The 72,089-nt window shown below is 27.4% G+C and overlaps 2 protein-coding genes across 2 annotated transcripts; both read left to right on the top strand.

Annotated features, from left to right (window-relative positions):
• Positions 1–1,548: 1,548 nt before the first annotated feature.
• On the top strand, positions 1,549–26,958 carry LOC136078322 (pyridoxal kinase-like). The gene is made up of 11 exons (XM_065793916.1): positions 1,549–1,672; positions 6,236–6,290; positions 7,972–8,076; positions 10,852–10,935; positions 11,057–11,091; positions 12,844–12,929; positions 17,268–17,313; positions 17,441–17,540; positions 24,546–24,667; positions 24,927–24,999; positions 26,374–26,958. Exons 1-11 carry the CDS (start codon positions 1,589–1,591, stop codon positions 26,493–26,495), a joined length of 912 nt encoding a protein of 303 aa, XP_065649988.1. The 5' UTR covers positions 1,549–1,588; the 3' UTR covers positions 26,496–26,958.
• A 5,081-nt stretch (positions 26,959–32,039) lies between these two features.
• Positions 32,040–60,268, top strand: LOC100212261 (tRNA (cytosine(72)-C(5))-methyltransferase NSUN6). The gene is made up of 10 exons (XM_065793917.1): positions 32,040–32,333; positions 33,259–33,369; positions 33,446–33,638; positions 33,748–33,904; positions 40,581–40,741; positions 47,267–47,307; positions 50,206–50,371; positions 50,461–50,618; positions 51,785–51,910; positions 59,576–60,268. The coding sequence occupies exons 1-10, from the start codon at positions 32,265–32,267 to the stop codon at positions 59,750–59,752; spliced, it is 1,359 nt and encodes a 452-aa protein (XP_065649989.1). The 5' UTR covers positions 32,040–32,264; the 3' UTR covers positions 59,753–60,268.
• The last annotated feature ends 11,821 nt before the right edge of the window (positions 60,269–72,089 follow it).

Raw genomic sequence — 72,089 nt, 5'->3', positions numbered from 1 at the left:
AGTTTATTGTCAATCTTTAGTAGGAAAAACAAGTAAATTGTTGTATACTTTTTTTTTTCATAATAAAAATGATATTGTATGGTCTGTGTCATTAGTTATGCGTAATAATGATAGATAAACATTTGGTGCCGATTCAGGTTACTAATTAATGTAGACCTTGATACTACTCTTTAGTAGTTGGGTTGAATCTAATACAAGATTGTATGTTTATTATTTAGATAAATTATTTTAGTTATAACAAAGGAGTTAATGAAAAATCAGAATTTGTTATTTCAGGTTAAGATTATGGAAAGGCATTTTATAAAAAGGAAAAAGAAAGAGGAGGTCCGAATAATAGAAATAGAAATAATAAAAGTTATAAATATCATTTTTTCCATTCACATTTTTTTTTTGTTGATGCGTGTTTGTAATTTAATGTACTGTGGTAAAACAAAATTTAGAAGTTTGTAATAATAATTAAACATATAATATAATAGAATAATCATTATAGTTATAAATACAAATGAAAATTTAGTTTGAAACATTTTAGATACTGCTGCATCCTAAGAATTTTTTACCTCTATGTTTAAAGTGCAGGAGATGCTTTATAGCTGTAATAACTTATCAAGGAGAAAAACACTAAAAAAATGTAAAAATGGGTAAATGTAGAAGGAGCTTATAAATTGTGAATAGTTTGGAAAGAAAGAAACATTCTAGCAGTGGTATTATAATAAAAATATTCAGTGCTGATCTACAAAACAGGTTAGCTCCATTATGAGCATTTATTGTAAAATATTGCTCTTTTCATAACATCACACTCTTTTTTGTAACATAGTGTTACAAAAAAGAGTGTGATGTTATGAAAAGAGCAATATTTTACAATAAATTAATAAAAGAGCTTATAAATTGTGAATAGTTTGGAAAGAAAGAAACATTCTAGCAGTGGTATTATAATAAAAATATTCAGTGCTGATCTACAAAACAGGTTAGCTCCATTATGAGCATTTATTGTAAAATATTGCTCTTTTCATAACATCACACTCTTTTTTGTAACATAGTGTTACAAAAAAGAGTGTGATGTTATGAAAAGAGCAATATTTTACAATAAATTAATAAAAGAGCTTATAAATTGTGAATAGTTTGGAAAGAAAGAAACATTCTAGCAGTGGTATTATAATAAAAATATTCAGTGCTGATCTACAAAACAGGTTAGCTCCATTATGAGCATTTATTGTAAAATATTGCTCTTTTCATAACATCACACTCTTTTTTGTAACATTGTGTATAAAATAAAATATTGCATTATGGAAACTTGTCCTAACCACGCAAGTATAGAACCATAGATGTTAAACTTGATTTTAAAAGTTTTCATACTTTTGCATCTATTAATAGCATCACTTTCTCATGGAATGAAAAACACCTTTAATTGAAAACTTTACTATTTTTATTAAAAAAAAGACAATAGTAAGAGATAAAAACATTTATTGTAATATGGTGTTTTGATAAAGATAAAAAATTTATTGACAAAAAATTTAATAAAAGGCATGTGATACTTAATGCCTTAAATTTTAAGGTTATATTTCATAACATTTTTTAGTCTATATATAAAATGGATTTAAAACGTGTTTTATCTATACAAAGTCATGTTGTGTCTGGATATGTTGGAAATAAAGCTGCCACATTTCCTTTACAGGTATTCAAAGCCAAATTTATTTATTTTACTCGTTGCATAAAATATCTACGCAATACAAGCTAAAATTATAGTGTTTCTAAAGTATTTGTATAAATGTATACATAAGTTTTTATATATATATATATATATATATATATATATATATATATATAAATTCAAGTATATATGTAAATTTATGTATATATATAAATTTATGTATATATATAAAATTATGTATATATAAATTTATGTATATATTTTTAAAATTTCTTTTTTGCACAATACAAGTAAAACAATTGAGAAACAAGACTAATTTTTTCCGCTTATTAATAAAAACCTTTTTTTTAACAAATAAAATTACAATACATGTTTTAACTATTTTATAGTCATCTTCAGTTGGGTTAAAAAAAAAAATTATTTAATTATATATACAAATAATATACAGTAATGAAATACAAATTACATCCTTAATTTGTATGCGCTAGATGTGATTCCTGTTATATAGGCGAAACTTCTCTCCACCTTAAAACAAAAATGATTGAACACTACTGGAGAAACAAAAAATAGCACAACACAAATATCTCCGTGCTAATAATAATTGTTTTAATAATTATAATAATAACTGTTTTTCAATATTGGATTCTGCCTCCAATATATTTGAGCTTAAGATTAAGAAAAGTTTGTTCATTGAATAAAAAAATCGAGACTCAATCCAGAAAACTCCAAACCGTTAAACCATTATAAAAATTATCTTTTTACATAATAGTTACCATTTTATTAGTCATTAACCTTTTGTTAAATAATTTAATAACTTTTTATTGTAATTTTTCTTTTGCTGTGCATGGGAGACACCATTACTAGCGAATATTATATAAAAAAATTTTTTGAAACCTCTTATATGTGAAATAAGCAAAGACCTAAAACAGGCACTCAAAATTTCAAATTTCTCCATGATAACACTTGACCCCATGTGACACAAACCGTCACAAATTGTCTAAACCAAGCTGGAATTACAATAATTCGCCACCCACCATACTCACTAGACTTAGCTCCATCCAATTATTGGCTATTCGACTTGATAAAAAAAATCTAGATGATGATACTGGCGTCGAAAGTCAAAAAACTTGCATAACGAAGCTACTTCAAAGTATACCCAAAGAAGAGTATAAAAAAACTTTTGACAAATGTCTTGAAAGGATGCAACTTTGTATAGATAATTATGGGCATTATTTTGAACATTTAATGAAATAAAATTTAAAAAAAATCTTTTTTTTTTATAGGGGAGTTCTACGAACTTTCCTAACGACCTAAGTAATATTGTTACTTGCACGCAAACCACATTGCTGCTAGTGCATGCAACTAACTGATTTTTTAAAATACCTAAAGTAGGCTAGCTAACATTCAAAAACAAATTTGTGAAGCTTAAATACTTGTCATAGTCGAAAAACATTTTCTTACATTTCTAGTTCATACATTTGTTGTTGCAAGATTGTAAATTTGAATTTTAAGCTAAAATTAAGTCATAGACTAACATACAAACAAAAATAGTAAGTCTTCATTAATTGTGTTTACCCTAATTGAGCATCTCTTAATTATCCCATGAGAGTATTTGTACAAGTATATAAAAATTAAGCTTCTCTAGACCTGCTAAACTCAATAAATAAAAGCTTTCTGACACAATTTAACATTAATGTTTTGAATCAAATGCCATGCACACTGTTTTCTTTGCTTACATGTTAAATGTAAATTAGCTTTAACATTTATTGAAATTAATAGTCTTTTTTCTGAAAACCAAGACATTGCAATTGGAACCATATTGTTGACATAAGATTCGAGATTCAAAAAACTTATATATTTAAAACAAATTAGAGCAAAATAGTATCAATATTACTAACATTGGTTGTTTTGAATTGTTGTTCTGTTGTTCTGAATAAGCAAAAAATCAAAATATCTCAAGTAGGTTGAGGACCCCCAGCATTTGCTTAACACAAAATCCTGTTTAAAGCAAATCAAGAATTTAATTATATTATTTTATTTCACACATTGCTGTTGCCTATCATGCATTGCTTTTGCTTTCTCATATGCTTTCTTGTATGCAAAAAGAGTTACTAACTCGAATTGCTTGCTGCTTTCTTGATCTAAAACATGTTTTTTAAATATGAATCCAATTCAAATCATAAAAATAGTCAACATTCAGAAAGCTTCACAACCTAAACAAACTTGGAAAGCCTCTTTGATTTTGCTTTAGTTGATGTATTTAATGCTAAAACTAACTAAAACAAAATCAAAGAGATTTTAAAAACATAAAAATAATTGACTATTTTTATGTTTTGAATTTTTAATAACAAAAAAAATTTATATGACCTTAAAATCAAGTAAATGTGCCCAAAATTTAAAAATGTGCTAAAACATGTTGAAAAATTTTAATAAACTAAAAGACAAAATATTTGATTTAAGCAATATAGAAAATACAAATTGTTTTGCATAAACACAGTATTATAAAATAGGTTATAACCTTAACTTTCTGACCCAGGAAAACCCTTTGGTGGAATGATAGCCCTTACAATCGGGATCATTTAGATTTAAGTATCAAAATCCGATTGCAACATTATGGCAAGTTATTTACATTTGAATTTTTATCTCAGTTAACACAAAACATGTTTTAAACGTTTAATATACATATTAATATGTATTATAGGCGTATTAAATATGTCTTGTATTTAATTAAATATTTTATTGATTGCACAAACATGCAAAATGACAGCTTATTCTGCATTTTTACAGCCCAAAATTATGATTAGTTTGTAAAAACTGCTTAAATTGATATGAAACGTATTTAACTATGACATAAATAATTTTTGGAATAATTTTCTACTATTGAATTCTGGGAAAAAGCATGTTGTTTTACTTTACTAATGAGAGCTAAACTGAGCACATTTAATTTTACCAAAAATGCCAAATAATGCTAAAAACCACCAAGAATGCAGGAAAACTGTTTTCTTTGTTTTAGTAAATGTCAATGACAGCTAACATCAAATCTAAAAGAAAGATGTCAGGTCATACTGAAAGAGAAAATTAGCGTTAATGATGACAAAGTTCTACTTGGAATTTTAAAAAAATGTCACTCTTGTTTAAGAATGAAGAAAAGTGCAGAGGACATCACACTCCCATCATTGTATAACTTTGAGACTATAAAACTCACTGTGACTGCTTGATCTGTTCATTTGGAAAACTGAGACAATGGTTAAATGAAAATTGAATTTGCACAAAGTTCAATTAAATTATTGAACTTTGAGCGAATTCAATTTTTGGCAGAGGATTGCCTCTTTGTGAAAATTCAATTATTGGCAGAGGATTGCCTCACAACAAAAGATCTTATAATGTCAGAAAGAATTGCAGCAATTGTTGTTTCAAATAAACCTTCTTCTCCACATGGAACTGTTTGATTAAGTCAACCTTATGAGGAAAGAATGCTTCCAGTCACAATAAGTATGAAATTAGTCTTTTATAGTTCAAATTAATGACAGGTTAAATTTTTAACTTTTTGCATTCACTATAGGTTTGTCATCAACTAGACAACTTTTCTCTCCAAATTCATCAATAAGTGTAAAAGACATTGCTCAAGTTCAAGCAAACACAAGGCTTTTATTCAATGGCATCAAGAGATTAGCAGCTACTATTAATCAATCAACTTAACAACAGATTGTTGAGAAAAATTACACCATAAAATTTGACAAATTCAGCAAGCAACTTGTGCATCATTTCATGAGTTCATCAATTCAAGATCACTCTGGATGTGTGAGGACTGTCGTACATTGCAAGGACTTTCATGAGCTTAAAAATGAAATTGTAGCCATGAGAAGTACATCAAAAAATCACATTGTAAAGGTTGGAATCGACGGAGGAGATGGGTTTCTGAAAGTTAGCCTAGAAATTATTAAATTAAATCATCAACCTAGCATTACCCCAAAACTCAACTGCGCAAGAAAAGGTTTTTAAGGACACTGGTGTAAAACAACAATTTATCATTGTTGTCTCATTATCATTGCTGTCTCTGAGGAGCTTCAAGAAAATTATACTAACTTTTTGCAAGTATTTGAGTTGATTAAATTGAAAGATCAGGAGTTTGTCATGTCCTGTGATCGAAAACTTACAAATATTATTTGTGGGCTTCAAGCACACTCAAGTGCACATCCCTGCACCTGGTGTGAATCTGGTTCAAAAGAACTTGTAATTGAGGACTTTTGAATTCATGAAAAAATGTCTCACTCTTCAAATCAAGCTGGTTCCAATATCAGAAAAGCTTGTGACTACAAAAATGTTGTTCATTCTCTAATATTTAAACTAACTGGAGACACTTTGGCTTCCATTCCATGGGAGAAAGTTTCTTCCTCCCATGGAATGGAAGCCAAAGTGTCTCCATCTCTCATTTTGCATGCTTGTGCAATCAATATAATATTTAATTAAACTTAAGACTTGTTTAATACGTCTATAATACGTTTTAATATGTATTAATACATATATTAAACGTTTAAAAGATGTTATATTTATCAGGTTTTATATATAGATATAAATATTTATCAGGTTTTAGGATTTGATGTTGACGCAATAAATTCTGTTCAACTATCTAATCACACAGGTGAGAAAATAAATATATTATCATGTGACCAATATTATGCATGTTATATTATATATATATATATATATATATATATATATATATATATATATATATATATATATATATATATATATACATATATATATATATATATATATATATATGTATATATATATATGTATATATATATATATATATATATATATATATATATATATATATATATATATATATATATATAGCATATATTATGCATTTTATGTTATATTATATTTATATATTTTGTATATACTTTGTAATGTATATGTAAAATTTACATTACCCAGTAAGCACACTTTTTAGGGTAAGGCTGACCCAATCTAACCGACATTATTTGAACATTAGCCCAACTCAGTGTGCTAGCTAGGTATAGTATGAATGTAATATACATTACAGTAATATGCATTATAGTATAAATGTAATATGCATTATAGTATAAATGTAATATACAGAATACAATATATATATAAATATATAAATATATATATATATATATATATATATATATATATATATATATATATATATATATATATATATATATATATATATATATATATCATATATATATATATATATATATATATATATATATATATATATATATATATATATATATATATATATATATATATATATATATATATATATATACATTATAATATACATTATGAATATAAATACAACATATACATTATAATATTAGTTTTAAATTTACATTATAAAAGTAATGTTAAAAAAAAATCCACAGTAAAATTTACTTATGCATCAAAAAAAATTTCACAAAAATAATATGATATTAAATGTATATCCATCTTTGAGTTATTTTACTTTTAAAAGCAAATGGTTATTAAAAGTATGTTATTTGAATTTATATTTTAAGTAGTTTGTAGTTTATAGTTTGTATTTCAAGTAGATTTTTTATTCATTAAGTTTATTTTTTATGTAATCTTTATTTTTGATTTAAAGTGAAAGTTTAGAGTGTAAGTAAATTATTTATTTTATGTAAGTTTAAAAAAGTTTTTACTCTTTGTCTGAAAAGAGTACTCCATCATTATTGTTAAACTCAGGTGTTGAAGCAGCTTGTGAATAAAAAATTATATTAATTGATTTTTTATCCATCTTTAGTAAAATATACGATCAAAATTACAAATGAATGCATAATTCTTATTAGTATAACCTAGATGTACTCTGAAGCATTTTTTGTAAATTCACTCATTTTTTAAGTCTTTGTACTAAAAAAGTTACTTAATAAAAAAACCACAGTTTTACTTGTTAATAGTTTTGAAGAATAAATTATCATTAATATGTCAATTTAATATATCAAAAATATGACTGAATTTTAAGAATGAATTTTTTGTTTAATAAAAAAGTCTAAAAATCTAGAAAATATATAATTTTTCTATATCTAAAAATTAATAATTTTTTTTTATATCTAAAAAGCTTTTTCTGCTTAAGAAAGTAAATTAAATTTTAAGTGATTTTTGTGTGAAGTTTTGCTAACAAAATTGTGTGTTTTGTAAATTTTTGTAAACTTTGTCATGATAGCAGTAATGGTAATCTAGTAAAAACTTTTTACTTGTTTTAAACTTGTTTATATCTATTTTTTTATTCAAATTGCTTTAACACTTGCAATAAACTTTTTTCTTTTTTTTTTCAGGATATAAATCACACAAAGGGCAAATTTTAAATGACTCTGAGCTGAAAAATATATTTGATGGTTTGAAATTAAACAATTTAGATCGTTATTCTCACTTACTAACAGGTTTTATTTACAAGTTTTTTTCCAAGTTTTTTTTTTTTTTTTGTAATTGTATGTATACTTTTATAATATTATCTTATACTTATTGTATTATATTTGTTAATAACACCAAACAACAAATTCTTGTTCTTGTTAATGTTAAAAAGAATTACCAAAGTTTTTTCTTTTTCTTTTTATAATAGATGCTATGAAAAATACAAAATATTTTTTTATTTGGTAAATTAAATATTGAATTTTTTTCAATTTAGTTCTACTTTAAAAAGGATAAAAGTTGTACTACAAAAAACACAAAAGCCATAATTTAAAAAACATTAAAATTATACTAAAAAAAAATTAAATAACTGAAATAGTTTGTTTAAATTTTGGTTTTGTTTTGATTTTTTAAGTACCAAAATGGTTTAACAACAAATTTAAAACAAAGTATTATGTATTTAAAAATAATACAAATTAAAAAAATGTTTTTTGTAACTTTGTCATCAATTAATTAAAGCAGTAAAGGGATCAATTATAAATTGCATAATGCTATATTTATTTGCGTAGGCAATTTTGTATGTTTGTTTAGTTAAATAAGCGTTATTTGTACAACTATTTTGTACAATTATATTATACCATTGTTTGTATGCGCTTATTTAAACATAAGTTATTATTAATTATTTTGACCATTTTCACTTAAAAATGTAATTTAATTTAATATAGTAATTCCCAATTTAATAGTGGTTGTTTGCAGCCTTGTTGAGAGTAAATTTGATTTTAAAAACAATTAATTTTTTAGTTAAGAAACAGTTTTACGTATACAAACTGTTATACATTAATTTTTCATTGGGTATCTTTTTACAAAATAGTTAAGCATTTTCATTCTTCTCTGGTTGAAATTTAATGCCAGCGCACAAAAAAGAACTGGCAGGATGGTCATTTTTAAGTTAGCCTGGCAATATTAAAAATTCTTTTTTTCTTCTGCTATTCAAATTAAAATAAAAATAGCGAAAATAATGCTTTGAAAATATATAAGATAAAATAATTTTAAAAAAACTGGTAAAAAAAGCCTTTTTTCATAAAAGTTGAATAAATGAACAAGAAAGTTTCGTTGCAATTTAAAAAAAAATGCTTTTATTTTTTTTGGCAAGCGCTTTTTTATGCATTCGCTAAAGTTTTTGCAAGCGTGTGGGCGAGCGCGAAAAGACTTCAGTGCGAAAGCACCAGCTAACAAGGAAGACTGCATTTTGTTAGCAGAGTAGACCATAAACCAATGACATAAGATATAATTTGCCATAACTAGGGTTAGGACTATTGTAATTGTAATTGTAAAAATTAAATACAATTACACAATACAATAATATTGTATTGTAATATTACAGAAACAAAAAAAAAAAATTTATTTTGGTTTTGTATTGCTGTGATGAAAAACAATTACAATAAGTATTGTATTGTTTTTTTTTCTAACAATACAATAAAATTCGAGAACTATTGTATTATATTGTTTTAATGAAATAAAATTACAATAACTATTGTATTGTTTTGATGAAAACAATTACAATAACTATTGTAGTGCATTACTTTACATTAAAGTAGAAAAGCTTACGTATTTTAACGTATTTATATTCATCTCTGACGAACTTACTATTATTTTTGCTATTTTTTATTTACGGATTTGCAATATATTGCAAAATTTATTTTTTACATATTTAGATTTGGCATCACCTATCTTGTTATGTATTTCTAAGCTCTAAATGGCCGCAAAATATAGCCTGTCTGATGATAGCCTTACTGTTATGAAAAATAACATTCATAAATTATTTTATTCAGCCCTTTTATTTTTTCCTCTTGATTTTAATATAGGAAAATTAACTTTAGTATTGTTAAAAATTTACTTTAATATTGTTATTGTATTACAAAGACAAATTACAATACAATATTTATTGTTATTGTAGTGGGTCATTACAATACATTTTTTTTTCAGATATTGTTATTGTTTTATAAAGATGAATTGCAATACAATATTTATTGTTATTGTATTACAGAATTACAATAGTTGTAAATCACAAGCATTGTTATTGTTTCTAAATTAAGTTAATACAATAACTAATTATTGTTACTGTTATTGTTTTCATTACAATTACAATAGTCCTAACCGTAGCCATAACAGTATATTTCTGGTTCGGAAATGTTAAACAGTTTGTTTTATCACAGATTAAAAAAATAATGTAGAACTTAATTCAAAAACAAACTGTGACATGCAAAAACCTGGTCAATGTTTGCTACAAATATAAAGAAAAATGTTAAAATTTGAAAGGTGAAAAAATGCAAGGACTAGCACCCACTTATATAAAAAGAAAAAGCTAATTTTCTTTCAAAAAATATTTTGCTGCTATCTTATCAAGGTTGAACATGATGATCATAATTGGCAATTTTTATAAAAGGAAATTTAATTTTAAATTGCACTAGCAAAATTTGTGGATTAAAATTGGCAACCATGTTATTACATAAAAGGTATTGTTGCTACTTTTAAAATAATTTCAAAAGTATCTGTTTAGGAAGCTAATTTCAAATTAGTTCCAAACCTGGCCAAACAGGCATGATGAAAAACAAGTTGACAAGAAAATGTAAACATTCTGGTGAAATACTCTTCCGTGGTGCTCTGTTTGTTTTTCTTACTTAGAGCACCTTAATAACTTCAAAAAAATACCAGAGTCCCCAAGTCCTTATTTCCTCATGGGCTCTTAAGACTCCCTAATCTGACTCTACATTTCTGGTTTATATATGTATGTATATTATTGCTAGGATACTGTCGTTCGGAGTCATTTTTACTTGAAATTGCATCTGTGTTAAAGCACCTAAAAAGTATTAATCAACAGTTGATATATGGTATTTTTTTTTATGATTTATTTTTGCTGTTTTGGTTTTTAGGGTGTTTTTTTTATTTTGGCACAAACTAATTCGTTGTCTAATTAAGATTTTTAAATATTTTTATTACATACTTTTTTAGTTTGTGATCCTGTAATGGGCGATCAAGGAACCTTTGTGAGATATTGTTCTTTTATTTGAAACATTTAAGTTATCAAACATTGGTATTGTAAACATTCTACTAGAAATTAAAAATTTTTTCTTTTTTTCAAAGATATTGGAAAATTATTAGATATTGTAAATCTTTTGAATACCTAGATGCTTAATATTTAAAGTTTGAAAGGGTGTTTATTTAATTTTTCTAAATGTTCAACTTGAACAAAAAAGCAATGCAAAAAGCAAAAAATGTATTTCATCATGCTTTTTATTATTTTTTTTTTAAATTAAAAAAGTTATTTTGCAATCACATTGTATCTTTGCCTGCATTCTCATTTTTCATCCTTGTCAAGCAGTGATATCACTCTCATCCTCTTTGAAGGAATTATTCTCTTTTGAATTTGTGTGTTCAAACTGATCTTTGTGTATTCTAGGATCTTCATTGCGAGGTTAACCATCTTCAAAGCACTTGGTTCCCTTATTTTAACTTCCATTTAAAGCACAACTCACTGCACAAGTGACTTATGCAATCTTTTTTGTTAACAATAGAAGTAGAAAACATTTCATATCAAACAGAAGTCTTGGCATAGCACAAATATTCTGCATTGTTCTGTAAGTTTAATCTTCAAATTCTAACTGATTTTAAAATCACCATGCTAGGATATTTCTGGTTAACAGATGTTTTACTGTACCAAGGCACAGTGTGCCATTATTTCTCATAAATTTATTGTATCAATATGTGCTTGCAAAAAATTCTGAATCTGTTGTGTTTACTATCTCTTTAAACAAATCAAAAAGCTTTTTTCATAATAAGTATAAATGCACAATCTTTTTAATTGTTGATCTTAAACCTATTCCAACTTTTCTAGTTTTTTGCTCTACAGTTTCCTTTCCTTTCCATTAAATCTTTTCTTTTCCATTGTTTTGCTTGGATTGAGTGGGGTTATTTGCCTAGCAAACTTTGTTTTTTGATTCGCCTATCTTTTCTTAGTTGACACACTAATGGTTAGTAGCAATAATTTTGGAATTTATAAGTAGCACTTATAGCACAAGCATCAATTTCTTTTGAGCTTACCGAATCAAAACAGGAATAAAATTTTATTTATTTAAAAGTTTGAAAATTTTGTTCATAAAAATTTCTTTTAAATGTATTTCGATGTATTTTCAATTTCTTCTCAGCTTACCATGTATTATTCTAATGTATTCATTTTCATATTTTTGTTTGGAGCTCAATCCAGGATATTATCTCTAAATGCCAAATGCTTTATAACATTAAATTTACCTGTTTTGTATTCACAATATTCAAGATAGTTGATCAAATGTTATTATAATTAATAATGACTATTTATAATTTTTATGATAATGATAGGGGATATTTAAGAAAGAAATTTATTTAGGGAAAATGGGGAATTATTTGTGGATTTATAGTGTATAGACTATTAAGCTTTAAGGAATATTGCTTTTTTAGTAAAAATATTCTTTTTTTATATGTTAGTATGGCGTTGATGATGATAATGATGATGATGATGATGATGATGATGATGATGATGATGATGATGATGATGATGATGATGATGATGATGATGATGATGATGATGATGATGATGATGATGATGATGATGATGATGATGATGATGATGATGATGATGATGATGATGATGATTATGATGATGATGATGATGATGATGATGATGATGATGATGATGATGATGATGATGATGATGATGATGATGATGATGATGATGATGATGATTGATATTTTTTTCAATATAGTATGTTCCACAGGCCTTACTTCCCATCTACAAAGATATTTTGATCCCTTTGGCAGACATTATTACGCCTAATCAATTTGAGGCTGAGTATGTTGTTTTTAAAATTTACAAATATATAAAGATGTGATCACAATATTTTTTTTGCTAAAAGAGAATAAATAATTTGATATTTTTGTACTAATAAAATCTTGCACAACATATAGTGAAAAAGTCAAAATTATATTAATATTTTTAGTAATTATTTAATGTTTTTACTTTTTTATATTTTGTTAAAAAAATGGTAATGAAAATGAAGTGTAATTTTCTTGACAGATATTTTGGTAGATATTTTGGTAGATGGAAACTACATAATTCTTCCTGTGAGCGCTAAAATTTTCTTAAATTCATCAGGGTTAGGGTTACAGTAACTATGAAGTGATGCTCAAGCTTTTAGATAATATTTTTTACATAAAATTTTAAAAGTTTTTAATAAGTTTAATAATTAAAATTTTAATCATCAAATTTATTTTAAACTTCAAGTTTACTTCTAGGGCTCGAATTAACGTAAAAAAATCTAATCGCGATTTTGTTGTTGTTCATAACCCCTCCTCCACTCCCGCTGGAGGGGAGAGAGCATTATTTATTTTAACTTATTTATAATAACATATATAATAAGTCTCATTTTTGCATAAGATGTCATAACATTTATGTTCAGCGGTTGTAAAGTAGCTTTAGTTATAATTTACATTATTACTATTATTATATTGCATTAAATCTAACGGCTGTATTTTTGTAAAATCAATGAACTTGATGTAATCTTCTTTTAATTAATTATTTCATTTTCTATTTTATTTACATATTTTAAACTGTTTAAAACAACTAGAATATTTAATTTTCTATAAATTTTTAACAGTAAAAAAATTATTTAAAACTCCAACAAAACAATCTATAAATTTGAAACAGTTATAAAAAACTATTAAAAATGACGAAAACCCGCACAATCACAAACAAGAATGATAATTAAATTCTTATTAAGTAAGTTTTCTTATCTAAGTAACCTTATCAAATCCCATGATATTTCTATCTATTGCTTTTTCATTCAATGTATTTTTTAATAAAAGTTAGCGTTCTCTTTTTTTATTCAATAAAATAAAGCGAAAGAAAAAAATGTGTCTAAATAATAGAATCTTTTACGATCTATTACTTTTTTTGATTGCTAATAGAAAAAGTATTAGATCGTAATCATAAATATTTTGATCGTTTTATAATCATTTCATTAATTTAATGCTTAGAATTTTTTAGGATTTTTACTAACAAAAAATTATTTTTACTAAGCAAAAAATCATACGCCATTACAAGTTATTATTTAATATATTAATTTTAAGGGGTTACAATGCGTTAAAATAAAATTAAAAGTTGTCACAATTTTCTTCCTTGCTTTCACTTTCTTCCAAAACCGATATTGTAACTGTCGCTAGATCAATGTCTGTTTTTCCTGACATTCTTTTTCTTTTTTCCAGATAACGATGAAAATTTGCTGACAATCGTCTAACTTTATCATTATACTATTCGTCCATAGCAGTATCAGGTTCAAACTTGTCAATCTCAGGACCTTCTTCACTTATCCGAAGTAGATATTTTAAGAGATCTCGTCTAAGACAACTTCTCCAGTCATTTTTTACGCGATTCATACATGAAAACATTCGTTCGACTTTCGCATTTGTAAAAGGACAAATTAAAAATAGTTCAAAAATATCAAGAATATTTCGGCATTCTTTGACCAAATTTGATTTGGAAAAAACAATTTCCCAAATTTTCAAATGATACTCATTTTGATTGTTACTTATGATGGGAAACATGTATGCTTTTAAAATGATCCACTCATGAAGTATATTATTCAAATCACATCCTACACCAATTAAAAATTCAGAAAAATATTCAACAACTTCACTGATAGATTTATCGCCAAAAGTTCCATCATTCACATTTAACGGCCAGTTACAAACGTCAAGTGAAGCTACCAAATGTATAAACAATGGTGATTTTTGGAGAGATTGAAAACGGCCTTCCATACATATGGTAATATTTGCAATAATTAGCTTGTACTGGTCAATAACATGGCTATTAACTTTGGTATATTGAGAAAGTGCAATATTTTGATAATATTGCTTTGAATCAATTGTCTCAATATCTTTAGACAGTTTTTTATAATAGGTCATAACACTTGTATCATCAAGCAAATTGTCTAGCGAATTTTCTAGAAGAATTTGCAGCTTGGCCGTTGTCTATGTAAATTCTTGAACTCTTCTTACAGCTTTTACTGGATCATGAATATTGTTCTGAAAACTTAAACTCAGATGCCGAAGGGGAGATAAAACATCAAGATATATTGATAAATGAATAGGCACAGACGCATTTTTCCATCGCTTTAACTCTGCTCTCTTTGCTACCTGAGAGTCTGTTATAGCCAATGATTTAATATGTGTCATAAACACACCATAATCTAAAAGCAATTTTCATTGCTTTATACTTGTGATCAATCCACCGAGTTCCGCATGCTTTTGTTGGTTTCGGAACGCTATTACCCCAAGCTTCGGCTAATCCTTGTAGTTCTTGGTAGCGGTTTGGTGACTTTTGATACAAGTGATAAAGTTGTAAAAATAGTTCGTCAACAGTTTTAAAGGCAGATAAATTTTCAAACACATCTTTTAAAGCAAGTTCAAGTCGATGGTTAAAACAGTGTACAACTTCCAGCCAAGGAGAACCTTCCTTTAGTAATGTGCCTAAACCAGCATAAGCTCCTAGATTAACATTAGCTCCATCAAGATTTACACCCAATAGATGTTTATAAGAATTAATAATACCAACTCTTGTAAAAGCATCTCTTATACATTTTTTCAGGCCAACAGCATTAGAATTCTCAGCCGTTTCAATAGATAAGAATTCTACTTTCGGACTTCCGTCTTTTAAATAAAGAATGTAAATCAATTCCTGTTCGGATACAGCTGAATCTGTGCTTCCATCACAGAGAACACAGTAAAATCTACAATTTTTTAAACATTCAGTTGATTTGTTTTTAATTATGGTGCCAATGTAATCTGTAAATATTTCAGCTGCACGGTCAGTGCCATATAAATTTCCTAAATTTGTAACCTTATTCTTTTTTTCTAATGCAATCAAATAAGGATAATCTGTGAATGGACGCTCTCGTTTTGCCAAGTAATACGCAATATTAAACTTTTTCCGTAACAAGTCAGCGTCTTTTACGGCCATTTTATGTAAACCACGCCTGATTGGAGTATTATGAATAACATGGTTAGATAATAAAACTGAACCTAATGTTGTTTGTTGATAAATTCGCTTGGCCTCTTTATGTTGCGCACTGCTTAAGTGCGATGCCAGTGAATCTTTTTTTATTGATATTGTTCCTGGTTTGATCCAGGTCATCAAAAACAATTTTGTTTGACTTATCCGTTTTTCAAATTATTTACATAAACTGCATCTTAATCTTATAACTTCATTTCCATTTAAATCGTATTCTAACTTGCAATTAAAATGTTTTTCCCACTTTTTAACTGTAGATAATTTGCATCTCTGGTCCTTATTTCCATTTATTGCTATTAATTTATTCCATTTATTTATTGCTATTAATTTAAAATTAGCAAGTGTACTAACAAACTTTAAAGTTTTTTTTTAATAACTATTTAGAGTCTATATTGCTTTCCACTATTTTTCGCAAAATAAACTTATGAAAATATCATTAAATTTGTTCATAATGAATGAGCTAAATCCGAATAAAGCCCTTGAGAATTCGAGTTAAGAAAGTGACTTTTCAATCAATTAACTTTTATTTCTTTTTTCAATCAAAATCTTTTATTTCTTGATTAGAATAGGTATTTAATTGTTTGTTTTTTATAAATTTTTCCTTCCTTAAACAATCGGTCTTTTTCCTGCATTTGAACATTTTTGCTAATTGATTTTCTAAATCTTTTATTTTTCTTTCTTTTACTTTATGCTCCGCTAAAAAAAAAAATTATCGTTACAGAAGTCACTGCAGTTTTATACTGTAAAAGAACACTAAATATTTGCGAATAGAGTATCAATCTTCTAAAATAAAAAAAGAATAATCACAAAAAAAGAAAGATCGCGAAAAAACAAATTTTAAGAAAAAACTAATCATGAAGGTGCAAAATGTAATCGCAATTCGCGATTGCGATACGCTTAATTCGAGCCCTGACTTCAATCATCAAGTCTATTTTAATCAGTAATCAAGTCCTTATTAAGTAAACTGAAAAATTCTTTTTTAATCTTATGTCGCATGTTGTTCCAAATTCTTGATGACATACGATGGATAAGAATCTCTGCACAAAAAAAAAATTTTTTGTGCAGAGATTTAAACAGAAATGTTTAAGTTTTTAAAGTCAACTATTTTTATTTGTTTTTTAGGCAACTTTCAGGGATTAAAATTTTTAATGAAAGAGATGCTTTTATGGTTAGTAATTTCTTTTTCCAATTTTATGGTTTGTGATATTCATTTTTATGAAGAGATCTTGTATTAAAAGATTTAAAAAAAAAAAAATTTATAATTGGCAAAATGAAAGAAATATTTATTTATTTAGGCAATGCGCATGCTTCACAATATTGGACCATCTATTGTCATCATAACAAGTCTTTGTCTGGAAAATTGTTCTAAATTAATAATAATGGGATCAATGAAAGGTGAAAAGTTTAAAAATTTGTATAGCCTTCAGATATGCAAAGATTTTTTGACAAAATAGAGATTTTGTTTTAAAATAAAGAGTCAAGATTTTGTTTGAAAGTTGTTCAACAAATTTTTTCGATGCTTTCTGGAATTAAACAATTATAATATTTAAGGAAAATTATTCTAATAATTTACAATCATCTTAAGTTTGCTTTTTTACCTTTTGATGTTTGTTTTTTTTGTTTTTTGTTAATTCACCTCCCCAAGGCCCAGAAGGCCACTACAGACGAGGAGGCTACTTAATTGTGGTTATAACCCTTTCTTAACTCTATAACTCCGAAACACGAAACTTGACAAACAAGGCCGCTGCGCGGAGAAACAAGTTAAATGCGGTACTACCAGGGATGTCGTGGGAATCAAACTCTGAACCTCTCGCTTATGAAGCGAGCGCTCTACCATGTTTATGTTGGCTTTTTGACCTAACTGATAATCATATAATAACTATACACAACTATGGGTTATTCAATTGTAAATTCTTTTTCTTTGAATCATTTATATATATATATATATATATATATATATATATATATATATATATATATGAACTACCGCTTATAATTATTCGAATGGTCATACTTTTTGATATAAGATATCAAAGTTTTACTTATAATTGCGAGAGAAACAGAAAACAAAGTCTACCTAAATTATATTTTATCTTCCTATTTATAAGTTTACAAAAAAATTAATATAAAGTCTTATTAGATAAGTTTATAATTCACTTGCCTTTTATTCAGTCTTAGTGACAATAATCGCCATACATATTTTTGGCATTATCCAATTTGTTGAAGTCAATTTTATGCCACTAACTAATCATTTTTTCCACATCTTTTGCATCATAAGGCATTAGTTTTTGATATTACTTTTAATTCCTCCCATAAAAATCCGATAGGAGAGAGATCTTGTGATTGGGTAGGCTAGATTATTCTATTCAATATTTCATCACTCTCTAACCCAGTCAAACAACTTAAAGTAAAAGTACTGCAAACTGGACATTCTTCACAAAAACTAAATAACTTTTTAATATTGAGAATTGATAGGGTTTTTGCTTCTGGAATATAGTTGTTTATTAGAGCAATTCTGCAATGTAAAAAAAAAAATTTTAATTTCAAGTTTCTATTGAAAATAAGATTTTATTTTTTTAAAAAGTGTCTGTTTTTCAAAAAATTATCCCTTAAAGCGGATATTTCCAAACTATATGAAAAAAACATAGATAAATTGATAATCATAAATTGTTAAAATATACATATAATAATAAAACAAGCAGAAAAAACTAGAAAAAAAAACAAATAAAAAAACATAAGCAAGCTTGAGCTTGAAATAAAAATAAAGAATTTATAAACTAGGTTTGCAACTTTTCGTGCAAAAGAGTTCTTCATCTTTTATATATCTTTTTGGGAAACAAGGTTCACAAAGCCACAAATTTCAACTTGATTTTTCTCAAGTTTTCCATGAAACTTGCATCTCTGGCTTTCCATTTTCCAAAAACTTTGGGCACTTTTTTTTACTTTTTTTTGGCTTTCTTGGAAGGATTTTCTACTTCTGCTGCTGCTATTTCAACATATTTCATTTTAATAGCTTCACGTCTTCTTCTCTTAACTTTTTTAACCGTGCTTCTTCTGTAAAAGTTTAATCACCCACTGTTCTAACATTTCTAACTTTTTTTCCAGGATGTTTGTAAGCGTTTTGGAATTGAAATTATTTCAAGCGAGCTCTATCAAGACCAATTCTTCTTGAGAAGTTAAATTTAAAGTTGAAATTAAAGTTGGAATTGCAGGGGGAATTAAGATTTGTGTTTGTTGAGCAGTTTGAAGCAAAGAATTTAGGCTGCGTGGTGATTTTGTAACTGCTGATGATGTTATTAAGGTGCTATTAAAAGTTTGACAAATTCGTAATTTTGATTTGTCAATATTGTCTTTATTTATTGGAAAGAGCTAAGTGTTTTCAAAACCAGCAATAATTTGAGTACAAGTGTAAGCTTTGTTGCTTCTATTCAACTGTGCAAGGAGACTTGGGAAGGTTTTTTTGGACAAATTGCTAAAACCACTTTCAGCATAAAATTTTCTTAAAATATCACGCCAAACAACTTTAACATAAAAAATACACCAATATCAAGAGCCTGCAGAATGTGAGATGAATGGGCAGGAATGCAAATTAGTGTTATATTGTTTTCTTTACACTTTAAGGCTACACTTAGTGACACGTGTGTGCTGTGGCCATCCAAAAGTAAAATTTGTTGACCACCAATTTTTTGAATGTGAGGAATAAACATTTCATTGAGCAACTGCAAAAATTGATTACTTTCCATCCAACCAGATGGTGATACTGTGTGAAGTGTGTTTGGTGCCCCTCCTTTAATCCAATCATCATAGAGTCGGTTCTTTGGTTCGTAAACAACAAAAGGCGGTAGAAGGAATCCGTTAGCATTAACACAATTAAGAACAGTGTAGTTTATTTTTTTGTTATTTCCAGTTAATACTAGTGGACGCTTTGAACCTCTTCTGGTAATTACTTTCGCATCGCTTTTGTTATCATTGAAACCAGTTTCATCACAATTTCACAAATGCATGACTTTACTCAAATCTATTTTTGCTAAATCAAAATGTTTTTTCAAAACATCAAAATAACGGGCAATAATTTCTGGTGTGCATGACCCTGCTCTCAAAGATGCAATGTTTGTAGCTGTTCTTTTGCTTAATTCTGAGTGCCATTGACTCATAAATCCTTTGTACCATTTGCAACCAGGTATTCTATTTTTGAACAAGCACATTTCATCATTTTCAATTAAATAGTCTCTCGCTAAACTTTGAACTTGATCTAATTTATCAAGTCTATCAAAGCCCTAATTGCCAAGCATCTGAAAAAGGTGAACCAAGGTTAACTCGATAAAAGGGCTTATTTTGTTGTATTACCACTACCAACTACTAAAGTCTTTTTTCATTTTGGTCGAATAATGTTGATTTTGGTATGAGGTAGAATTAGGCTGCGGTTTGTAAGCTCAACTTGCCATTTTCAATCTTATCCAATGCACTTTTAGTTGTCTCCTCAGTGTAAGGCTTCTGGTTTGTTTAATTTTTTGCCATTATAAGTTTAGTAAATTCAATTCAGTTACAGATTTTTCAAAATGAAGAAACGATGCACTTTTGTGGTTACTTTGTGTACTTTTGCACTTTAACTTGATTATAGGATGGATTTATTGTGTCCAGTTTAAGGTGGAAACTGAAGAAAATCTTATTTCCGTCATTACTTTTTAATGGAGTCAGATTATAAAAAAATTTTTTCAAAAAAGATAGTTTTTTAAAAAATTTCAAAAAACTAATTTTGAAATTAGCAGAAAATTTCCAACAAAATAGCTTCCTTTGGTTTTAAATTGCTTTTTTAAATCTTTCATTCTAAGAACCTAATTTTGAAAAAAAAGTTTGATTTTTAGGGTTAGATTTTGAACTTAAATATCTTATTAAAGCAATCACCTGAATAACTTTTTTTTTTTAATTTTATAATTTTGCAAACTCTAAAAATTAAAAACTTTTTTAAATATTGCAATTATTTAAAAAAGTTTTTTTTTTTTTAATAATTTTTAGTGAAGATAGTTTTTTTTAAATGTCTTTTTTTTTTCAAGTCATTTTCTTCTAAAAAAATAAATACTTTCCCATTAACCCATTTTTCCGAAGGTAATAATTTCAGAAGCAAAATTTTTTAAGTGTACAAGTAAACTACTTTTGATATTGCTCCCTCTATTTCTACCAAGTCACCTTTGACATTACAATCAATCCAGCCCCACACTTTAACACTACATCCACCATGTTTTACAGTCAATAATACACACTATTTTATCATAAATTCAACAGTTTTTTTCCAAACAATCTTGAAACTAAAGATTTAAAATTTTGACACATTTACTGTCATTGATGGTCCATTTTTGATGTAGTTTTGTCCACTTTAGCATTTTTGTTATTTTTATGACTTTTTCAAAGCATTTTAATCAAAATATTTTTTTATGTACATATTAATATATATATATATATATATATATATATATATATATATATATATATATATATATATGTATATATATATATATATATATGTATATATATATATATATATATATACAGTGCTGCTCAAAAGTTTAGCTTGCAGCAGAATTAAATTTTTTTTTTTTAATTATCAATTAATTAGACCTAGCCTAATAAAATAAAGAATATTGAAAAACTTTGCTTAAGCACATCCTTTGTTTTTAATACATATATTAGCTGGTATACTTAACTTAAAATAAAATAAATAAAAAAAACTTTTTAAAAATAGCTTTCTATTCAATCGACTTAAAAGTAGAAAATACCTTTTTTCTGTTTCTGGTACTTGTGGAAATCATGTACTTAGTAATAATCACTTTTGTAAAGCCAATACTGGAAGACATTGAAGGCAATTCATGTACGTATGTAAACAAACAAACTCATCGAAGTAAAGGAATAGAAAGTTTGGCACCTTGAGCTTTATGTACATTTAATACGAATTTGATTTTGAAAGCATCTGACTTAAAAGAATTTTGAATTTATATTGATACTTAATTTGAATTTCTGAAGACTGTTACGCTAACTTGCCGTTACAAATTTATCACTCTCTTAAAAAACAAATTAATTCATTTTACTAAATCTAAAAGACTTATTGAATCAAATGTAACAAATATAGCTATTGTTAGTCGGCAAAAAATTATTTGTAAAATTTCAGGGCTGTTCGATTAAAAGAATTGCTTCAAAAAGCGCTGTGAAGTTTTGGCCTCCACAAAAAAAAAAAAATCAAAAAATGCGGACTCGTCAGTGAGTGAATAGAAAGCTATAAAAAAGCTGCTCGTAAGTTTAGCATGACTCTCTTTAAAGCTTTTAAGGAGAGCCTTTATCTTTTATTGCTAAAAAAAGTTGCATAATAGTAAATTAAACTCTCCTTTTTAATAAAATATTAAAAAATATGTTTAAAGTAATATTTTGTATATAAAAATTTTGTTATGATATAGAGATTTTGAATGTTTGTTTTAAACTCATTCATCCTTTTTGTTTAGTTTTTGTATAAAAATTTGCCATGGGAAAAAAGCAATTAGTCAAGAAATCAAACAGCGTATTATTGGCCTTAATCTGGGAGGTTACTCTAAAATTGAAATATCTCGAATTTTTTCGAGTGAAAAGTGTGTTTCACCTTCATGTGTAACTTGAACTGTTGCCAAATTTAATGAAACGGGTAGTACTGCTGACAAAAAGCGTTCTGGGCAACCAAGAATGACAAGTACAACTGATGACAATTCTATTTATAAAATCGCTAGAAAAAATCCAAAAGCAAAACAGATTGCACAAGAAATAAACATTGCACCTAAAAACCAAATGTCAAGACAAACAGTTAATAGAAGACTAATAGACCGTAAACTTTGTTGCTGCCAAAAAACTATTATTAAAACCATCAGACCGTTTAAAACAAATTAAATTTTGTAAAACACTTTTAAAAATGAGTGACTATGAATTAAGAAGAATTGTTTTTAGCGATGAATCAAACTACGCTGTCCTAAATCGTAAGAATAAAGTAATTGTCTGTAAAAACGAAAGGTATAATTGTCGCTTCATAGTACCAAGGGTACGAGGTGGAGGTGGCTCAATTGGTATATGGGGTTGTATCATATATGATGGCCCAGGTTTACACATGTTATACAATGGTCGAATGGATCAACATAGATATTTGACACCCTTGAAAACTATTTAATGGCTTCCAAAGACATTTTTTTTGGTAACGAGCCAGAAAGGATGTTTCAACAAGATAAGGTTCCATGCCATAAAGCAAAATCTACAACAGGATGGTTTGAACAAAACAATATCAAAGTACTTAAGTAGCCAGCTAGATCACCTGATCTAAATCCAATTGAAAATGTTTGGGCTGTGCTGGACCAAAAACTTACTTAAAAACCAGTAACTTCAGCTAATGATCTGAGAGAAAATTTAAAATCATCATTTAACGGTTTAACAGTTGAATATTGTCGTAAACTTTTAGATTCTATAAGAAGAAGATGTGCATTATGCATAAAAAATAGAAGTGGTCATATACCTTAATGAGGTTTAGCATAAAAACCATTTTAAAACTAAGCATGCTAAACTTATTTGCAGCTTTTTTTTTCTTATTTTATATAGGATTAACTTCTGACAAAAAATAACTGTTATTTTCATTGTTTTTTTGTTGTTGTTTTTGTTTTTTATTATATATTCCTTATTCTAAAAAATAAATTTTGTATTTAAAATAATGAAAAACTTTAATTTTAACTTCAACTTTTTAGGTTTTAAAAAAAAGTAAATTTAATTTGTCTGCGTGCTAAACTTTTAAGCAGCATTGTATGTATGCGTGTCACATGATGGAGCCGAAAATATTTATCCTCGAAAATATCACCGAGATATTTCACAACCGAACAATTTAGAACCGAAAAGTATACTTTCATTGCAGGATCGAATTACAAAATTCTTTCTTGCGCCGAAAGTTTTAGAACCGAATTTTACAACCGAAAAAATTTGGATCGAATTACAAAATCCTTTCTTTTTTTATTTTAATTTAATTTAAAAATTTTATTTCACGACTTTCGATTGGAATTTTTTCGGTTCTAAAATTATTTATGACATTTCGATTGATAATTCGATCGAAATTTTTTTCGGTTCTAAATACAATTATGACTTTCGATCGAAAATTCGATTGAAATTATTTCGGTTCTAATTTTTTTCGTGAATATTTTCGGTTGTGTAATAAATTTCTCATATTCGGTTCTAAATTGAAATTAAGGATTCGGTCGAATCATAGGACGCCGTATGTATGTATATGTATGTATGTGTGTGTGTATATATAAATATATATATATATATATATATATATATATATATATATATATATATATATATATATATATATATATTGTTTGCTTTGATTTTTGTTAACTTTTATAGGCTCTCCCTCTGAATATGTACGATTTGAAATTGATAAGTTAGATGCTTTTTTCCATGGAACTGGAGATCTTTTTGCCAGCCTTTTATTGGCATGGTTGTATAAATTTCCAGAAAACGTCAAGGTTTTTTTTTTTGTTATATAATATTTTGATAAATTTTTTTTTAATATATTTTTTTTAAATATTTTAATAATATATAATAATTTAATATATTTAATATATTTTTTTAAATATATTTAATATAATTTTCCTAATATATTTTTTATAATTATAATATATTTTTTTTAATATATTTTTTTAATATATTTAATATATAAAAAAACAATTATTATTTTTTTATTATAATTTTTTAAAGGTCTTTTTTTCATTAATTTTATTTTAGATTGCATGTGAGAAAACTTTATCAACAATAAATATGCTATTAGCAAAGACTATTGAACATTCGATTTCTCCTGGTAACATTTGTTTAATTGATATTATGTTATTTGTAGAAGGAAAAGTAAAATAAATTGATTTTTAAGTGAACTTAAAAATTACTTTTTCATTTAATAACAACTTATAACAGCTTAAATTGAACATATTCTTTTTTCTTCACCTCCCCAAGGCCCATGAAGGCCACTACAGTTGAGGAGGCTACAACCCTTTACAACCCTTTCTCAATTCTATAACTCCGAAACACGAACTTTGACACAAAAGGCCGCTGCACGGAGAAACAAGTTAAACGTGGTACTACCAGGGACGTTAGGGAGATCGAACACGGAACTTTTCGCTTATTAGGAGAGTACTCTACTACTACACCACTACCGCATGATTTGCAGAGTTATAAGGGGCCAAAGCCGACCAAATTAAAAAAAAAAAAAATCAAAAAGTTGTCACTAAAAAAAAATATGCGTGTATATTAACATTCAATATCAACAATTTATAATATTATTTCTTTTTCAAATTTTTTCTTATCGTTAATAATAATCTCGACAAGCACTTTAAATAGTGAGCAACTTTTTATTTATATCTAATATAATAAAATAAATTTTTATTAAGTAGGAAATATGATATCGTTGCGTTACGCAATATAAGATAATTAAAACAATAACTTATTTCTTGCTTTAAAAAAAAATGCTCACTAGCATTAAAAAAAGATTATAATTTTGAAATTTGAACTTGCTATGTTTTGTCTAATTAAAAAGAATTAAAACAGGACAACGATGACGCAAGACTGTTTTTCTGCGCTAATTTATGAAAACAGAAACAGCAGCTCTAGTAACTTTTAAAGATATTATAGACCTGCAGAGCTGCATATTATAGATATAATATGCAGCTCTGAAGGCAAGAAACGCTTTCATTAGATTTTCAATATATTAGAATTACATACTGTAACATATTGTTCTTTTATTTTATTAATTTAAAATTGTGTTTAGTAATAAGGGTTTGCTTTTATGTATAGTTTATTTGTCAAAGAGGGAGAGAAGCAGAAATGGGGATGACAGAGAAGAAATTTAGATATCCGGAATAAGGTTTTGTGAGTGGCATTTTTTGTCGCAACGCTACAGGTTAAAATTTACAATTAGGCATATTGCAGACTACCTGGCCGACAATTTACTTATTAATTTAATCAGTTTATTTCATCACTATCAGAATTTTAGATTTAATGGGATTATGTTTAATTAATTGTTCAGTTTAAGAAAAATGGAAATTAAAAAAGATGATTTTGATTTACATATTCATTTTTTGAGCAAATAATTATTCTAATAACAATAAAAAGAGTATATGAGTTTTAAAGTTCGAACTTGCTTTGTTTTGTCTAATTAGTTGATTATATCTAATTGCTTTAGATTCGTGTAAATACGAAGTTCCTTTATCTGCTCGTATGGAATTACGTCTTGTGCAGAATCTTACAATCATTCTGGATCCTCCTGAAATTTGCAAAGGAGAGTTAGTTCAAGTTTTAGATTGATTCCTTATTAAATGACAAACTTTTTTAATGCGGTTTTATTTATCTTTGTACATTTTTTAACTATGTAATTATATTATATTGATGTATTTTATTTTATCATAAATTATATTAATATATTATTTTTATTTGTGTTTTAAGGTAATATAATATATTATATTACATTTACTATTTTTATTGTTGTTTTTTTATATATATATATTTTTATATAGTTTCTTTATTTTTTATTAGCTCTTTATTCTTTTTCGTGTTTAACTTTTTTCTTTAAAATTTGAAATTTTACCAATTACAAAAATGTTTTCTAGAAGAAAGAAGCTAAAATTTCATAAAATCAGTTTTTTGACCGTCATTGTTTTGTTTTGACTTATTTTATAGCTTATGAGATGCGTAATATTCTTTTTTTATAAGTTTCATACTGAAATAGATATGTGTATTTCAATCAAAACATTTATTATTATTATTTTTTTAAACTAAAGTATTCATCCTCTCCCCTAAAAATTTTATTTAAACTAGCGATATCTTAACTTTCAACTAATTTTTTATTTTATCTCTATTTTCGACAAAAATCTAGAAGACGAATAGCTTGACGTCAATTTAACCTGGCCATGCCACCATCTTAGATTACTTGATTTTTATGAGAAAACTCATTACAACTAAATAAAGCTGAAAGTGGTTCTGGAGATAAAGCTTATCAAGGGTTATTTCCTTTCGGTGAAGTAAACCTTGATAAGCTTATCAAGGTTTACCTAGCCCTCCCGGCTCCATTTTGCCCCAAATAAAAAATTAAAATGCCTTCCTATTGTTATGTATATCTTTGCAAATATTCTGATCGGTTGAAAGTTGATATACAAGTAAACTTTGAGAAATTTATTGAAAATTGTTAAATAAAAGTAATTTTAGTTAGGCAGCCGTAGCGCAGTGGTTAGAGGTTTGGGTCAGAACCATGAGGTCCGAGGTTTGGCGCTGGCTCTAGCCCATTAATTGATATTTGAAAGAAAGGCGTAAACTTCATAGTTAAATGCTCTTCCGCGGTGCTCTGTGATAAGACCCTAAAGACATCTGAGAGCACCTTATAATCTACAAAAAGAAAAGAAAAAGTTATAACAATTATAAAACATTTATCGCATTCAATTCGTATCTATTAAGTCAATTCGGACTTGAAAGCAAAAGAAAAAATGTTTTTTGATCGACGTTACACGTGTATTAAACTATAAAAAGCGACAACAACAAAGATCTCATAATTGTATATTAACGATTGTTAAAAAAAAAAAGGTGTATTTGTTAATAAATTGCTTTTTTATTTGCCATTTAATTTAAGTGTTGAATTAGTTTTTGTTAACAAATTGTTACCTATTAACAATTTCCTCGAGATATTGTCACCAAGGTTGTAGAATACCAAAAAAAAGAAGAGGAATTGAAAAAAAGAAGAGAAAATCTATTTCAAGGTTATTTTAATTTTAAAGTATATAACAGAGTAAAAGGAGTTCAAATGAATTAGTTAAAAGTTTTGATTGCTTTTTACAGGAAAATTTTTTTTAATCTTTTCCTTTAAAGAGTATTTTAAGTTGTATTTAAATAAAATACCAAAAAAGGAATTTTTTTAAGTTTTTAAAGAAACTTTATTTCTTCAAAAACTTAAAAAAATTCTTTAAAAACCCTATTATTTCACATCCAGAGGCCCAAAATTTATATTTTCTGGGCCACCTCAGAGGCCTAGAAATTCCAAAAATCACTGACAAAACATGACAAAATTAATAACTCATCAAATATGAAAGATTTAAGGAACATATATGGTACATATTCTAATTTTAGATTTGTAATCCCAACATCTACATTACTTAACAACCAGATTACCTTGGCTTAGCAAACAGTCTTACCTTACCTGTAATTAATGTTCGATATGTTTCTTTTTCAACACAAGGTCTGAATTTGCCTCTTTCGAAGATTTTGAATGGCTTTTTCTTTGCTACATTTAGCAAAGAAAAAGCCAATTTCTTCTTTATTTGTATACAAATAAAGAAGAAATTGATCCAACTTTTTGAATAGTGAAAAGTTTTTCTTTGCAATAATAATTTTCGCTTCATAACATTTTTGAACGCAAGCTCAAAAATGCCAAGAAGCGAAAAATTTTTTATTCATAACATTTTTACTCTAGCGCGCAAATAAAATTTTGCGAATTATTTCGCGCAAAGAAATTTTTGAAATTTTAGTCGCGAAATCTATCCGCTCTAAAGGCAGGCGAAGATTTTCGCGAAGCGAATTTTTTTGTCGATAAGCATGCGCAGATAAAACATTTCTGTCAAAATTAACTGTTTTATCTGCGCATGCTTATCGACGAAAAAGTTCGCTTCGCGCGAATATTTTCGTCATATGGAAGCATATTTTGAAACCCTATACAGGCTCAGAATAGGCAGAAAAATGAGCAATCTGATTCGCTGATTTTGAAAGAGAGGCAAGTGCGATTTTTTTGAAAAATAATTAAAATCAAAACAAACAGATTTTTGAGAAAAATTTCAAAGTAATGATATACTAAGTTTATCAATACAAGTCATGCGTTACTATCAACAGAGGAAATTCATTTTATTTTAGTACTCTTCAGAGAATTTAAAATGTATCAAAATCTATTTGTACAAGAGAATTTTCACTCGTAAAAATTTCAATAAAGTTTATCTTGGTGATAAAGATTTTATCTATTGCTAATTTTAAGAAACGAAAAAAAAAATGTGTTGAAGTAAATTTGAAAAAATCTACAAATATGTTTCTCTTAAAATATGCTCTTGGCCTTAAAGCATTCTCAAATACATAGTTTATATAAGTATGTTGTACGAGACTGATAGTGAAGCACTTTTGCATACAAAGTTTATATGACGTTTATATGAAGTTTAAGTGACTACTGGTGAAGAACTTTATTTATAAACTGATTTACTTGTTTATTATAAAGAGTTGAAAATTAGAGTTTTTTAAAAAAGAAAATTTGTACTAATTGCAAAACTAGCTTACATGTTCCATGTCAATATAAGAGCTCTGAGGAGATTTTGTTTTCATGCTTTGTTTCAACCATAGTTTGGAGGAGGCTGATATATTTTTTTATTCGTAACTTTAATAAAACATCGTGTTAAACCATTAAAAACTTTTTTTAAATTTAAAAAAATTTTGGCAGGCTACATTAAGTTATAAAATATTTGAAAATTTAACAAAAGAAGTGATATTTATTTTTGTCTACTGAACAGTAATTTTTGCACAGTTACATATAAACACATTAAAAGCAAGAAAACGTATTGAAGTCAAATAAGTTAATCAAATAAAAGTGGATTATGGCATAAATAAAAGTGGAATATGGCAAATGATTGTGGCATTTTTTGTATTGTATTAATTGAAAAAAAAGGATGTAAAAAACTAAGTTGTTAAAATCAAAAGTTTTAATGAAAAAAGAGTAATAAAAAAGAAAAGAAAATTATCAAAAAAGAACAAAATAAGTTGTCATGCTATGAATATTTTTGCTATTATAAAATGTGTTTTGTATGTATAAACTCTTGAAATATTTCACTTGAATTCGCATGTGTTCAATTTCTAAATGCGTTTCTCATCAAATATAATGTCTGTGTTCTATAAAGCATGCTCGATACAAAGTTTATACACAATTGCACCAGACTACTGGTAAAGTACTTAAAATATGCAAAGTATAAGTTTTAAGCTGAGGCAGAGGTTGTTCTAAGCTCGTTACTGCATCTTTATACCAACTTGTCAATTATAAACAGTTTAAAATTTAAAATTATGGAAAAAGAAAATTTTTACAGATGTTTTGCCAAACTAGCTTACATGTTCCATATAAATCTACGAACCCTGAAGGAGTTATTGTTCAACCTAAATTTTGAGAAGCCTGATAAGGCGTATATCAATATTTTTCTTTATATATATTATATAGGATGAAAATCGGATATTAATTTAATGGAAATAATTTGAATAATAAATTGGATAATAATCTATTGAAAAATTTAACAAAAAAAGTGATATTTGTTTTTTCACTGAACATTAAAACTTTACTGAGTATTGAAGTCAAAAAATTTAACCAAATAAAGGTGAATTATGGCAATTTTTGTGATAAAAATAACTTCATCAAAATCAGCTTTTACATTTGAAGAAGCAAGTTTTCAAAAAAATTATTAATATTACATCAAAATAAAACATGACGCATCTCTGTTTTTATATTAATAAACAAGAGATATTTACAGAAATTTAAAAAAAGAACACTTGTTTTTATTGGTTATACCAAAAATTACATAATGAAACTATTCATAAAATTTGTAAATATGGAGTACATTTTATTAAAGGTTTTTTTTCTAATTTTTTTAAAGCAGACATATTTTTTTTTTCTTCTGGAGTATATAATGTAAAATAAATTATTAGCATTATAAATATATAAAATTTATCAAAGTTTGCTGCGTTATTTAATATTATTTACCATTAGTTGCTATTAAAGGATACACTATCAATTGCTATTAAAGGATTTGCATTTTATACTAATTATAGAATACAATAACGAGTATTTTGTTCAGGTTAAAAGCTTTATATCAACGGACATGTATTGAGTTTTGAAATTGAAATAAACAACATGAACTTGCATGTTTGCAATTTCTTTTTTTTACCTTTTTACACTTAGTTTTTTATAAAGGTGTGGTAAGTTGAGAGTTATTGCTTTTGGTAATCAGTTTACTATATCAAAACACACTTGTGGACATCAGGATATAGATTTTTTCTAATAGCTTATTATGCTACAATGCTTTGTGATCTTTTATTACTATATCTAAAATCTACTATCTAAATTCGCTCTTGCTTACAATTGCTTTTAATTTAAGAGTGTTGCAAATCATCTGGGCTAGCTATAACAACCAATAAGCAATATTCTCAAACTTTTTTAGTGTTGTATATAATTTATTTATGGGAGTAATAAGTGTAAAGTTCTAAAAAGAAATTAGGCTATTTCTTCAAAATACTTTTCTTGCTAAATGATTGGATAAATGGGAACTTAATTTGAAAAAAATTATACCAAGTTAATAATAGTCTATTGATATTAGTAGGTAAATTTTAAAACTGTTTAAAAAAATCTATCATATGAGAATCACAGCATAGTCAAGTTTTACCATCTGGTTTATAGTTTGTTACAATGGTTGTCTTTTTTATATCTTACAATTAGAAAAACAAACTAATTTTTTTATGTCTTTATTTTTAAGAAAAAATTCTGAAAATCACGGATGTTTTGAGTTGTGAGGGTTTGTATAAGTATTTGTACTATATTGCACAAAATTGGATAGAAAAATCATAATTTGTTTTACTATTATTATTTGGTTTTTTATGAAATTACTCAAATTCACTTTTATTATTCGATACGTTTTTTGACATTTGTTTTGATTTAAAAATACGCGTAAAAGCCTCTCTTTCAAAATCAGCGAATCAGATTGCGCATATCTCTGCCTATTCTGAGTCTGTATAGGGTTTCAAAATATGCCATATGGAAATCCTCCTTAACAGTCTGAAATCGAAAACTACGGGTTTAAACCGTGTTCTGTTTCTTCGTTAAATTAAAAGTCATCGGTTAAATATTAACAATTTCTGAGAAAACCTTGTAGATACAAAAAATTTGATAAGAAAAAATTATAATATATAGTAGTTATTAGGTGTTTAAAAAAATTAAATTGTTTCACTTAGACATAAGAGACAGTAATAATAGCTCTCGTTTTTACTATTAACATAAAGAAAATAAAAAATTATAAAATGGAAAAACCAAGTATATCACTAAACTTGCTTAGAATTTTATCTCAACTATATTCTACTAAAAACGAAGTATATAGTAAATTTTCTTTTAATTTTATTATATTTAGCTTATAGTAATAATAATATGCCTTATCTCATATTTGTAATAATTAACCTTTAAAGTCATTAGTTTTTGTAAAATTTTAGTAAAACTTTGTTTAAAAGTAGTTGGAATATTTTTCATTATTTACCAAATTTAGTTAGACATCTTATGTAATACTTGGGCTTCAGGGTTGTGTCTGGCTGCCATAATTTGTTGGAGGAATTAGATTTGTAGTAGAAGTTAGTTAAAAAATTTTGTAAGGAATTTGAACAATGGTAAAAAACGACCTTCAAAATCTTAGATTCCCCTCCCCTCTTTCCTCTGAAGATTTATATGGTTATTTTGATTTTAGAAGAATGCAGCAAACCTCTTTTTACTTTGTATAATCTTTGTGTTTGTTTCAGTGCTTTAACCTTGTATATACTTTTTTTTTAGGAAACTTTTCAATAAGTGCTTTGTTTTTTGCTACATTTCTATTATTATATTTATTATTCTTAATAATATTATTAATATCTCAAGGTTTAAGAACTCAAAGTATTTCTGAGTTCTTGCAGTGTTAGGCGTAGATTTATATAAATAAATGTGTTTCTGTTATTATTATTATTAGTTGTATTGTTATGCTGTTAATTCTATTATTATTATTATTATTGTTACTTTTGTTATTATTATTATTATTATTGTTGTTGTTGTTATTATTGTTATTATTATCATTACTACTATTATTACACATATTGAATTATATTATATGCGATTTTTAAAATATTAAACACTAGTTCGGTGATTGAATGCCAAAAATTTACTCATTTTTCAACTTAAATATAAGCACAAATAAACAGAAATATAAATTTTAATAATGATAAAACAGTTTAATATATGTTTTTAATTAATAAACTTGAATCAGTTATTATTTAGAATGAAATTTTGGATTTTATTTCAAAACCTCCGAAAAATACTGTATTGAGAGTAAATACTCTGAAAGTAACTTTGGATGAAGCAATAATTGTTTTGAATAATTTTTTAAAGGTAATATTTGATAACTGCCGATCAAAAGTGGTTTTTAAAATATTTAAAATACTTTTTAATTTTTTTATATTTTGAGGATTCATCAGAATCATTGGAATTTTCTGTTTCAAAGCATCCATTATTGAGTGATGTATTGTTTGTATCATCATCTGAAGTGAAAGACCATTTAGCTATATACAATAAAGAAGTTATTGTTGATGTACATTGTGGTGCTGCTGTCTTAAGAGGAGCTCATGTTTTTGCTCCTGGTGTATTGGCTGCATCTGCAGGTACCTAAGTTATTTAAAATTAAAAAAAATAATTATAAATACATAATTTATAAATTATATTATAACATTAAAATAGTCGATTGCAATATTTAAAAATTTTTAAAATTAGATATGAAGTTTGGTGATATGGTATCAGTTTATGCTGATGTAGATCATAAGTGCAGACGTGGTTACACAAAAGTTTTTACAGGGAGAAAGTTTTTTATTGGTAATGGTCAAGCTGAATTTAATCGTGATACTCTCTTTGAACATAATGCAAAAATAATGTAATATTTTTTTTTGATTTGAAATGTTTTTATAAATAAAATTTTGTTTAAATTGTCTTCATTAAAAAGAAAAAATACTTGTTTATATGAGTACACTAGATCAATAAATTTTTATCTATATAAGAAAAAAAGCCATATTTTTTTATACATTTAATAATATAAATCTTGTGTTCTTATGAAAATGAAAATGTTGTAAACATATTTTTTCCATTTCAAAATAAATATATATGTTTTGGAAATACTGCATATTACCAAAAAAAAAAAAAAAAAGGAATGTGCATGATTAGTATAGGTAAAATACCTCCTTTTTGTATTTAACAATAAATACCTATAGTTAAACTTCAATGAAGTGGTGGTAATATAAATAGTATTCCAAAATAAAAACAAAATAATTTTTATGAAAAAAAAGACACTGTGAAACAAAAATTATTTATGAGAGTCAAATTAAAATGGTCTATTACTTTTGTAAAGTAAACCAACTCTTGATATCAAAAAGATTTCTTTGAGGCTAAATTTTGTTAAGTCTGTCACCTTTTTAATTGGCGTTTATATATAACCCAATTAAAAAGGGTAAAGTTGCTAATAAGATGGAAAGAAGAAATAATTAGCATAAGAGAGTTAATATAACTAACAGGATTATTAAATAACAGGGTTCCCACTCCTCTTTAAAAACCTTGAATATCCTTTAAAAAAAAAAAAAACTCCTTAAAAGTCCTTAAATAACCTTTAAAAAAGTTAAAATTTGACTGCTCTCCTTAATTTCTCCTTACTTTCTTTTTTTTATCATCTAGGAAATTTTATAAAAGCAAATGGATTATGCTTATCCATAGAGAAGCATAAAGTTACTTCTTTGATGAGTTAAAATCCTATTCTTTTGTTTTATATATATATATATATATATATATATATATATATATATATATATATATATATATATATATATATATATATATCAAATATCAGCCCTCCGAGTATTAGAGTTTTTTAATGTTTTTTTTTTTGGCTTTTTGTGTTTAACTTTCACTTTCTTTAAATTATTTTATTTTATTTACAAGTGAACACCTATTAAATAATGGTGGTTACACTTCTTGGTTTAAGAAAAGATTCTTGGTTTTCAGAAAGATAAAAATCCCAGCCTTGCAAGATGCAAAGTTTGTTTTAAGTCATTCTTATTAGCAGGCATAGGTATAAAGGCTTGCATGATGTACATGCAAGAAGAGAAAAGCACAAATAGCGATTGCCTAATGAGGCTTATGTTGTTTTGTTCAAAGAAACTTTGCAATCAGTATCACAGAAGCCTATCTCATCAAAGCAATGTATCATTTCAGATATGCTTCAGAAGGAAGCATTTTTTTTTTAATTTGGTGTTTAAATATTATTCTTAGCAAATACTCTTTTAGATCAAGTGAGAATAATTCTAGACAATTTGCTTTGATGTTTCCAGATAGCAAAATTGCCAGCGACTTTTGATGTAGTCGAACAAAATCTGTCTATATTGTAACTCATGGTCTTGCCCCTTATTTAAAAAAAATTCTGATAAAGGATCTTAACCTGCTGGATAACTTTGTATATCTTTTTGATAAATCTTACAATAAAGTTGTAAGGAAAGGTCAAATGTACTTACATGTGCGCTATTGGAATGAAGAGAGGAATACTGTTTGTACAAGATATTATACTTCAGAGTTCATGGGAAAAGCTGCAGCCCTAGATATTCTAAATATGTTTAAATCCTGCATGACTGGTATAAATGCTGAAAAAATGCTTCAGGTTTCATGGCCCTAATGTGATTAAACTGTTTTTGGAAATGCTCAACAAAGAACGTCATAACAATGAATTAAGTACACTCATTGATATTGTGGTTTACATACTATCAATGGATCCTTACAAACTGGTGCTAAAGCTACAGATTGGAACTTAAAGAAGTAATTGTCTTCAATGTACCAAATATTTCATTTAAGTCCATCAAGAGCAAGTGATTATGAAAGAATAGCTAAGGCAACAAGTTCAGATTTTCTTTACATATTGTGTGGCACTAGACGGGCTGAAAATCAAAGTGTTGCCAAGAAAGCAATAGAGGTTTGGACAAAAGTAGTCTTAGTTGTTGACTACTGGAAGTCTTTACCAAAGAGTAAGCAACCTGGACTTGGTAAATCGGGGCAAAACACCAACTTTGAACATTTAAGTGCTCGAACAAATAAAGTTTTAGTTCCTTTAAAGTTGAAGTTTTTTGAAGAAATTAGTGGCAGTCTAAATACATTCCTTGGTAGATAATATTTGATCCAGATGCAATTTCATTGCTTTTTGTGTAATATATTTTGTTTTATTACAAAAGTATAGAAATATTCTGAGATATTCTTTTCATATTATTTTTAATCACAAAATGTTATCTTCAATCTTGCTATTTTTTTTCTTCTAGTTTTTTTTCAAACTGATAAACCAAAGACTCCTTTTCTGGTGGTGACATTTGAAGAACTACGACGCGAATTTTATGCGATTCGATTAGATGTTTCTTTTAAATGACAAAACTACAACATCTTTGTTAAAAATAGATTTGTTTAATTGCGCAAACCGGCTTTCAACCAGCAAGATCGATGTTAGTTTTTCATTGAAGTATTATCTCCAGCAACTCAAGAGTAAGAGAAAGATTACTGATGTTCAAGTTGGCAAGTTCAAAAAGGAAATATGTGATTTTCTCATCTCAATGTGTACTAATATTATTGAGAAAAGCCCTTTGTCTTCACTGGTTGCTTGCTGTTTGGTGTGTATTTCCCCATTAATTATGGTTAAATATCACAGAAAAGTGTGATTATTTTTTTGACAAACTGTTGATGAAGCTTGTTACTTTCGAGAAAATTAGAGCTTCTGTTGATGATTTAGCTAAGAAAGAATATTCCAGGTTCTGTAAAAGTGTGGTCGTTGATAACAAAGAAGTATATTTGACTTTTGATAAAGATAAGGATCGTTTGGACTACTTTTTGTGGAAATACACTGATTTAAAGATGTATGCAAATCTTCAGCACATTTTCAAAATTGTCCTCATTTTATCACACGGACAAGCTCAAGTTGAACGTGGTTTTTGCAGCATCAAAAGTCTGATAGATGACAGTATGTCCCCAGACACTATAATCTCTTTACGTTCAATCTAAGATTATCTCATGTTTCATGGGTTCATGGCACATGAAGTTGAAGTAGCAAAAGATTAATTAGATTAATTAGACTGCAAACAAGCAAAGCAGAAGTATTTTATGATCAATGTTCAAAAGCCCTGTCTGTAGAAAAAACAATGAAAATGGAGGCAAAAAGAAAAGTTATGAAAGATATTGAAATTATCAGTACGTAAATTTGACATACATTATCTATAAGTGAGAAGTTAAAGAAGTCATCTAATGAAATCGGATTCCGTGCTGAAAAAAGAATAGCCTTAGGTTTATGCCTTGAATATAAATGTTTTTTTAGTTTATATCACTAAATGTAATGTCATTATTTAATGATTCCTTTTCTATTTAGATGATATTAAAGCTGATATGTCATAATCTAATGCATTAAAAAGAGCCGCTTGCAAAAAACAAGAGTTACTAGAGAAGCTATATGTTAAAAAAAAGAAACTTGATAGAAAAAAAAATGAACTTATATGTTGACGACGATGATATATAATATATATATATATATATATATATATATATATATATATATATTTATTTATATATATATATATATATATATATATATATATATATATATATATATATATATATATATATATATATATATATATACATATACATATATATGTATATACATGTATACATATATATACATATATATGTATATATACTATATTATATATATATATATATATATATATATATATATATAATATATGTATATATATACATATACATATATATGTATATACATGTATACATATATATACATATATATGTATATATACATATATATATATATATATATATATATATATATATATATATATATATATATATATATATATGTATATATATACATATACATATATATGTATATACATGTATACATATATATACATATATATGTATATATACATATATATATATATATAATATATATATGTATATATATACATATATATATATGTATGTATATATATATATATATATGTATATATATACATATATATATATATATATATATATTTATATACATATATATTTATATATATATAAATGTGTGTGTGTGTATATATATATATATATATATATATATATATATATATATATATATATATATATATATATTTATATATATATATATATATATTTATTTATATATATATATATATATATATATATATATATATATATATATATATATATATATATATATATAATTGATTTTTTGACGAGATTAAATAAAAATAACTACATGATTTTTACTACTAAAAGTTTCATGCGTTTAGCAATCATCAGGTAAAAAATACATTGTTTTTTTCGTTAAAAAATATACTTAATAAACATCGTGGCGTTCAAAAACAATTATAAAACTATAACTATTTGCGAGCGTGGTTTGGTTTTTTAATCTTTGGGCTCGTGGTTGTCAAGCAAGAACTTGTTTTCGTGATGGCACTTAGAAATAATTTCTGTTTTTTTATTTAATAATTTTTGCGTACCTTTGTATGATATTATGCAAAGTTTTTCATGAAGGCAAAGCAAACATTTTTTTGTTACGTTACTGTAGGCGAGGACTTGTTTAATTATTGACCAAGTTAATTTTGGTGTTATTTTTAAGTTTTCTTTCATCTGCCATATATACTTTGAAAGGGTGGTTGAATTTTTCATCTTTTTGTTTGTGAATAAGTGTTTGTGGTTAGCCCATCTTTTCTTCCATTCACCTTCTGCTAGGCCAATTGCTAATTGGTGTATAGGGGGGGGGGGATACTATACATTTATAAATAACATTAGAGGCTCTACATTTTCCTATTATAGGGCAGTTTTCTTTTTTTATGCAATTGCAGGGTGGGTATTCTTTTGGTCTTTCTGAACTAATTTTCTTGTTGTGGCTTTTTATTATACTTTCGATATTTTTGGTGCAGCTGTAACTCAATTTGATGGTGTTTTGATTGAATAGTTTACTTAGGGGGTGGGATGTTGGAAAGTGTTTGTTGATTAAGTTCAGGAAGATCCAACATTGGTAGAGACGCTTTTACTGTAAGGGGGGTTAAACCATATTATTATATTTTACTGTACCATATTATTATATTTTACTGTAAGGGGGGTTAAACCATATAAATTATATTTCTTTTTCTTGTCTTTTAATACTTACTAATAATTGTGTGTTTTTTTGCAAACAGTATTATTATTTAATTATTTTTTATTTAATTTATTTAATTATATAGTTATTTAATTATATAATTATATATTTTTTTAAATTTGATTTAATTATATAATTACATAGTAATTATATTTATTTAATTATATATTTTTTATTTAATTAATTTAATTATATAGCTCTGATATCATTCATCGAGCACTCTTGCTGAATATATGCTCACTAGGGTGGAGTGAATTTTAGTTTTTTTTACAATTCGTTTAGCCTGGGTAGTTTATTGCAGAAAAAATGACCTTTTAAACTAAAAATAAAAAAAGTTAATTTTTTTTAATTATAATTTCAAAAAAATCTTAAATAATAATTTTTTTATAAAATAATTGTTATTTTTTAAATTTTTATAAAATTTTGCTTCTTTTTAGACCCAACATGACATACTTTTGAAAAAAAAATTTTTACATAATATTAGGGACCCATTAAAATTTTAAAGGTCTTGAGGAACCTCAAGATAATTTCCTAGGGCATTGATATTTTTCCAGAGTATTTCTGAAATGAATAGACAACTTTTGCACACCCAGGCTAAACGAATTGTAAAAAAAACTAAAATTCACTCCACCCTAATGCTCACAGCAAAATTAAACTTTTATATACTTTTATATATATATATATATATATATATATATATATATATATATATATATATATATAATATATATATATATATATATATATGTATATATATATATATATATTATATATATATATATATATATATATATATATATATATATATATATATATGTATATATGTATTCATTTATAATATTTATATTTATATTTAAAATTTATTGAAAAAAAGAGATTGTTTTTAATATAATTGTTTTCTCCTTAATTCTCCTTACTTTTTACTTCAAAAAATTGTCGTTCGCAACCGAATCTCCTTAAATATTAGAAAAATATATCCTTAAATCTCCTCAAAATCCTTAATTTTAGCCCCGGTTTTAATAGTGAGAACCTTGAATAACCAATAAAATAAAATGAATCGATAAGCAATAAATCAGAGATCGTAAATTATTTTACACTCTGGTAAGGGGGGGGGGGGAGGTGAGAGGTTAATGGTTTTATGACAACTTATATGGGACTTGTTACTAAAGAGTTACAATGTTGTGAGTAAGGAGGGGGGGGGGGAGGAGGGGTAAAAAAAAAATCAAAAATTGTGTGTTGTAATAATGGGCAACCCCTTATTTTATATTCAAACTTTTTTCAATTGGTTTAGCAAATTCTTTTTATAAAAGAAATAAGTATATAAACATAATAATAGCCATTTTTTTTCATGTTTTTTGCTGCTTTTTAGAGGTGTTGCAGTTAAGATGCTTTCAATGAAAATACCTCAACCAAGCTTTTCTAAACTTAATCTTGGCTTATTTTTTCCACAAAACTTACCATCAATACTAGTTGGGCATGTATGCAATCCACAAGATGGTGATCTTATTCTGGATATGTGTGCTTCTCCAGGTAATTGATTATCGATAATTTTATTTATGTTTATTTAAAAAAATTTTGAAGTTACATCAAAGACCAGAAGCTAACTGCTTAACTACAGTTTAAAAATTTTTTTTCTTTTCTAGCAATAAAATACACTAGAAAAAAAAATTCCTTTAAGTTCTTATCTTTAATTTTAGTCCCAGCTCGGTTTTGAAGGTATTTTATTGTTCCTATGCACACAGCAACAATAAAACACCTATTGATGATGTTTGTTATTATTGTACTTTAGTGTGACTTTAAAGGTGTTTTATTGCTTTTGTGTATCACGGTGTGATTGTAAAGGTGTTTTATTGTTATTTTTATTAATCAGAAATTGATAGTTTTCTATTGCAGGGGTGGATTCAGCATTTTTTGGTGTTTGAGATATCATCTTGACATGGAGCAAACACCAAATATTTATATGTTTATACTTATATCAAATATATATGCGTTGCAAAAAATTGCAATGATTGGAGTCTGATAACAAAAAAGCCCTAAAATTTTGGCCAAAACTACCCCAAACGTGAGAGCAACAAGTTGACAAAATATATATTTTTTACTTTTCTCAACTAAAGTTATATTCATGGATAAATTTTAAACTTCATACAATAATCTTTTAATATTCCAAAGTTATGACCATATGAAATTTGTAGCCCCCTCAAATAGAGGGAATTTAAATTTTATTTTGTCATATTTTTTGAACGCTGAGAGATGATACTATGAAGTTGAAAATTTATTAATGAATATAACTTTAGTCGAGAATAGTAGAAAAAATATTTTGTCAACTTGTTGCTCTCATGTTTGGGGTAGTTGTGGCCAAAATTTCAGGGCTTTTTTGTTCCCAAGTTCCAATCATCACAATTTTTTGCAAAGCATTCTTGTTTGACATTATATAAGTATAAACATACAAATGTTTGGAGTTTGTTCCTGTATTGTAATATTTCTATTGAATTTGCAAATGTGGTAATTTACTTATAAATACAAAAACAATGAATATTATAAAGAAAAATTTTTAATTCAGCTAAAAACTACATTAAGTGGATATCATTATTAAAAACTTCATTAACATTTCATAAAAACAGCATTAAGTTAATATCAGGGATGTGGTGCATTGGGTTCGCACATTACATGTGCGAAATGATCTTATTTGTGCAGAAACTGATGTTCTTATTGTGCAAGTAATTTTTTCTTAACAATATTACATGTTTTGTAATATTATTAACAAAAAAAACTTAAAAGTATAATCATTCAAGTTCTATACAACTATTTCTAGTAAATCAATGTTTGTCATATTTTTAAAAGTAGAAGCTGACTTTTGTCCCACATTATACGTTTATAGATTTGGTGGAATCGGAAGCTCAAGAAGCTACAACAATAAGTCACTAAAAGCAATTAAGCAATTAATTAACTAACAATTTACAATAAGTCACTAAAAGCATTAAGCTCTTTTTTCTAACATTATTATTTGGCAGTGTTTGAATCATAGATTACAACAGTGCCAATAAAAATAATTACAGTCCAGAACACTGGACTGTAATTGTTTTTATTGGCACTGTTGAACACATCAATCCATGGCAAGTGGGAAAAAAGAATGTTAGGATTCTAAGCAAAAATCTTTGTTAATGGTTTTAGAGATTATGTTAACAATGTTTTAAGAGATAGTAAAAATGAACTTCCTGAAATCGTCAAATGGACAAAAAATATTATCAATATGATTAGCTCTACATAGGCTTACTGAGTTTTTTCGCTCATGAATATTAAAAAAAAAAAGAAAAAATAATAAATTTAATAAATTTAAAAATATGAAAAAATAATAAATTTAAGTATTAGACATATTTAATAAGTATTTGACATATTAGACGTATTTAAGTAATAGACATACTGAGCAATTATTTGATGTGTTGACTGCTGAATTTGTGGGATGCTACACCATATTTTAAATCGTGGCTCAGAATTCATCAATCAGCAGATGATAACAGAGTACAACCCACCACCACAGTTCCATTTACTGTTAGCCAAAATGTGATTTTAAGGGGTAAACAGATTCTATCTGTTGACCAGCCTCGCACCCCTTCATCTATTAGGCTGGCGCAGATGTATTTTTAATACATTGTTTCCAGTTTAGGATGTTGAATGCTGGATCTTCTTGACTCAATGCATGGGTTTGCTTGTGTCACTGTTTTTATGACTAGGCAACTCATTCTATTATCTCCTTATGAGGGTACAGCTCTAAAACTCAGTTTTATGGTTCTGAGGCCGGCTGGTAGTCAGGTTTCCCGAACTCTGTGGTAGCTCTCAGAGAGGCTGATTCCATCAACAGCTGAAAAATATCAAAGTATTAACAGTGCCATGTTGCGCATGGATGGTGTCCCTGTTTGTACTTTTGGTGTGCATTGCGGAGGCCACATTTGGAGCCCTTTGTTACGGCTTAGGGTTTATTAGTAGTAATGAGGCAATTGCTTGGGCTATTAAACGGTGTTCTGAGTACTATCTATGCTTTGAGTCAAGTTCTTCAATCTAATTTAAAAATGAATAAAGTACCAAAAACTATAAAACACAAAAAACCATCATCATCACCAAGTTCTCTAAACCTATCATTCACTAATATTCGTGGTCTTCGAAGTAACTTTTCTTCTGTTGAGTCTTATCTCTTGCAAAGTTCACCAGACCTACTTGCTCTTTGTGAGACTAATTTGAGTTCGGCTGTCTCATCTTGTGATCTTAGTGTTGATGGTTATCTTCCTCTGATTCGTAAAGACTCCAATAGCCACATGCTTGGCCTGGGCATTTACATTCGTAAAAATTCACCTGTTTGTCGTGAAACTAGGTTTGAATCCACAGACTATTTTTTCATGTGCTTTCGTTTAGCACCACTTCACGCTATTGCCTTTCTCTTTGTTCTATATCGATCTCCTTCATCTCAAGACTGTACACTTTTTGATGTTATTTCTGATCATATTGACCAAGCCCTCTCTCTTTATCCATCAGCTAATATAGTTGTTGTCGGTGACTTTAATGCTCACCACTCTGAATGGCTTGGCTCTAGTGTCAGTGACTCTGCAGGCATTAAAGCCCACAACTTTTGCCTTTCTTGATCCCTAACTCAAATAGTCAACTTTCCAACTCGCTTTCCTGACAACCCTAATCATTTACCTTCTCTACTCGACTTATGTCTTGTTTCTGATCCTAGTCAGTGCTCAGTTTCTCCACATTCACCCTTAGGTGCTTCTGATCACAGTTTGATCTCTTTAAAACTAATATCTCATTCTTCTTCATCACCTGAATACCCCTACTATCGAACCTCTTACAACTACAGTAAAGCTGACTGGGATTCTTTCTGTGATTTTCTTCGTGATGGCCCTTGGGTAGAAATCTTTCAACTTCCTGTCGACAAATGTGCTTCTTATATAACTTCGTGGATTCAGGCTGGCATGGAATCTTTTATTCCCTCTCGACGATTCCAGGTCAAGCCTCACTCTCCTCCATGGTTTTCCTCACACTGTGCTGCTGCGATTGCCAATCGAAACCGTTACTTCCATATTTATCAGCAAAACAATTCTCCAGAAAACAGACGTCTTTTCATTACTGCTAGAAACAACTGTAAAAAGGTTTTGTCTAACGCCAAAACCCGCTATTCTCAGGTCATGAAATCTCGTATCTCATCTCAAAAATTAGGCTCTCGTGACTTTTGGAGAATCTTTAATAATATCAATAATAAGGGCAAATCTATAATTCCACCTCTCTTGTATGGTTCAGACTTTGTCACCTCACCTAAAGACAAAGCCGAACTGTTTGCTAAAAACTTTTCATCAATATCATCTCTTGATTCCACTAATTGCGTTCTACCTGATATTGCCAACAAACAGGTTGATTCATTGCTTGACATTCATATCACTTCAGCATCTGTATCTAAAGTGATTTCCTGTCTAGACTCTTCTACAGCTTGTGGCCCAGACAACATACCTGTTATTGTCTTGCAGAAGTGTTCTCCAGAGCTGTCGTCTATACTCTCAAAACTATTCAACAAGTGCTTATCAGAGTCTTGTTTTCCAGCCTGCTGGAAAGCCGCATCTGTTATCCCTATCTTCAAAAATTCTGGGGAGCGATCTGATTCGTCTAACTACCGTCCCATAAGTCTTCTTCCTATCATAAGCAAGGTTTTTGAATCTTTAATTAACAAACACTTAATTTCTCATCTTGAATCTAATAACTTACTTTCTGACCATCAATATGGATTTCGATCTTCTCGCTCTACAGCTGATTTGCTAACAGTAATAACTGACAGGTTTTATCGTGCATTAGATGAAGGTGGAGAGGTTAAGGCCATCGCTCTTGACATTTCAAAAGCGTTTGATAAAGTTTGGCATGCTGGTCTTCTCCATAAGCTTTCTTCTTATGGTGTATCCGGCAACATCTTTAAGATCATTGAATCCTTCCTTTCCAATCGTAGCATAAAAGTTGTCCTCGATGGACAACACTCTTCTTCTTATTCTGTAACTTCAGGGGTTCCTCAAGGTTCTATCCTTGGCCCTATACTCTTTTTAATTTACATTAACGACCTTCCAGATATTCTCACATCTAAGGTGGCATTGTTTGCTGATGATACTACCATTTATTCTTGTCGTGATAAGAAACCAACACCCTCTGATTGCCTGGAGGGGGCATTTGAGCTTGAAAAGGATCTCACTTCTGCTACAGCATGGGGCTCACAGTGGCTGGTGAACTTTAATTCAGATAAAACTCAATTTTTTTCAGCCAATCGTTATCGCAATAATTTAGATCTTCCTATATTTATGAACGGTGATGTACTCGATGAGTCACCTACTCTTCATCTTCTAGGATTAACTCTTACTTCCAATCTTTCTTGGAAACCATATATCAAATCGGTTGCAAAATTAGCATCTGCTAAGGTTGCATCTCTTTATCGAGCTCGCCACTTTCTTACTCTGGATTCTATTCTCTACCTCTATAAATCTCAAATCCGGCCTTGTATGGAATACTGTTGCCATATCTGGGGCGGATCTTCTAATGATGCCCTTTCTCTTTTAGACAAGGTGCAAAAACGCATTGTAAACATAGTTGGACCTGCTCTTGCAGCCAACCTTCAACCATTATCACATCGTCGTAATGTTGCTTCTCTTTCTCTTTTCTGCAAATACTATAATGGGCACTGCTCGAAAGAGCTAGCGTCTCTTGTGCCATCTACTAAAATTCATTCTCGTGTTACTCGTCATTCAATTAAGTGTCATCCTTTTTCTGTGACTGTTCCTAAGTGCTCCAAAAACGCTTATTCGTCTAGTTTTTTTCCTCGAACATCAGCTCTTTGGAATTCGCTTCCTTCATCTTGCTTTCCTGATTCATATAATTTGCAATCTTTTAAATCGTCCGTCAATCGTTATCTTGCTCTACAATCTTCATCTTTTCTCTTACAGTAACTTCCAACTTTAATTAGTGGCTGCTTGCAGCCTTGTTGGAAGCGAAGATGTTTAAAAAAAAAAAAAAAAAAAAAAAATCTTTTCCTAAAGAAGTAATTTTAGAATATGTAATACATAAAATAAACATTAATGTAAAAAAAAAAATACTGGAATAGGTAGAATGGTGCAAGTATGTGCAGGCCGGTACTTAAAATTTTAGAACCACATCACTGGTCACCATCTTAACTCTCTCTTAACTCTGTAACTCCAAAACACGAACCTTAATGAACAAGGCCGCTGTGCAGAAAAACAAGTTGAGTGCTACCATGCACTGGTACTACCAGGAACATGGTGGGGATCAAGTTCGGAACCTCTCGCTTATAAAGCGAGCATTTTACCACGACACCACTACCGCATTATTACTGCATTATACCGCATAATACTATCTTATAAAAAACTGCATTAAGTGGTTCTCACATAAAAAAACTGCATTTATTAGAGATCATTTATAAAACTGGATTAATTATCATTTAAAGTGGTTTTGGTTATTATTTTTATTTGTTTACTGTTTTTTCTTTTTCTTTTATTCTAGTAAAAAGTGCAAAATCCTAAAGCAAACTCAGTAGTCTAGAGTCAATTGTTTATTGTTTTATAAGCCTTTTCAATCCATTCAAGGACACCTGTTTTTCATTTTTATATGAAATTTAGAAATTCTAGGAATAATAAATTTATGAAAAATATGAAATACACCTGCCTTAGTTAAGTAGTCTTTCTCTCTTTTTCAGCTTTCTCTATATTAAAGTTTAATTATTATTTGAAAGTTCTATTGTAAAGGATATATTTTTTAAAAATTACATAATTAAAAGAAAAAAGGGCCAGGATTCTGGTCTTCTGGTTCTTTTGACCAGAATCAAACATTTTCTGGTTTTTTATGAGGAATGACATTAATAACTGACTAAGATTCTGGTCAATTAATATCATCCCTCTTAAATCTACTAAACAAGAAATGAGTAAATCTTTTTTTAAGCAAATCAGCTTTTTAAAGGCAGAAAAAATATTTAAAGATATTTTGATTTTATTCAAGTTTTATTTTATTTTTTAGGTGGGAAAACCTCACATGTTGCTGTGCTGATGAAAAATCAGGTGGTTTTTTTTATTAAAATGTCATATGGGTGATTCAATAAAGTTTAAAAGACTTTAATTCTCGTCACACTGAATAGCTCTGATCCTACGATGATCCTACTAGTCAGTGGTATTAGAGTGGTGCTACTATCTTACTTAAGATTTTCCTGTATTTCTCTTACACCAAACATTAGATCAACATTTTTTATTCACATTAGTACTTCTTATTACTACTTTATAGCTGGAATTTTTTTTTCTTAATCTTTTGCAGCTGGTTTATTTCAGCTAATTGTAATTAATTGTTTTTTATTTTCTACAAAAACAACTATGGCGAACAAATAACTTTTTTATATTGTAATAAATTGATGCAAAAGTGTCTGATGCTAAGGTCCATTAATTAAAAATTACTACATCTGCTACTTTACCTCAGAAGTTAATTTTTAGAGAAAGCAAGTCTAACATTTCTTCTCTAATACATGGGTCTAATCCTGTTTATCTTTCTTAAGGATAAGGTTTGTCAAGAACTTTTCCACTAATTTATCTCTTGAAACTAATGACCACACTCTTCCTATCATCGACAAAAAACAAACTGTTTTACTGTTAAATATTCAAATCACTCTTCGACTGCTCTAAGTATTTTCCAATCAGTTTTCATACTACCACTATTATTTGGATCATTAATAAACAAAATTTTAATATCTCAGCTCAAGTCTTACAATTAACTCTATGACAATCAGATTTTGATTCTCTTGTTCTACCTCTGACTTGTTAAACATTAATTTTTTGTTTGATTCTTTTGTTTTATAGTTAAATATAAATAATTTAAAAAAATATTTTGTATGGGAAATACCAATTAGCAATTATCCTCGGAAAAGAGCTACCCATAAAAAACTTCAAATAGTCTCTTAACCATGGCTTCTGTAGATGAATATCGATTGAATATCAATGCTCTGAAATTCTTTTCCTAATGTTTTTCTGCAATTCTTATCTTTGCTTTTTGTAAACTCTTCAATTATTGTAAATTTAGTAATTTAAACTTAATTATTGGTTAATTTCTGCGTTGGTAGTAAATTTGTGTAAAAAAATTAAACTTTACAAAAATATTTACATAAAGACAATTTTTAATATAAAAAAATACTCATAAACATTTGATAGAGTTACAAATTAAGAAAACAGAGTAATTTTGTTAATATTATTAATGAACTTGATTTTATGGATTTTTTTTTTTAATTTTATGATTTCATTTTGATTTTTTTAATTGTTAACATGTTTTCTAGAAATTCTAAAAAAAAAAAGTTTCAAAACTTAATTTTAGAATATGCGGTAGTGGTGTAGTGGTAGAGCGCTCGCTTCATAAGCGAGAGGTTCTGAGTTCGATCCCCACCACATCCCTGGTAGTACTGCGCTCAACTTGTTTCTCCGCCTAGCAGCCTAGTTCGTCGTGTTTTGGAGTTATAGAGTTGAGAGAAGGCTATAACCACAATTAAGTAGCCTTTTTGTCTGTAGTGGCCTTCTGGGCCTTGGGGAGGTGAATTAACAAAAAAAAAAAGAAAAACAAAAAAAATATCACAATTAAAATCAAGTAAGCTTTGGCACAAATTTTGTATATTTCAGCTTTTAGCACTTTTCGTAGCTTTTAGTGAACCATGTTTTTTGGGTATTTATATAATATAAATATTTTAATTTAAGTTTTCTATTTGCCAACAAAATATAATATGATTAGAAATACTTGAGGTATGCTTGATTGATCTTGTTCAAAAATTTCTTTAGTGTAGAATCACAAAATAATATTTGTTACTTTAATTATTTTATTCCAATGTTGAACACCAATGTTGATCAATAAAAACCAATTTACTCATTTCAATCATAATAATTGCCAGCTGACACAGACATCAAAGTATGTGATAAATGTTCAAAAAAGAAAAAAGGCCTTTTAATAAGTGTAATTAAAAAATTAATGATTGGAGTTAATGAACAGTATTACAAGTAATTTAACTATATTATATAACTCTAGTAATAACCAGCATTGAAAGTTTAAAAAATACCTTAGAAAAAACATCAAACATTGTTTATGCATTGATATAAGAGCTGCAATAAATTATTATAAATTGTTAAGAAAAATTTTACAAACTTCATAAATAAAGATTATTTAATGCATTAGCAGATTTATGCCAACAGATGAGAATAACAACATAATAAAAGCATCTTGTAAAACTTTTACTAAACAAAAATTATATTTTAAATATAATTTGTGTTTTTCCTTTTTATATTCAATATTAAAATACAAAATGAAACTAATTATATCATACTAAATTTGATTTTGTATTTTTATTTGTTTCTATGGGAAAAAATAGTTATAAAAATTCAAGAAATCAATTTTAAATATAAATTTAAAAAGTTTAAATTAAAAAATAGGAATAAAAAATTTATGTAAACTCACACATAATTACATGGTGCTGATTTATATATATATATATATATATATATATATATATATATATATATATATATATATATATATATATATATATATATATATATATATATATTATATTAGTGTATTCTACAAACAGAGTGCTCAATGTTCTAACAGCAATAATAAATTAGTAAAAACACTTATCTAATTTTTGATTACTTCAGTAGGTTCATCAGGAGGTTCAGTAGGTTCATCAGGAAGAACCTACTGATGGTGAAACACAGTGTTGAAGTAATCAAAAATTAGATAAGTGTTTTTACTATTATATATATATATATATATATATATATATATATATATATATATATATATATATATATATATATATATATATATATATATATATTTGTTAAGTTGGTTGGTGTTTTTTTTTGTTTTGTTTTTGAAGTTTCTATTTATAAAAATTCAAGATAATATTAGTTTTTAATAAACTATTTATTTAGGGAACAATTATTGCAATCGATAAATCAGAGAAAAAGATCTCAAAGATAAAAGAAAACTGTGTAATAATGGGTTTAACTAATGTAAAATGTTTTGCTTATGATAGTTCAAAGTTGTGTTGCCATGGCCCTTGTGATAATTCAACGTTGTCTCTTGATGAACAAAATGGTAAAAAAATTTATGCTTGTTATTTTTATTTTTTGATGATTTATTCTAAAGTTTAATTTTCATCTAAGTTTATTTACTTTTGTTTTTAGGAAATGATTTAAAGCCTCCATTTCCACCTTGTTTTTTTGATAAGATACTTCTAGATCCTCCTTGCAGTGGAATTGGACAAAGACCCCAACTTCGATCTGTTTTAACTGATAAAGAGTTGCAATCATACCCAATATATCAAAAAAAGTTATTTCAACAGGTAAAACATTCTTTGCTAAAGGTCTTGTTTTATTAAAAGTTAAAAAAAAATTAAATATGCCTAAATCTTAAAAAAAAAGTTCATCAAAATAGTTTGGGTCAAGTAATTATCCAATATTTAAAGACCCTTATATACTATTAATGGTAAAATTGCTTCAAATATTGCCAATGTGTTTTTAAGTATTTTATCAATGTTTTTGTTTAACGCCCATGATCTCACACTTATGTTGTTTGAATGGGTTTTCATAATGCTGTTTTATTCAAATATGACACTATGGAAGAGGTAAAGCAGTTTTTTACAACCTAAAATCCTTCTTGGCATTAACTTGTTAACTTTTAAATTAAAGATGAGTATTTTTTATTGTGATACTACTACAAGGGCGATTATCCATAATCCATGGTCCATAATAAAGGTACATCCATAACTAAACTGAAGGTTTGATATCAGAGTTTTCTATCTAGGTTTTTACAGCTATTAAAAAGTCTGATCTGTCCAAATATAGGATCAGTTTAACATCATGACCAAGACTAGCTATTTGGTAAAATTGTTTTAACAATTTGCAGTAGGATCAGTATCAGTAGAGATATTGGCCACAATAGTATGGTTGTTACATTACTATTAAATAGATTTTCAGGTATTATAGAAAGCCTTAAATAAAGTTTAATTGTAAATTTTATTTTTAGCAAAACTTATAGAATCATATAAATAAGCATATTTTCTTAAATGCTCTTAGTTCATCTTATATAAAATTTCCTAAATCTGTTTTACAAAAATTAAATTTAAACATTTATTTTTTGTACTTATTTTGAGGAAGAATTTGAAGAAAATTTAATCAACACAGTTTCTGCTCATGATTTCAGTTCATGGTTTCCATAGTTTTAATTTATGATTTCAGTTCATGGTTTCAGTTTTATTTTATAATTTCAGTTCATGGTTTCATTTCATAGTTTTAATTTATGGTTTCAGTTCATGGTTTCATTTCATAGTTTTACTTATGGTTTTAGTTTATGGTTTCAGTTTATGGTTTCAGTTCATGGTTTCATTTCATAGTTTTAACTTATGGTTTCAGTTCATGGTTTCATGGCTACGCTTGAAACACTTTTAAAACTATTTTTAAGACAAAAAGTTTAATAAAAATAAAGTACTGTAACTTTTATTTTTTTTAGGCAGTGTCACTTTTAAAACCAGGTGGGCGCCTTATTTATTCAACTTGTACTCTTCTACCTCAAGAAAATGAAGAGCAAGTATCCTGGGCTTTAAAAACATTCAAAGAATTAAAGTTGTTAAAGCAGGTAAGAAGCATAAATACTGAAAATAAACGTTAAAATATAAGTAGAGTGTTTAACTTTTTTTTTGTGTATTATTTTTTTAATTTATAAGATCATAACAATATTATCTTCTTGCTATTTTATATGTATTACCTTTTGACTCTTTAACATTAGACCTTTTTTACATGTACTCTAGGTTTTCTATTCCAGGTTCCATTTTTTAGATTCACTCATGCAACAGAACACTAGATTAATAATATTTTGATTACTTGTTATTTTTAGCAAAAAAATTAAAGCTATTTAGCAGGGTTACTAAATTAAGAAATTAAGAGTATTTTATAGAGATAAACATATAAAGATTATCTTTTAGAGATAAACATATAAAGATTATCTTTTAGAGATAAATATAGAGAAGTTATCTTATAGATACAAACATAGAGAGATTAACTTATAGAGATAAACATAGAAAGATTATCTTTTAGAGATAAACAGAAAAATTATCTTTCAGAGATAAACCTAGAAAGAATATGTTTCAGAGATAAACATAAAAAGACTTTTTAATATGGGAGCTGTTATGAAAATTAAGACAAAATGTAGGATAACAAAAAAACAGTTTTTAGTAAATTAAATTTTTTTTCAAAGTCCTAACTTTACAAGAAAATTGTTTTAATACTTTGCATCGAATTTTTACTTAGAACATTTAAGAAAACGATTTAATTCAAACATTCAGATTTTTGAAATTCAGCATGAAATAAAGCTGGTTAATAAATACTTCTGTTTTTATGATTTTAAGTTTAATTATAGAAATTAATTTTTATTGAATATAAAAACAAAGTTTTTTATTGTAGTTGTTAAAAAATAATAAACTCTGTTGGAGAGGGAGATTAATCATTATTAAATGTCATGAGCTTTTCTTTTGAAACTCTGAAATCTGAATTTATGTTAATTAACTGTATCCTTAAGGTGAATCCATGGTAAAAAAAATGCAAAAAAATGATTTTTTTTTTTTTTAATTAAAGTTTTTATCAGGAAAACTACCTATCTTTCAGAAGAAAGAGATTTTTATTCACTATTTACATTAAAAATCTGTTTAAAACAATAAAAATTGTTAATTTTTGTTACGAATTGTCTATAGCAATGCGCATAGCAACTGCAACTGGTTGTCAATTTATACTTTTTATCTCTTATAAAAATCTAAATAATATCTGTGTTATTTAAAATATATATCTGTGATATCTGTGTTATTTAAAATATATCCACTATCTTTTAAAATACTCTGTTTTTATATTTTTCTATTATTTTATTAGTAGAAGCATCTTTACATTTATTTCTTTTGCAATTTTCTCTGCTGTTTATTTTTTCGAATGGAGTAATCTTAGAACAACGACATCTTAAAATCCGCTCATAGTTTAAATTTTCACGAGTTGTTTGTTATACTTTAAAGTAGTGCCTGACGCAGGATCTTTAACCAAAATATTTTTTTTATCGAAAAATTTGTATTTCCCTGTCAACTTTTGGTCAAATTTTTGGATTATTCACTAATTTAGCTGCCATTATGAAACGAAATAAAAATATGAAATAATCCTGCTTCAGGTACTTTACCAATGTGTTGTCTCTAATTTATAAAATTTGTAGCTTGATAGCACGAACATTTTTCAAGCAACAGTTGTTTTAAATAACTCACTTTTTGTGTATTTTTTGCTGATTCAGCAGTTTAAAATTATTATTTTTTTTATTTTTTAAAAGGTTTCTTATTTTACAGTTTTATTTATTGTTCAAAAAAAATAGTATTAAAAATTTAAAATATCTTGGTTTTTTGCCATGGATCCACCTTTAAATTTAAATTAAATTAAATTAAAAATAAAAAACTTTAAATCAATTTCAAATAAATATTTTATGATTTTTTGAGAAGCATAAAATTTCATAATATTTTTTTTTAATAGGCAAAAAATAAAAAGAAATGATTTCCAAAAAAGCTGATTCACATACCTTAAAATTTATAGATTATTTCTGATGTGTAAAAAAAATGGAATTTCAGTTTTACCAAATTATTATTATTATTATTTTTTTTTTAATTTTCAGAAGAATTTTGCATTTTTATATGCATGTATATGTACAATTATTATTCTTTACTTTAGATTTTTATGGCTAAAATAAATTTTTTAAAGTTTTAGGTGAAAAAAGAGTTTATAAAATGAATTTTATTATCTAATAATATATTTTGTAGTTAATTATCTAATAATAATATATTTTGTAGTCATTTGCAAATTAATAACAAATAAAATTTAGCATAGAAGACAAAATATTTATAAAAATAACACAGAAAACAAAAATTTATGAAATGAATTCTTTTTAAAAAAAAAAAACTACTTGATTGAATTATATTAATTTGAAATAAATAAAAGTTTTACACCTTTAAATTGACTTAAAATTGTTAAAATTTTGTGAATATTTTAAGGTTGCTACACACTAATTGTAAATTAAACTCAAATTAATTACAAAAATCTGTATAGTTGCGTTGACTGACGATATTGGCGAAATTTAATAAATGAAAAATACTAAACTTTTGGTTTTCTTGCTTTCTAAAAAATTAATCTTAAACCTAAAATAAAACTTTGGAACTTTCGAATGTGTTAAGTAGTTATGTTAGTTAATTAAGCCACACAAAGCCACAACTTTTTTAAACTCATCATTAGTTGAGTATATGCATCTATACCCAACTAATGTCAGCCACTTTTGAGTGGCATTTATGGTAACTGATAAGCTGTAGTAACTTCGATGGTTGAAAACTGTCCTGTGGGTGTTTAAGTTTATCAACTGATATTGCCTCGATAACATCTGGCTAAACATTCCAGTCATTGACTTCAAAGTTGTTAAAAAATTTACGTATAACTTTGCAGGTCTTGAAAATCTCTTGACGAAATCAAATTCTATGTTGAACTCTGGGTGCTATGTTGCAAGGTTTTAGGGGTCGTCCATAAAGAACGTATGCCAAAAATTTTAAAGTTTGACACCCCCTCCCCCTGTTGCCATGCGTATTTTTAATTCCCCACCCCCCTTAAAAAGTACGTACGTTTTTCAAACACCCCTTCCCCCCCAACTTTTTTTTTCAATATAAAAGTTTATTGAAAAAAAAAAGGTGGAGGAGGTACCTTAGATACTTTATACGACCCCAAAGCCCTTTGTTTGCGGCACAGAATCCCAATTTGAAAATTTTTTTTAAATATATACACATTGACATTTGTGTGTTCATTTGGCCGAGAGGTTAATGTTATAAGCCTAGGCGGCGGAGACCTGAGTTTGGTTCCAGGTAATATCCTGTTGTACTTTTTTTTGTTTAAATAATGAATCAAATAAAAATAAACTATACTTAAAGCGGACATTTTTTTCAGGCACCTCTTTTTAGTAAGTCCGTAAAAAACGAGTCTTACGCGAGATCATTAAATTAATGATGTCAATATTAAGGATTAATATTGAAAACAAAACCTAAAACCTAGTGCTGAGGGTAGGCTACCCATTCCCCTTAATTGGAGTAGGGGGGGGGGTCAGCAAATTTTGTCCCCTTTTGCTAATTTAAGCAGCTTTTTATTTTAGCAAACCTAGTGGTAAAATTTGGAAGATTTTGAGACCCTAATGACACGTTTTTTTGGGGGACTCCAACCCATTAGCCACGGCACTGATAAAACCTGTTTTTTGTCGACTCAAAAAATAGGTTACCTGAAATGCACCTTACTCAGGGCCAGTATATAAAGGGTGGCATGTGTGCATGGGCGCGCGCAGGATTTTTTGATGTTCCATATAGGACACTTTCACACATTGTGCAAACTCCAAACTTAAGTATGTTTATACCTATGCCAAATGAGGAGGCCTTACAAAAAGTTGGTATGGCGGAGGCCTGGAAACTAAAAGCCTTAAAACACTTGCTCCTACCCAACCACCCAACCCCTCCCTGCGTGAGGGCACCAATGTAGTAAAATTTTTAACTTTAATATCTAAAACTTAATTTAAATTTATCGACAGATTTTAAATTTTGTTGAAAAATATTGTAAATTACAAAAGTTATGACCATGCAAAATTTACATCCCCTCTTTTTTTGTTTTGTTTGGGGGGGGGGGTCAGAAAAATTTGTGCCCATGCATGTGTGTGCATAGAGGGAAACTATACTCTTTACTCCCTATACCATACATCTTTTTATGTTGGCAAACTAGGATCTTTAGTCTGAATTTTAACTTTTCTATTGATTAGCTGATTAATTGTGATAAATTAGAAAATCAAGGTATGTACTTTTAAATTGAACCCACCCACCCCCGCCCCTATGAGCGTACATTCTTTGTGGACGACCCCTTACGTGCAAGTCAGTTATGTTTAATTTGTTGAGAAGCATAGGTTGAAGCAAGTTGAATAGGATGCCTTTTTTTCTTTTGTCATCAAAAGTAGTTAAATTCTTTATTTTGCATCGAGTTTTGTAGTCTTTATTTTTTAAAGCTTGAGGAACTTTCATAGCAATGTTTTAAACCTTTTCAAATTTTATGTCACTATCAAAGTAAGGATTCCAAGTTTGTATGGCAAACTCTAGATGTGGTCTAATATATGCAGCAGTTTTTTCCAAATGTCAGTGTCTCTTGATACAAACATGTGTTTAAGAATTCCAAGCACATTATTTGCTTTGTTTGCTGCTATGTTGTACTGTTTAGGGTATTTAGGATTCTCAGAGTTTCGTGATCTCTTTCGAAATTTGGTGACTTACTAAACTACTTCGTTGGTTGCGCTGTCATTTTTGATTTCTTCTATAAAGTAATCAAATTTTATTGTTCTAAAGTTAACTAAGTTAATGACTTTTCATTTTTTTATGTTTAACTCCATTAGCCAAGTTTGTGTCCATTTAACAATCTTGTCTAGGTTGGATTGTAAACTTACTCTGTCTTCATCGTTTTCCATATCTTTCATGAGCTTTGTGTCATCTGCATACATTTTGAAAATGGCTGATTTCACATGAATTAACAGGTCATCAACAATTATAACATCAGGCGTCGGCCCTAAAACAGAGTCTTGCAAAATACCTTTAGCTACATCAATCCAGTCAGATATTAAATCTCCAAGTATAACTCGCTACTTGCGGTTTGTTAAGAAGGCTTTTATCCAATCTAGAAGATTGCCATTTACATCATAAATTTCAAGTTTTTGCAGTAAAAGAACAAAGCTTACAAAGCTTTATCGAATGCCTTTCCAAAGTCAAGAAAAATTAGGTTGATTGGATTTTATCTTTGATTTGCTATGAGTCAAAAAGTCTATTGTTTCTAAAAGATTTGTAATTTGTAAAGTCTTTTTTGAAATAAAATCATTTTGAATTTTGGATAATAATTTGATATTTACCAAATGATCCATTATGACTTATCTAACTATTTTTTCCATAAGTTTGCATGAAATAGAAGTGAGCGATATTGGTTTGTAATTGGTTGGGCCTATTCTGCTGCTTTTTTACTAAATAGGTGTAACATTAGCCATGAGCCTAGATGATAGAACCTTGCCTGATTTTATTAAAAGTTGGAAAATCAAACTTAGCAGAACTGCTATTGATGTGGCCAAATGCTTTTGAAACAAACGTACTAATGTTATCATCACCCAAGATTCTTGTGTTGATATTATAAATGAAATAAAAATACATAATATAGATCAATTTTCTATGATAAATTTACATGATATCTACGATAAATTTAACAATAATTTACACAATTTCTATGATAAGTTTACATTAATTCTATGATAAACTATAAAAGAACATTATTGCTGATGTAATTATTATAATGCTTATTTTTATTATTTACTATTATGAATAAATATCTATTATGTTACAATGAATAATTATCTACTATATTAATATGAATGTTCTTTTAACTATATTATGCGGACCTAATCTTGCTAAATTATACAAACCAAATCTTGCTAAATTATATAAAAGTTCAATTTAAAAAGAAATTACTAGTTAAATTAATTTAGTTTTCTCCCTGGTGTAAAGGTTGTTAGAGATAAGTTATTTTTTCTAAAATTTGTAACAATCAACATTAGAAAAAATATCAATAACAAATTAAAATAATAATTTAAACTTAATAAAAGCTTTTTTGTATGTGATTTAATGGACAATCAGTCATTTGTAGAGTGTCCACATGTCATTAACATACTGTGGTTTAATTTTATGTAAATAACACAGGTCAACAAAAAAAAAAATTTTTCTGGTGCCGAGCAAACAATTTGTTTTTTGTATAGCATTTCTCATTTTGATTTCAAATATGCAACTCTTTTTTTACCATCAGGTCAAGTTGTAAAGATATTTAGCTTCAAATCTTAAGTATTTAGGGTAAAGTCCCTAATATTGTCGAAAAAAAAGTTATTCAAAAGTATGTCAACCTGGGTCTCAAAAGAAGCGTATTTTCATAGAGATTTTAAAAATGTTATTTATTTGTAATAAAAATAAGTATTATTGTGTATTTTTGGTGAATAATATTCTGTTGACTTTTTTTAGCATTTTTTCACATAATTTTTTTGTCAATAAATTTTAAGGAAAAATATTTATGTTTTCTAAAATCTCTATGAAAATACGCTTCTTTTGAGACCCAGGTTGACATACTTTTGAATAACTTTTTTTTTCGACAATATTAGGGACTTTACCCTAAATACTTAAGATTTGAACCTAAATATCTTTACAACTTGACCTGATGGTAAAAAAAGAGTTACATATTTGAAATCAAAATGAGAAATGCTATACAAAAAACAAATTGTTTGCTCGGCACCAGAAAAAAAAATTTTTTTGTTGACCTGTGTAATAGTATAAAAACACAAAATCTATTTAAGCCTTGTTTCCAATAGTTGTCGAAATATCTTGCAATATTTGTAGGACTTTTTTGCTCAACAGTTGTTTGCAGAATAGATTTGTTTCTATTTCCGACATAATTGTTTTACAACATGAGTTTTGTTGTAAACAGACGTTAAGTTGAGCGAATTACTCGATTGCTTGTTTTCATATGCACTACATTTCTACAACTATTGGAAACCAAGTTGGTTTAACCAAGCTTTTCAACTTGGTAGGCTCCGCTAGATTTAGAAATGATGTATAGCAGTTATTATATAGTTTCCACAAAATTTAATTAATTTTTGACTTGACCAATGACTTTTTTTTTTTTTTTTTTTTTTGAAGTAATAGAACAATAGAGCATTAAAAATTCACAATATATTGTGGAATAATAATAAATATTTTCAATATCGCAAAAATGCTGTAAAAAATATATTCTTGGTTAATGGTTACGCTGAATTCGCTGATATCATAGTTATCTACATTTCTCTATTATCTTAGTCAAAATATTTGGTTATTTAACAGTGAAATATGCATAATTATGCCATAACAAGAACGCTCTAACTGTGTATCTTAATTTACCAACAAATCATGCAATAAATTTTACTCGTAAAAAAATTGCCTGTTTTAGTTGTCTAATTTTGAGTCTTTTTTAATTTATTTTCTGAAAAATAATTAGGAATTTATTGTTGGTAGTTTGCAATAGATAATATTCAAATAATTTCGAGTTACCATATTTATATTTTTTTTAAATATTGGGAAAATCTTTTATTTTTAAAATAACAACTTTTTATTATGTATTTTATAGATACAAAATTTTATGTTTGTTTAATTTAATGCAGGATATAATCATTGGAAGACCAGGTCTCAACAACTGCGGGTTATCCTCTGAAGAATGCGATAGAGTTCAAAGATTCGATCAATGTTATTTGAATTCCCTGGAAAATGATTTATATAGAAATTTTGAGTTTGATACAATAGGCTTTTTTATTGCTTGTCTAACTAAAATCAAATATTAGTTATAAATATTGTTTTCATTTATCTGATTGTTGTTATTTTTACAATGTTACGTTTATTTTTTTGTAAGCTTTTTGTGTTTTCGTTATGCTGTTTTTGTCATTCTTTAGTGATTTTTTTTTAGGGATTCTTTACTACTAGAAAATATAAAATAGGAAGTTTTTTAAAACAAAACAAAAAAAACTTTTCGCCAAAGACTTGCTACTGTTTTTTTTTTTTTTTTTTTTTTTTTTTTCTCTATCTTTTTCTTAAACTAGTTTACTTCCAAGAAGAATGCAACAAGACTGCAAGCCTCCACTAATGTTAGAAGTTACTTGGAAACAAAAAATATTGGTGAAGAACAACGAAACGGTTGACAGAAGTCTTGAGAAGTTTCAAATTGTATGAGTCGGGAAAACAAAAAGATGGGAGAACGTTCCACAGCATTGATGTTCGAGAAAAAAAACTGGATTAATAAAAGTTTTTGGAGCATAAAATGTGTTTGTAAAATCTATAAAAATAGTCTTTCTTAATTTAAACTGTTTTTTAAACTTGTTTTTTAGGTTTATTAAGTACAATTTTTTAGATTCGTTATCTAAAAAACTTGTTAAATGCAAATTTTATTGAGTTTTTTATTGAAGAGTAACTAGAGTAAATTATAGTAATACATAAACATAACACAAAATACATGATATATAAATGTTATATTAATTACTATATTTATTTAATATATGCTTATTATATATAATACTATACAATATATATATAAATATATATATATTTTACTGGGAGCTTCTGGAGACACCTTAATAACCATGATAATATTCGTAGAAAAGAGCAAGTGATGCAACTGTACAATGACGGAACAATGGCTCAAACTTGGCAGAAAGAGGATGTCCAACTACGATTACAAGGCATTTTTAGACCTCGTCTAGAAGAGAAAGCATCATTACAAGAACCAGCCCAAGTATGACAATAACATTCTATACAGGGATAAACAAAATTTTTAGAATAGAATCGGAAGTATGCATAGTTTTCATGAGAGGTTAGTAGTGAATGATAATCCAAGAAGACAAAAAGTAGAGGACTCAGTGAGAGGGTTGACATTCATCAATATAGAAATTTTGACAGTATTGTGATAATAGTTTGCTGTAAATAACTGAGTTTTGTTGGAGTTCAACTTAACCAACAAGTGAAAGCCCTAAGATGTTACAGAACAGATCAGGTTTAAGGTCTGCTGCCTGTTCTAAGCAATCGAAAAGCGAAGACTTTTTTTCAAGACAAAAACATAAGTTTGACCCGCCAACAAATTGAGCTACTTTAGTTGTAAGATTGCCAAAAAAATTATAAGTGTAGTAGATAATAAACCATATAGGACAAAGAGGAGTGGTGGCCTTCAGTTAAAAAGAAATAATAATTTAGGAAAACAGTTTACTAAAATGACTCTTTTTTTTTTTTTTAATACAGCGCATGCGCTTTACTTAACAAGTATTATAGCAAAGGTATAAGGGATAAAAAGTACACAACAAATTTTGAAAATGGCACAAATATTAATGTGAATAAACTATATTCTAATATCAATGATTACAAAAACAATATTACCATATTCCAAAACATTAGTAATGATTGGCTAAATAGCTGAATATATTTAGAGTTCATTTATCAAATATTTACAATTAATGCTAATATTGTTAGCTTTGTAGTTTTCAAGCACTAAAATTGTTTCTTTTAACGCTGTCTTTATTTGCGATGAATGTGGAGTATCATTGATGATACCATTCTTGATCATTTCTTTATTGTTTAGTGTTGACTCTCTTTTTTTTATAACTTTCTTATAATTAAAATTAGCTTTTCTGTTTTTTGTTTTTTTTTAGCCTAACTTAAGTGAGTAGCTTAACTCACCACGCAGTGCACTTTGAGCATCAGCCAAAGTTCAGATAGTTCCGGATTTCTAATAAAGTAAGTGATACGGCTTCAGTTGAATAAGCATTTTGAGGTTTAAAAAAGTTGCTGCTTGTGGAATTGCTGCAAGGAGAATGTATTTGTGTTAGCAAAATTGTTAAAGTTAAACAACCGCCAGCAATTTGATCAAGCTGGTCTATCAGCTGTTATAGGTAAGTCAAAATCATGGTTTATAAACACTTGAAGATTTTATGGCCAGATATTACCCTTACCAAAGCCAGCAAAACGTCTACGTCCAATAAAAGTAACTGGATTCAGAAGTCCAAAAATAGTAACTGAGTACGTTCAATAATAGTAATAGTACGTTCAATAAGTTACTGTATTGACTTAAGCCCCACACCAGTAACTGAAATGTTGTTTTGGAAGTTAAGAATAGCTTAATAATTCCAGTCTGAGTTGCATAACTTAGAACTTTAACACTTTTTGTCAAAGAAGAAATCCTATTACACAGAGGATTAAGAAAATAACCCTATCATTTGTGTCGTTTACGAAATGTTTTAGATGTACACATTGAAACGTTTCACCTTTATTCTTGCTTTTTTGCAATTAAACTAAAAGACATAGCTGGTGAATTTTTTTAAAAGTTCAATGCTTTTCCTAAAAAAATATAACGGTATATCGCGACGTTAGAATCTCCACACTTTTGAGTTTTGAGAAAAATGATTTAAAAAATAAAGGAGGCGGTATATTAAAACTTTTTTAATACTTAAGTTTAAATACAGTAAAAAAAATAGCATTCTGAGGTACATAACATTATCAAAAACTAAATTTTTTCAAAAAGTAGAGAATTCTAACGTCACGATATTTTAATTAGATCTAATTGTATTTGTTTTTCACTTTTAATATTTGTAAGGCTCGATTTATAGTTAAAGCACATTACAGCTTACGGAGCGTAGTGATAAATAGCTCTTTCTTTGTAATTTTCAATTAAACTACACAAAGCACTAACGTGTTTGACGTTATATATTTGCGACGTTAGAATTATCTATCTCCACTTTTTGAAAAAATTGAGTTATTGAGTGAGTTATGTAACTCAGAATAATGTTTTTCTACTGTATTGAAACCTAAGTTGTAAGTAAAAAAAATGCGGAGAAAACATAAGTTATAAAGAAACTTATATGCCATCGTCTAAATAAAATCGTTTTATCTCAAAACTTAAAAATGTGGAGATAGAACAAGATAATTCTAACGTCGCGATTTGTTTACTATATATATATATATATATATATATATATATATATATATATATATATATATATATATATATATATATATATATATATATATATATATATATATATATATATATATATATATATATATATATATATATATATATATATATATATATATATATATATATATATATATATATATATATATATATATATATATATATATATATATATATATATATATATATATATATATATATAGAAAGTAACAGAAAACTTCACTGTTTGTAATGAAGAACAAGAAGAGAGAAATTTAGCATGTCTTTCAGCATTACAAGAAGATAAAAAAAATTATTCAAATGCGCATTAAACTGCCATCAGTTGCCTCCATCGGTGATCGCACAGGAATATCCGATAAAGCTGCTGCAGCAATTGCAAAAATTACATTCAGGAACTGATTACCGAAAATAGAGGATTGTATTTAATGGAACAAAAGATAAGACAATTATTCAAGAAGAGAAAGGAACTAAGTTTTACAAAATGATTATTGCAGAAGTGCACATTTCGCTAAAAGAAGAACCAAACTCAATGTTTTTAGGCCACATAACACCATTATGTGGTACTGGTAAACACATTGCAGACAGCATAATTGATTTTTTAAAAGATCACGAACAACTTGTTGCTTTTACCGGAATTGGATGTGATGAAATTGTTGTAAATATCGGAGTCAATAATGGTGTGATTTCGTTGTTGGAAAACAAAATAGGAAGATCACTGCAATTGATAGTTTGCTTATTCCATGGTAACGAATTGCCTTTACGCCACCTTTTTTATTCTTTAGATGGTAAAACTATGGTCCCAATGAGTTTAAGGGGGAATTAGGTAAGAAACTGCAAAACTGTCATAAGTTGCCTGTAGTTCCCTTTTTACCGATTGAAAATAACCTGTCCTTTAGAAAATGTAAGTGATGTTAAGTACAGATCAGAAATACTTAATGGAAATATGTATTGTTGTATCTAGTGGAAACTGTTGTTAAGATATATCATTGAAAACTCCTGGAAAACTATCTAACTCTAGATAACTTATATTAGCAAATCGAATATTTCGATTGTTCGATTGATTGGCGACGGAAAATTCTATTAAAAATCTCGAAATTCTGGAAAAAATTCTGTTTTAAAAATTGACTTTCCTCGATTTCCATGTCACACGGAAGCAGTGGAAAGAGCGGTAAAACTAGTTACTGAGTCATCTTTGTTGTTCTGTGAACCATTTTCAAGAGAAGGTTTTATTAAATAAAAAATTTTCAGAAGAGTATGCCAAAATTTGATTCAAAAAACATTTAAATGTGCCAACGCAGCAAAAAATAAAAATTTGTAAATGTTAGGAACCTTTTATTTTTGACAAGAATTTAGGTTTTTAAATTTATTAACCTCATTAAAATGTTTTTTAGTTTATATCTATGAGATAATAAAACATTTATCAATTACCATATTTCGTTTTATTTCATTTAAATTACTGTAACACGTGCTAACAAATTATAATATATTGGTAAAAAATGTGAAAAGTTTTAAATATATAAAACTTTTATTATTACTAATTACACTTTTTATTTGTTATTATTTCACAGGATGTGCGTGTTTGTCCAAAACATCAAAAAAGTATTGTTTAATTATAAAAATAAATAATAGATTAAAAAAAAGATAAAAAATAAAAAAGCATGATTTTAATTTTTCAGGCTCTTTACGGCACATCAAAACGTTGTAGTAGAGCAATGAAATTCTAGGAACTCTTTTATGACTATAAAAGGCAACTTTTGGTCGCAATTAGAACATCCAAGTAAAAAAAAATTTTAGCCCGATTTTGTTCCACTTTACTGAGCACTATCGAAAAGACAAAAACTCGCATATATTCAAACATCTCCATGCTAAAGAAAATTGCAACGTTTTCATATAACGATAAATTTTTTTCTAAATTAGCTTCTTCTCCTAATAAATTTGAACTCAAATTAAAGGAAAGTATGTATATAAAATGGCAAAGGCAAAATATGAACAAACAAATTAATCATGTTAAATTGACCCTCTGTTTAACTACATTTAACATTGTATATATATATGTATAGTCTTTTATTGCTTCCTTTTTATTTTATCTGATTTGCCGGATCTTGTTAAATTTGTTAATGATTTTATAATTGTATTTAACATTGTCTTTTAGGGCACTATTAGAGTCTATATATATATATATATATATATATATATATATATATATATATATATATATATATATATATATATATATATATATATATATATATACACATAAATATATATATATATATATATATATATATATATATATATATATATATATATATATATATATATATATGTATATATGTATATATATATATATATATATATATATATATATATATATATATATATATATATATATATTGTTGTTTTGATTATGTAATAATAATCAATTTTTTTCGATTTGAGAGTGATCAATATAAAGTGAAATAATCACAAAATAGATCAATAAATAAATAAAAAAGTAAGATGAAAAAACAACTTTTTTACAGTACTTAAAGTTTTATGCGTTTGCGGCACTCATCAGCCATATATTTAAATCAAGAAAAATCCGTTCAAAAATACAATTAAAAAAACCGTTACAAAATTCAAAAAAAATGGAATGGAATGAGTTCTGACGTCAAATAATAATAATACTATAATAATAATAATAATAATAATAATAGTAATAATAATAGCAGTAATAATAATAATAATAATAATAATAATAATAATAATAATATGGAATAACATCTTTTCTAATCGCCAGTGTTATATTTGGAAAGAAGGAATCTGTTTCTATGTCTACCCTTAGAAACAATCTCACTCCTTTTATTCAATAATTATTATTTTTTTAATATAGAATTTCATATTTTTCGGTGAGACATTTCATATAATTCATCATCCAAATTTGCAAAATTTGGATGATGGATTATATGAAATCATATAATCCATCATCCAAATTTGCAAGATTTGGATGATGGATTATATGATTTACATCGCCTAAGAATTTTCCACTTAACTATAGGAACTAAATTAGCTTCTTTTAACTTCCATACATGTTTGGAGAGCTCAGTATCACTATTGTATTTAGAGATGTTAAATGATTTAACGTGATTAGCGTTAAATCATTTAACATCTCTAAATACAAAAATGATACTGAGCTCTCATTTAACATCTCTTAATTTAATAGGAGTCTCACTTATCCCAATGAAGGATTTTTCATTAGAAGATGAATCAAGATTATCAGTTGTAACAGTTGCTTGATATACAATGTTGCTTGTTAAACATTTATTGAACAACGTACAGAGATTTTTATTATAGCACTTACAGTTCTGTTGATTAGGGTTTGTATTGTTGCATAAAATAAATTTGTTGTGCGAATTTATAATAGATTTTACACTTGGCATACAACTGTAGCTAACTTTGACTGTGTTCTTGTTAAAGATTTCATGCAGTTTGTTATTATTAGGAAAATATTTTCCTACGTTGGTGCTAACGTTTTTGCTAAATGGAGGGTTAAACTAAATGATGTTGGGGGGTCTGTTCCGTTTTGGAGTTGATATTGATATAGGATTATATGTTAGACTACATTTATAACCAGACTTTAATAAAACTTCATTATATAGAGGAATAGTATTTTGAAATATTTCTTTGTTGATGAATTTGTAGACAATCTAAGTTCAATCGAATGTGGTATTTGTTTTAGTATACTTGGTGGGTGATTTGAATCAGCATGGATGTAATTTAGTGTATTATCAAGTTTGAAATAAGGTTTAAAAGTGCAGTCACTAAGATTTAGAGTTACGTCGAGGTAGTTGACAATTTTCATGCTGCATTGTATAGAAATCCTTAAGCCATTGCATTTAAATATTTCGACAATATGCTTTTTTATTTTTTCCATTTGAGGGCCGCTTTTATTACTAAAAACTGCCAAGCCATCGTCACGGTATAAACCAACCTCAAACTTGTTATAAAATTTTGAAATTTGAAAAAGAAGAAATATTCCTACTAGCTCACAAACATCTGCACCGTCGAACGCTCCCATGGAAACATCAAATAAACCACTTGATTGTTTTATCCAAACTTGATCATTATTAAAAAGCAAAGACTTTCTTGTATGAAAAATTAGTGATTTGTTCTTTATATTTAATGTTAGGTGTTGCTTCGCAAAATTGATAGAGTTTTTAAGAAGTATTTCACTGATAGAAGGGTAGGAGTCTATCAAAAACTAAAAATTTATAAAGGTGTTTATCTTTTATGGCCTTAAACCAATCGATAACATTTCGAGTGTTTTTCCATTGATTTAATTGTAATATAATTCTTAGGTCTATATTAATTTTAGAAAGAATATCTTTACTAATTTTGTAACGGTTTTTTAATTGTATTTTTGAACGGATTTTTCTTGATTTAAATGTATGGCTGATGAGTGCCGCAAACGGCATGAAACTTTAAGTACCGTAAAAAAATTTTTTTTCATCTTACTTTTGTATATATATATATATATATATATATATATATATGTATATATATATATATATATATATATATATATATATATATATATATATATATATATATATATATATATATATATATATATATATATATATCATGGCCTAAAACAACTTTTTTAAACTGGGGGAGGGGGGAAGGAGGGTACGAAGAGGGGCGCAAACAATATACTTCTTAACAATAAAACTTTTAAGTTTTCTGTTGTAATATCTACATCTTATCTAACTTTTAAGTGTCAAATATTCTGTATTTGTAGCTGTATGGCTCATGTTATAACTCTTTTCAAATAGAAAAGGTAAAAACTTTAAACATTCAGAGGTTCAAACGTTTATATGGAAGATTAGTTTATCTACGGCTCCACGCATGGTTACGTTATACTTGGGATGCCCATCCCTTTAACATTATAAGTACGATAGCATAAACCAAATAGTGTTAAGATTATTTTTATATAAGTTACTTAAAAAAATTGGTAGCATCGATTTCTATTTTTTCAGATAACTTCTTATAATTTCACATAAGGTTTTTGTGGCAATTTATTATTTAAAAAGGTTTTTTATAATATGAAGTAAAATATGGCCTTCAAATATAATATTTTCAAATGCCTACGTGATGCGGGAATTTAAAGAAAATAAGGAACGGCAAACAAGGTTTGATTTTGAAAAAACAAGTTTTATTTAGTATAAAACTTTTATAAAACATTATAGCAAAGTCAAGATTTCCGAAGTAACGGTAGATGGAAAGCCAATTGAAGAAGAATTATTATCAGTAGTGACAAGATGTGATGGCTGTCAAGGAGGCTAGGAGTTCGGAGGCCCCTTTCCAAAACCTGTTATAAGGACCACAAAGTTTTTAAAAATGTCTCCTATTTCGGGGGGTGTGGGGGAGCCTAGCCATGTCTCTGGTAGCTACATTCAAGCAATAAAGTTGCAGATATAAAATACAGCATGGGCATGATAATAATTATAAGTTTATTTTTAAATATATTAAAGTAATACTTCAAAACCGTAAAAGTAAAATAAATGCCTTCTGCAATATAGTAGTTAAGGAGTTATAATACACCATACAGTGAAATAACACTTCTTAAGCTATTTAACCTATTTATTAAATTGTCATTCTGTCATTCATTTTTAACTTATTATATTACTATAGATTACTAATACTGATTTTGCGGAATTTTTATTGTAATTTATCTGTGTTACATTTTAAAAACGCTTACTGACAAACAGTGTCAGAATTTAAACTTGCACACTTAGGGCTCACCCTGACTGAATACTCTTTCAATGATATCTTCCTGCTGGCTATGATATTTTCCTACTGGTCTTGATTTTCTACGTCATTGTGAAGTTTCTCTGCAGGTGTATTACCTCCACCTTTGGGTTCTTCTGGAAAATTTGTAGTTTGCACATGTTTGAGACATTGTCTGTCAAAATATACAACACCTTGTCTAGTATTTTATATGTTTTACAAATGGATTCAAAATGTTTAGCTATATTATCTTCAGTATGAGCACCCAAGAACCTATCGCATGCCAACTATCGTGTGTGACAGTGATAGTTATGTATGTAATGCGCTGTTACACCAAGGTAACCCCTCATTTTTCTATCTGACCAAATATCAAGTGTTAGGGAAATGCTTGCAGCCTGACGTAAGTTTTCAGTTAAGTTTTCCTTTGCATTTGTGTACGTTTTCTCTAGGTTTTTACGCCAGAATGACTAATAGTTGAGCACTGAGGATCAAGAACAATATTGTATTGCTTCAAATATTCACTTCCTAAAATATGCGCGGGTAGTAATGCATCAGCTATTAGAAATTTCACAACGGCAAACAAAATCTTTGGTTGCTTGGGGTGGGTGCAGCCGTATGTTGTAGTAGAACTCGTGCCAATCTAGTTTTTTCTTTATTTTCTTCTATAACTCTGCATACTTCAGACACTGCAAGCGCTTTCTGAATTTTTATAGCACTCATAGTTTTAAATTAAAATTTAAAACTTGACAAATTGTCGAAATCAGCAGCAAGCACACTTTAGAGTATTTAGAATAGAACATCAGTGCAGAGATTTCCGGCGGACGCATGGACGCGTTTTTATAACAAATTTTATAAATAAACTACATAAAAGATAAAAAGGAAATAAAAGGAAATTTTGGTTTGTAGTATTGAACGAGCAAGACATGTTTATCAAGCTACTGATTATTTTCTAAAAAATTATGGAAGTTACGATGAAAAATATAGAAAAACTCATAACGACCAAACTAGAAGTACAAAAAAAAAAGTATTCTAAATAAAACTGAAACACATTTAAAAAATCAAGAAAAGATATTTACTGATATAATCAGTGACGGATCCAGGAGAAAAGGAGGAGGGGGGGGGATGGTCTTATGCATCTCCTCCTTCACCCAGAATCTGAAGTCCTAAAATATCTTAGAAATAAAAGACCTTTTTTTTTTAGTGACTCCAATGTGGTACAAAGTATAAAAGTATTTTAACAACCTTTCTCCTTCACAAAAAATTCCTAGATTCGTCACTGGATATGCGTGCGATTTCGAAAATAATAACAGATCGACTTGACAAATTGGAAAACGAATTTAATAAAAACAAAGCAAAGGTTGGTATAATTGAAAAAGATGTTAATGATATAAAGGAAAGTATCAACTTTCAGGAAGAAATCTTTTTAAATAAATTATTACATTCAAACAATTTGCAGGGCTGACGACCCGGAGGGAAGGGGTCGGAGGATTCTTGTTTTATTTTTAAAGAACCTTTTTTTTAAAGAAACTTCTAGATTTAGTGGATTTTTTTTTAGAAATTGATAATTGTGTCCCTCCACTTCAAAATCCGTGTCATCGGCCATAGTTTTATGGCGAATGAAATTAGCAATTTAAAACAAAAAACTATTGATTTGTAAAATCGTTCACGCCGGATTAACTTAAAGATTGATTAATTAAATGAGCTGCCTAATGAAACTTTGAGATATATTTAGAAACAGGCTGGAATCTTGGAGGACATAATTATTGAAAGAGCTCATCGTGACGGGAAAATAAATAAAGATAAATCTTCAAGAACAATAATTGTTAAACTATTAGACTTTTAAAATAAAAATAAAATCTTAACATTAAAAATAAAATCTTAAATTGCTCATTATCAGCAAATCCTTAAAAAAAATTAACAAATACATTAATCATGATCTTGCCAATTTAATTCAGTGGCTTCGCTCAAATAAGCTTTCCCTCAACTGTAACAAAACTGAACTGGTCATGTTCAAATCTAAAAAAACAAAAATCAATAAAAATTTTAACTTTAGATTAAGTGGCCAGAAAATCATTCCTGTGAACTCAATCAAATATCTTGGAATTATAATTGATTCCAACCTATCGTTTGTATCCCACCTCAAAGACTTAGCCTTAAAATTGAGCAGATCAAATGGAATGCTGGCTAAAGTTCGCCATTATGTCAATCTGAAAGCATTGTTAAACATATATCATGCCATTTTTGGCTCGCATATACGATATGCTTGTCAAATATGGGGACAATCTCAACAGCAAGAAGTTTTAAGGATATCTCATCTTCAAAACAAAGCTTTAAAAAATAATACATTTTTAATATTATAAATTCAATCCTAATGTGCTTTATCTTACTTCTAAAATCCTTAAACTATGCGACCTTGTTCAATTCTTGAATTGCCAGTTTGTCTGGAACCACCAACACAAAAACCTACCTCTTTCCTTCAACAATTTCTTCCCAAAAAATGCAAATAACCGATACTATCTTCGATCAACTGATAATCTCAATCCTGCAGTCTTAAATCATCGTTCTGTTACTTATGGATATAAGTCCATAAAAAACCAAAGTATAAAATCTTGGAATAACCTTCCCTATAACCTGAAAGCTCTCCATTCAATTTATGTTTTTAGGAGTAACCTATTCCATTCCTTCTTAATCAAATACAGTTCATAAATCCAAAGATATGCGTATCTATGTATAAGTGTTTGTGATAAGCGCATGTGAATAAGTGTGAGTGTATATGTATGTATGTATATATGTATACATGGATGTGTATGTGTGTATGTGTATGTTTGTATATATTTATAAGTGTATATATATGTGTGCGTGTGTATGTAAGTATATATATTTATATATATATTTGTGTGTGTATGTGTATGTATGTGTATATATATAAATATATATATGTGTATATATGTGTATATATATATATATATATATATATATATATATATATATATATATATATATATTTATGTGTATATATATGTATAATGTATATATGTATGTGTGTATGTATATACATGTGTGTGTGTGTGTGTGTGTGTGTGTGTGTGTGTGTGTGTGTGTGTGTGTGTGTGTGTGTGTGTGTGTGTATGTGTATATATATATATGTGTATGTGTATGTATATATATGTATATGTGTATGTATATATATGTATATGTGTATGTATGTGTGTGTATATATGTGTGTTTATATATGTGTCTATATATGTGTGTATGTAACATAATGTGTGTATGAACATAATTTTATATTCTGATATTTTCATAATTACAGTCGTGTAAGGTTTTTATATAACCAACTTTATTAATATATTTGATTATCTATTTGAGTTTATAAATCACAGTATAGTATAAATCAC

The sequence above is a fragment of the Hydra vulgaris genome, chromosome 03 (assembly GCF_038396675.1).
Source record: "Hydra vulgaris chromosome 03, alternate assembly HydraT2T_AEP".
Lineage (NCBI taxonomy): Eukaryota > Metazoa > Cnidaria > Hydrozoa > Anthoathecata > Hydridae > Hydra > Hydra vulgaris.
Note: the sequence above shows the minus strand (reverse complement) of the source record. Positions and strands in the feature narration are given on the sequence as shown.

Coding starts and splice junctions, on each gene's coding strand:
- LOC136078322 (XM_065793916.1), top strand. CDS start 1,589: ATGGATTTAAAACGTGTTTTATCTATACAAAGTCATGTTGTGTCTGGA. Junction 8,077..10,851: donor TTATTCTCACTTACTAACAG/GTTTTATTTACA, acceptor TATTATTGCTAG/GATACTGTCGTTCGGAGTCA. Junction 24,668..24,926: donor AATTTCCAGAAAACGTCAAG/GTTTTTTTTTTT, acceptor ATTTTATTTTAG/ATTGCATGTGAGAAAACTTT.
- LOC100212261 (XM_065793917.1), top strand. CDS start 32,265: ATGGAAAAACCAAGTATATCACTAAACTTGCTTAGAATTTTATCTCAA. Junction 32,334..33,258: donor TATATTCTACTAAAAACGAA/GTATATAGTAAA, acceptor GTTATTATTTAG/AATGAAATTTTGGATTTTAT. Junction 47,308..50,205: donor CTGTGCTGATGAAAAATCAG/GTGGTTTTTTTT, acceptor CTATTTATTTAG/GGAACAATTATTGCAATCGA.